General features: G+C 53.8%; 6 long non-coding RNA genes across 6 annotated transcripts; all 6 read left to right on the top strand.

The window, feature by feature from the left end:
- The first annotated feature begins 8,482 nt into the window (after window positions 1-8,482).
- Window positions 8,483-10,958, top strand: LOC311191613. Its single transcript, XR_014617292.1, has 3 exons — window positions 8,483-8,915; window positions 9,687-9,783; window positions 10,632-10,958. It is a non-coding gene; the product is annotated as an uncharacterized lncRNA (long non-coding RNA).
- A 5,604-nt stretch (window positions 10,959-16,562) lies between these two features.
- On the top strand, window positions 16,563-19,038 carry LOC311191624. The gene is made up of 3 exons (XR_014617294.1): window positions 16,563-16,995; window positions 17,767-17,863; window positions 18,712-19,038. It is a non-coding gene; the product is annotated as an uncharacterized lncRNA (long non-coding RNA).
- Window positions 19,039-24,640: 5,602 nt separating this feature from the next.
- Window positions 24,641-27,121, top strand: LOC311191617. The gene is made up of 3 exons (XR_014617293.1): window positions 24,641-25,073; window positions 25,845-25,941; window positions 26,795-27,121. It is a non-coding gene; the product is annotated as an uncharacterized lncRNA (long non-coding RNA).
- Window positions 27,122-32,723: 5,602 nt separating this feature from the next.
- LOC311191810 lies at window positions 32,724-35,200 on the top strand. Its single transcript, XR_014617305.1, has 3 exons — window positions 32,724-33,156; window positions 33,928-34,024; window positions 34,874-35,200. It is a non-coding gene; the product is annotated as an uncharacterized lncRNA (long non-coding RNA).
- Window positions 35,201-40,296: 5,096 nt separating this feature from the next.
- Window positions 40,297-42,778, top strand: LOC311191249. The gene is made up of 3 exons (XR_014617270.1): window positions 40,297-40,729; window positions 41,502-41,598; window positions 42,452-42,778. It is a non-coding gene; the product is annotated as an uncharacterized lncRNA (long non-coding RNA).
- A 5,601-nt stretch (window positions 42,779-48,379) lies between these two features.
- LOC311190934 lies at window positions 48,380-50,855 on the top strand. The gene is made up of 3 exons (XR_014617256.1): window positions 48,380-48,812; window positions 49,584-49,680; window positions 50,529-50,855. It is a non-coding gene; the product is annotated as an uncharacterized lncRNA (long non-coding RNA).
- The last annotated feature ends 17,756 nt before the right edge of the window (window positions 50,856-68,611 follow it).

The following is a 68,611-nucleotide window of genomic DNA, read 5'->3' as shown; positions in this document are numbered from 1 at the left end:
CTGCAAGATGGAGCACAGGGAGTTCCACACCAACATGGGGAAGAACTTTTCCCCAGTGAGGGTGAGGGAGCCCTGGGACAGACTGCCCAGGGGGTGTGGAGTCTCCATCTCTGGAGACATTCCAGCCGCATCTGGACGCCACCCTGTGCAATATGAGCTGGGGAGCTGCTTTGGCAGGGGGTTGGACCCCATGAGCTCTCCAGGTCCCTTCCAACCCCTGTGATTCTGTGATTCCGTGATACACTTGCTGCATTACCCACAGCCTGCTTAAAGGGCATGTTATCCTCTCAGACATGAACAGACCTATCATAGGAAAAGAGATGCTAAAATGTGTTTAGAAGAGGTAGTTTTTTTATCTTTTAGTCATCTGGTCAGTCTGCATATGTTTGCTTTGGTTTTGATGAGAAGTGGGTCAGCAAAGACCTGGCATTCGATTTCTAGAGCTAGATTTGTAATTTGTGATGCTTATCTATATGGGTAAGCTTACTGTGCCCGATTTACTGTGTGGTTTTATTAACCCACACTGAAAAGCAGGTGCCTTATGTTTGTCTGCAATATAGAGAATGCATTTTTTAAAAATCAGTCATCATGTAAGTAACACTGCTCAATGGACGATATTGGCAAGTCCTTCACAAGAATTTTCTGTGTGGTTTATGCTTGTGAATAAATTTAGCTCTAACTGTGAAAAGTTACCCAACTTAATAAAATAAAGCAGTACCTGGTAAAGCAAAATATGTGCTTTCTGAATAGTTCTGTCATTGCTCCTTCCTCTGAATATGCATAGGAGGTGGGGTTTTTGGAAAAGAGATCCATGTAACAACCTCTCAACAGAGGCAATAGACCTACCTGGGTTTCTCTTTCAAACCCACAAACCTATACACACAGACATCAAAGCCATAAAAAGCAGAATGAATTTGCCTACCACATGGGAAAATCCCAAGTTCTCTTCAGTATGAGCTGATTCCGACAAAGGAACAGTTGTAGACAATGCTGCCTTACAAACTACTTGTCTACAACCCCTTCACCTCCTCTACAGGCAGTCTGGGCTAAAACCACCGATGAGTTATCAGTGTCAGTCTCTGAAGCAGTTCGTGTATTTGGCAGTAGAACTGGACCACAACAAGTATTTCTCATTCTCATATTTCTTGGATTTAACAATTAAATCTTTAGGGAAGAGAATTACTCTGTGCAACGTGCGTGTCAGAACTGTGATACAGGAAATGAGGACCAGCTGCCTCATAGCTATAGAATCTGTGGTTGTTTACCCTTGCTTAAAGTTCAGCTCCTCTAAACGCTTCTAAGATTGACCCACACAACTCTGCCAGAACCACTGCGTTAGTCAGGGCTGCCATTGTACTGATATTTTCATGTTGAAACTGTTGACGCCCAGAGCCCTGGTAGTGCTGGTTCAGGCTCCTTTCAGACAATGAGCCAAGAGGGTTGGTAAGGCTGATTTTATTATTATTGTTTCCTGTTTTTTCTCAGCTTAGGGGTTGGGTGGGTTGTGTTAATGGGGTCTGGGATGTGTGGGGTTAGCGTGGGGGTTTTTTTTGGTTGGTTTTGTTTGGGGTTTTTTTGAAACTTGGGTTGTGAGGAAGGGTTTGGTTCTCTGCTTTTGGAAGGCTTTGGGGTTCTGTGGCGTTTGGGAGATGGGTTGTGGGGTTCTGTGGCGTTTGGGGTTTCGGTGGGTTTTCTTGTGGGGGTCTGAGCTTTGGGGGTGTTTTTAGTTGGGTTTTGTGGCTTCTTTGGGTTTGGGGCTTTGGGGGGCGGTTCTAGTTTGTGGGGATTCTTTGGGTATTGTAGTTAGTTTGCTTGTTTTCCGCATCTGTCTCTGGTTCCCTGTTGCCAGTTTTTAATTCCTCCCTCTCCCCGCTGTAGCAGCTCTGCTCTGGGGTGGTGTCATGTCTCGCCTGCCTCTCCACTGAGGTCAAAGGAGCTGCCTTTTTCCCGCAGTGGCCGCGTCTCTCAGAGTTGAGCCTGGAGTCCCTTTTCTTGCTTTTTTCCAGGGGCTTCAACGTAACTCGGATCCAGATGGAAACTCTTGTGGCAAACTGGGCTGGAGCAGTAACTTTCCAGGGCAGCGGGAGCGAGCCTGGCGCAGAAGCCGTTTCTGAGGCGTTGGGGGATGCGGTCAGGCACTTGAGAGTCAGGCAGCGTGAGGAATGAGTTTGAAAAGTGCCGTCGTCGTGGTTTCACCCCAGCCACCAGCTGAGCGCTGCACGCACGGGTGCTCTCTGCAAGGGGGAGGAGGTTGGAAAGGGGAGGGAAAAGAAAACCAAAGGCACAGTTCCAGTGTGCAGGGCTGAGGAGAGTTTATCCACAAGTAACGGAGAGCCCAGTGCAGGCTTGTGGGGTTGTTTTAGCTGGATAGGGGAAGTTGGGTGGTGCTGGCAGGATTTTGGGGATGTGGGAGTGTCTGTGGGGTTTGTGTTGGATTGTGTCTCCTTAATTGCAGCTTTGTTGGCAGCCCCGGTGCCTTTTTCATGTCTCAAGTGATTTCAGCTCCTTTCCATCAGGAAAAGCCCCCTGGGCTCTCCCCATCCCCTGGACTCCTCTTCCCCCCACCCCCCCACCCCCCCCCCCCGCCATCCCAGCCTCTGGCTGCGGCTCTGCCCAGGGTCCCCATCCCCACCAAGGACCAGCTGCTGCTCTGGCTGGGACCCCCCTGGAGGAGGGGGCTGCGCTGGGCCCCCTCCACGAATTCAGCACCCTGGACGTCACCTCCTGCCTGCTGGGGGTCGAGTGCTGGGGGGCACGGGGAAGCCCCACACCCCAAATAACCCCCCTGAACCCCCTGACATTCCCCTGATCCCCCCTTTTCCCTACTGGGGGGCATTTGGGGGGGGGGGGACCTGAACCCCCCAACCCCAAATAACCCCCCCTGAGCCCCCCTTTTCCTTACTGGGAGGTGAGTTTGGGGGGGCATGGGAAGCCTCCCACCCCAAATACCACCCCCGACCCCCATTTTCCCTCCTGGGGGGGGGCATTTGGGGGGGCACATGAACCCCCACACACCAAATGAGCCCCCTGACCCCCTCTGTTCCCTCCTGGTAGGCTGTTTTGGGGTGACACCCCCTTTCCCCCCGAGGGAAGGTCCACGGGTCTCTCGCCTGTGCTGGCAAAGTGAGGGGCCAGACCCCCAAGGTGAGATTGGGCCCCCTCTCCATTGGGGTTTAGGGCCCCCTCCCCGCTGCCAGCCTTGACCTTAGGGGCCCCTCCCCTTGTCCTTTGTCCCCCTACCTTGTCCTTTAGGGCCCCTCCCTTGACTTTGGCAAGAAGGGGCCCAACGCCAACTCCTGAGCGCCCTCAGACACACACCCCCTCCCGCCGAACCGCCCCAAACCCCCCCAGCAATAAAGGGGCCACGGGAGCGGCACCATTCGGGGCTCCTTAGGGAGAGTTCAGGGTCTCTGAGGTGTTTTTTTGGGGGGGTCTTAAGGGGCTTTTTTGGCAGGGGGTTGTCTCTTTTTGGGGGACTATGGGGTCTTTATAGGGTCTCTTTTTGGTGGGGTCTAGGGCTTTTGGGGGGGTTGTAAGGGGGGTTTGGGGGTTCTTTGAGGGGATCTTTATGGGGTCTCATTTTGGGAGGGATGTGGGGGCTTGGGAGGTCTTTAGGGGGTCTCTGTTTTTTGGGGAGTTTTTAGGGTTCTTTATGGGGTCTGTTTGGGGGGTCTGGGTTTTTTGGGGGGTCTCTTTGTGGGCTTTGGGGAGTTGGGGGGCCCTAAGGGACTTTTTAGGGGATCGTGGGGGGGCTCTTTGGGGGGGGGGGTGTCTCTGAGGGGTTCTGGGGGGGTCTCTCTAGGGTCTATTTTTGGGGTGTTGGGGGTTCCTTCGGGGGTCTTCTAGGGGGTCAGGGGCCATGGTGGGGTTCGAGGGCTCTCAGAGAGGTCGCAGTAGGGTTGGGGGGGGGGGTTGAATTCGCTGGAGGAGATGGGGGGTTGTTAATGAGCGCAGGTCAGCGGCAGAGGGGTAATTAGTGGGGCAGGGGGAGCCGAAAAGGGCCGAGCAGAGGCGGAGAGATACGAGCAGAGGCGGAGAGATACGAGCACTGGCGGAAAGGCCCGAGCACTGGCGGAAAGGCCCGAGCGGGGATTCGAACACGGGGGTCCTCGGGGATCCTCGGTGCTGCCGCCTTGCGGACACGCAGCGGTACTGCGCCCGGGTGGCGCAGCGCACGGAAGCCGCCGCGTTCTGCTGCCTCCGTGCACACTCACCGCGTTCCTGCGCGGGTGCGCGCAGAGCCCGCTGCGTGCGGACTGCGGCCGGGCGGCGCAGCGCGAGCGGCAGGGCGCTTTAACGAGGGACGCCGCCATTGCGGGGCGGCCGCTCCCTCCCGGTGAGGGGGGGGTTCCGCCGCCCGTCGCGGGGTCGGCCGGGGCACTGTCAGGTCCGGGGAACCCTCGAAGGTGATGGGACTCCCTCGGGGGGGGTCAGATTTTGGGAGGAGGGGCGCACGTGGCGGGGGCACTGTTAGGTGCGGGGATTCGAACACGGGGTGAGGTCGCCCATCCGGGCGCTGACCGAACTGGTCCCTGCTTAGCTTCCCGAACGGGGCAGCTGTGCTGTGTAGCCCCCCCCCAAGCTCGCGCCCCCAAACGGGGGCCCGGAAGCCCCCCGGCGGCCATTTTTCCGTCGGAGCCGCACGGAGATGGGCGCCGCCATGCTCGGAAGCCCCCCGGCCGCCTTTTAACCGCCGGAGCCGCACGGAGATGGGCGCCGCCATGCCCGGAAGCCCCCCGGCGGCCATTTTTCCGCCGGAGCCGCACGGAGATGGGCGCCGCCATGCCCGGAAGCCCCCCGGCCGCCTTTTGACCGCCGGAGCCGTACGGAGATGGGCGCCGCCATGCCCGGAAGTCCTCCGGCGGCCATTTTTCCGCCGGAGCCGCACTGTAATGTATCCCGGCATGCCCCGCTCCCTTGCGGGGGAGTATATCCCGGCATGCCCCGCTCCTTTCCGGGCAGTATAACCGCGGAGCCGCCACGAGGAGCCTGCCCGTGCTTTCCGGGGCGATGAGGGGGCCCGTCGGGATGCCGGCGCTCCCTCCCGGTGAGGCTCCGGTTCCGCCGCCCGTCGCGGGGTCGGCCGGGGCCGGGCGGTCGGCGGGTCGCGGCGCGAGTGGTCGCGGCGGGCCGGGGGTCGGTGCGGGGCGCGCGGGCGGCGAGGCGCCGCGCCTTCCACCCCCCCCCAGCCGCGGCCGGCCTTCTGCCGGCGCCGGTCCGTGCCGGGACGTGTCTCCGCGGCGTCCGGCGGGGTGTCCGGGCCGGGAGGGGGGGCTCCGCGCCGCGCGGGCAGTGCGCGGAGGGGGTCGCGGCGGGGGCTTGGGGGTGCGGCCGGGCCAGAGCTCCCGTTCCCCGAGCAGCCGGCACGGGAGACACGGGGCACCGAAGGGGCCGGCGGGGCGGGGCGCGACTGGACTCTTCCGGTCAGTCTGAGCGTGTCCGGGCCGCGGGGCTGGCAGGTTTGGGGGGATTTGGGGGTTTGCGTGGGTCTGTGTCTCTCTCTAGTTGCGGCTTGTGGGTTTTCTGTCTCGCGGGGCTGTTTTGGCAGAGGAGGGCTTAGGGCTTCTCTTGTGGCTGCTGTGGCGTGCAGTGGTTATCGGGGGTTCTTGTGGTGTCTGGGGTTTCCGGGTTTGCTGGTTTCTTCGGCTCGGTGGTTATTTTGCTCTGGTCTTTTGTTGGTTTTCTGGTTTGGGTTTCTTTTGTGGTTTTAATTGGGTTTTTGGGGGTTCCGTGGCTCGCAGGGTTTCTATAATTTTTTTATGGTAAATGAAAATGGAGCACAGGTTCTGCTCTGCCTTTTGTTTCCTTGTCAGCCTTTGTTGCCCTTGTGAAATGTCCAAGCCCATTGGAGACATTACTGTTTGGCTTGCTATTTGAGCTTTCTTCTTGGATACCTTGTACCCATTAAGTCCCCAAAAGTTTAAGAGTTGGGTGGTTACCCATCCAGAACCTGTTGTCCTTCTTGTGAGTCTTGGTCCTTCCCAGCCCTCCACTGACCCCTGCCCTTTCTTACTACTCCTCTGATTTTTTTTTTTTTTTCCCCTTGCCTGTACTTCTCTATTCTACTGTCCTGCTCCCTTTTCTTCTCTCCCTTTCCCTTTCTTCATCTCCCTCTCCCTTTTCTTTTTCTCTCTGTGCTTTTTTCCTGCTTTCTCTTCCTCCTTTTTTCGTCTTCCGTCTCTGTCCTGCAGGCCACTGCAGTTACTTTCCTTTTCCATCTCTTTGTCGTGATCTGCACCTGTCTTGTTTTCTCCAACAATTTCTCTAGCCTGTTGTCTGGTGTTCTTTTTTTTTTTTTTTTTCATTCTATATCTCACTGTCCCAGGCAGCAAGCTGACCCTTGAATATGCTTTATTCTCCATAAATGCAGGTGCTGTTGGCAGCAGTTCATGAAACGAGGGGCATCTCCAGCAGATCCTGTAGAAGACAGAGTTGCTGCCTGAGGAGAGCACGCCTCAAAGTGTGCATCGTCAGATTTGCGCTCGCTAGAGAGTATGGGACGAAGCTGGCATTGGCGTCCTGTCCAGCCAGTGTCAGGTGACACCCACTTTGCTGCGCACTGGTTACAGGAGGATCTAGAGTAATACAGATGTACTTCTCAGCGAAGGCAGCGAAGCAACACTTTCCTTTCAAACGGTGAGGCTGGTAAGGAAAGCGCAGTTTGTCTCTGACTGTCTCTATTCCCTTTGTCTCAGGGAGGCTGAATGAAAATGATGACTTCTTGACTGTGTTATCACACTGGGTGAGTAGGTGTGACATGCTGGAGCTGGATACTGAAGTTGAGTACGTGGTGGAATCGATGGATCTGTGTTTTCTGCATGGAGAAGGTAACCTGTCATTCGTTTATTTTTCTTAAAATGAAGCAAAGGACTAGGGAAGGTGGGCTCTTCTTCACAGCGCAGATTTTGATGACATTGTTGGAGTAGAAATCCATCCAAGGGTGGTCCTAAAGTTGGCAACATCAGTAGCATAACAAGAGAGTCTCATGGTTCCACTGTAAAGTGGAAGTACAGAAAGCTGTTCAGCTCGCAGAGTGCAGGCCTGTGTGACCTGGGAATCTACTGATGGACTCTGCCTTATGAGGTGAGATATTTTCGATCGAGCAGGGGGAGTCATCGTGACTTAACAATGTGGTAGCTACACTTGTGATGGGCTCCTGCAGTTTTATCAGCTGTCGGACCCCGGAAGGCCTTCATCCTCCCTCCGTCTCTAGGATGAAAAGGCAAAAAATGCCATATTGTGAGGATGATTGAGTACAATTTTCTGCCGCTCCATAAATAACTTTGATACTTAGTATATGTTAGGAGTGCTTGTGGGAGCTTCAGCCTCTTCTCGAAGCAGTCCCGTCTGTCTAAAGCGCGTGCTTTTAAAAACATCTGTGTGTTACATGCATTAGGAACTAAAACTGCAGCTTGATTTTCCTCCTCTAGGGCTGATTTTTCATAATTGCTTCACCCCGGTAACAGAAACGGATAGGCCCTGTTTCGTCAGGGTCAGTCCTGACCTCGTTTAAATGCTGCTGCAAAGCTTCAGTGTTTCAGTTTGCAAGCTGTAAAAATACGTTGTTAAAGATAAGAGTGCTTCTTGGAACTTAAGTGGTAGAACCGCCTTCTCAATGGTAGCTTTTGCTGGCTTGCTTTTGTGCAATGTACATCTTTGCCATTGTGATTTAGCGTGCCTGATTGGTTTAGCATACAGACATTGGCACCCGCTGAGTTGATAAACAGGTCTTTCTCACTGTGCCATTTTTCCACTTCCTTTAATTGTATCTTTTTCAGTCTGTAACCACAGTTAATGTCTTTTTTTTTTAAAAAAAGCACGCTACAGCAGCTTGCTTTGTTCATGTGTTCAAAAGATGTTTGTGGTTGCTTTTCCCCCAGTTGTTGCTTGGTTTTTTTTCCTCTTTAAATGCTTTCTGAAAGGTAGAACTGCATTTCCTTGTAGGGTGCACTTAGACTTTTTCCATGTTATCGGAGTTGTAAGAACATGTCAGTTTCAACACAGAAAAAAGGTCCAGCTTTTGCCACGAGGCTTTTGCCATTAGGGTTTAGCCTAATGTTGCCGAGGAAGCTTTCTTTCTGCTTCCCTCTAAGCCTTACTGTAAAAAAGAAAAAAAGCTGTCATGGGAAAGCCGGTTAAATCGGGCTCGGACCCCAGATTGTCACCGGTTTAATGCAATGAAAGTGTCCTGACTGGACTGAAGCACCCTAAAACACTTTGCGTGCTGCAGCATAAGAATGCAGATGGCTTATCACGCAGTAACTTGGGGATCAGCACCGTTTGCTGCCACTGGCAGAGGCTTTTTTCTTATTCCTTCTGACTGACACGGCGATAGGAGGTGCCTGTTTTGTGGCAGTAGTGCAGCAGCACCATCTCTCGACCCTGCTGCCTCAGACATTGCTTAGCCTCACTGCATTTTGTTTCCTGGTTTTGCTCGGCAGGACAAGTCCTGTTTGGCTGTAATTGCAGGGTTAGAGTGTAATATGAGGAAAGGAGGGTGTTGGCTTAGGAATTTCTGTTCCGCTTGCCACAGTTTTGCCACCAGTATTGCAGTTGGCGAGGTGGCTGTCGGGCGTGGGAATCGCGGGGGTGAGTCTCAGTGTGGGGACAGGTTTGTTGCTGACGCTTCAGCTGTTGGGGTTTTTGAGTTGCTGATGTGTGTTTTCTCATTCTACAGAACCACCTTCATGTTGCGTTCCAGGGAGTGTACTGTGGATGTACAGGAAAGATCTTTCCTGGTGAGACTGTCTATAACCACCGAAGATGTTCGCCAGCTCTGCGCTGAGAAGTTCGAGGTGGACAAGCCGGCAGAGTGCAGCCCGTTTCTTGTTGTCGACGACACCTGGCAGCAGCTGACGGAGCATACCTGCCCTCGGGAAATGAAGGCTGAGTTGCACAGCTGTCCCCAACCCCAGGTCTTCCACTTTGTCTACAAATGTGTTAACAGAGATCTGTGTGGTGCCATTTGTCACAATGATGACTCCACGTTTTAAAAGCAGCAGCTCGTCGTTGGATTTCTGTTCCTCTTGTTAACGGCTGAAAACATCTTTGTTGGCTGGCATTCCTTAGGAGCCGAGACTGGTCTTAAACCAGGATTGCCCAGTAAAAATCCCTTAGCCACATCAGGCATAGCTTAGAAAACCCCATGTAAATCGTGCCCAGGGCCGGTTATGCAGACTATTCCACCAGCGTGTTTGAGCGAACAGCCACAAGACTCTGCTGCAGCATATCATATCGTGGCCCTCGGCAGGTTGTCTGCTGTGGTGTGCAAATGTCTTATTTTTTTTTGCACCTGGCCTCTAGCCACATGTCATTTTGATTTATATACGTGTATGCTAGACAAGCATTGCAGTAAACTGGCTGGTGTTAGCTTGGGTTCGACTTGTCCCATTCAGGGCATCAGTTAACTCAGAATTACCTGGATGATTGATTGCATTCTTCCCTGTTTTTTTTTTTGTTGTTTTTGTTTTTTTTAATTACAGAAAATTGTGGGGGTTTATTATAGACATCTTGCAGCAGTTGCAGGTAGACTGTCAGGGTCGTCTTCTAAAAATATTTTTTCAGCTGTAAAGAATTCTGTAATTATGCATGTGATTTTAACATTCAATATACAAGAATAAGTCTCTTTCGGGTTTTGGCGTATTGCATTTAAGGTCTCTATGGTTTCTCCTCTTTTCCTGTTACAGGTGAGTTCTTGGGAGCTTGTGGTACCTGTAAGAAGGTCGTAGTATTGGCGCTGGTGATTTCATTGCCTTTATCTGAACTGGATGTACTGTTACCTGGGTTAGTGTTTCTATCCATTGGTTTAGACAGCCTTGTGGGTAGGAAGAGGAAGTTGAAAGAAAAGGATGTAGAGAAGGGGCAGAGAAAGAACGCAGAGAACCGAGTTTAGGATTAAAATGTGTTAGTCTGTCTGCTGGTGCAGGCTCCTCTCAGAAAATGAGCCAAGGAGGTTGGTAAGGTGTTTGTAGTTTTACTGATTTTTTTTTTTTTCCTGGTTTTTGTGGCTATAGGGGTTGGGTGGGTTGGTTTTTTTACAGGCTCTGGGATTTGTGGGGTTAGTGTGGGCTTGTGAGGATTTTCTGTTGGTTTGTTTTTTTTAACTGGGGTTCTAAGGGGGGGTTTTGGTTCTCTGCCTTTTGAAGGCTTTGGGGTTCTGTGGGTTGCGGGTTTGGGGGAGGGCTAGGGGCTTCTGTGGTGTTTTGAGTTCCCGCAGCTTTTTCTTGTGGGGTCTGGGGTTTGTGTGTGTCTTTAATGGGGGTTTGTGGCTTCTTTGGTTTTTGGGCTTTGTGGGGGTTTCTAGTTTGTGGGAATTCTTTGGGTATTTTGGTTTGGTTTTTCTTAGGCTGAGAGGCTTTAGGAGGAAAGCCTGTTCTGAGCGTGGTGTTCTCCTTGTAACAGAAGCAGGGTCTCACTGTGGCATGCCAGCTGTCGTGGCTAACAAGGGAGCTTTTTTGTTTTGTGTTGTTATAAATATTACAAGAGTTCCACTTTGTAAAATGCTTTTGTGATGAGTTCAGGCTACGTCTTGCATCCATTGAAAGCAGTATTTACTGGGGCTGAGTCTTCCTGTTTGGAGCTGAGGAAGGAAGTATGGATTGAATAACAATGTATTGGTTTTTGACCTGCAGATGGTGGAAGAAAGTGAGGAAAGACTAACAGAAGAGCAGATTGAGTCACTTCTCCAGGCAGTCTACCAGTCTTCTTCCAGGGGATCCAGAAGAACAGCCAAGAGACTTGGCAATGTTGGCTGAAGACGAAGGTGACCAAACCTTGGAGGCATCTCAGCCCAAAGCTGGCAACGGTTTCGACAGAGGAGAACCGGCTAACAATTTTCTGGGTTATACTTGGCAGCAGTTTACTGTTGTATTGGACATTGTTGTAAAATGCCTTAGAATTTTTATTATTCAGAGGTGATGAGGGAACCAGTTGTTTCCAAGAAAGCGTGGCCAAGGCCACTGTTGTTGTGGCATCTTTCCATCGATGGGGCTGGCAGCAGCTGAGTCAGGGCGGTTGGCTCTTTTTGGGGGACTATGGGGTCTTTACAGGGTCTCTTTTTGGTGGGGTCTAGGGCTTTTGGGGGGGGTTCTCTAAGGGGGGGTGTGGGGTTCTTTGAGGGGATCTTTATGGGGTCTCATTTTGGGGGGGATGTGAGGGGCTTGGGGGCGTCTTTAAGGAGTCTCAGGTTTTTTGGGGGGTGGTTAGGGTTCTTTATGGGGTCTGTTTGGGGGGTCTGGGTTTTTTGGGGGGGCTCTTTGGGGAGTTGGGGGGCCCTAAGGGCCTTTTTAGGGGATCGTGGGGGGGCTCTTTGGGGGGGGGGGGTGTGTCTCTGAGGGGTTCTGGGGGGGTCTCTCTAGGGTCTATTTTTGGGGTGTTGGGGGTTCCTTCGGGGGTCTTCTAGGGGGTCAGGGGCCATGGTGGGGTTCGAGGGCTCTCAGAGGGGTCGCAGTAGGGTTGGGAGGGGGGTTGAATTCGCTGGAGGAGATGGGGGGTTGTTAATGAGCGCAGGTCAGCGGCAGACGGGTAATTAGTGGGGCAGGGGGAGCCGAAAAGGGCCGAGCAGAGGCGGAGAGATACGAGCAGAGGCGGAGAGATACGAGCACTGGCGGAAAGGCCCGAGCACTGGCGGAAAGGCCCGAGCGGGGATTCGAACACGGGGGTCCTCGGTGCTGCCGCCTTGCGGACACGCAGCGGTACTGCGCCCGGGTGGCGCAGCGCACGGAAGCCGCCGCGTTCTGCTGCCTCCGTGCACACTCGCCGCGTTCCTGCGCGGGTGCGCGCAGAGCCCGCTGCGTGCGGACTGCGGCCGGGCGGCGCAGCGCGAGCGGCAGGGCGCTTTAACGAGGGACGCCGCCATTGCGGGGCGGCCGCTCCCTCCCGGTGAGGGGGGGGTTCCGCCGCCCGTCGCGGGGTCGGCCGGGGCACTGTCAGGTCCGGGGAACCCCCGAAGGCGATGGGACTCCCTCGGGGGGGCAGATTTTGGGAGGGGGCGCGCGGGGGGGGGGGGGTCACTGTCATGTGCGGGGATTCGAACACGGGGTGAGGTCGCCCATCCGGGCGCTGACCGAGCTGGTACCTGCTTAGCTTCCCGGACGGGGAAGCTGTGAGGTCACCGGACGCTCCCTCCCGGAGAGGCGCCGGTACCCCCCCCCCCCGCCCTCGCGGGATCGCTCGGTGCTGCCGCCTTGCGGACACGCAGCGGTACTGCGCCCGGGTGGCGCAGCGCACGGAAGCCGCAGCGCTCCGAAAGTTCCCTCCCGGTGAGGCGGGGTTTCCTTCGCCCGTCGCGGGGTCGGCCGGGGCACTGTCAGGTCCGGGGAACCCTCGAAGGTGATGGGACTCCCTCGGGGGGGGTCAGATTTTGGGAGGAGGGGCGCACGTGGCGGGGGCACTGTTAGGTGCGGGGATTCGAAGACGGGGTGAGGTCGCCCATCCGGGCGCTGACCGAACTGGTCCCTGCTTAGCTTCCCGAACGGGGCAGCTGTGCTGTGTAGCCCCCCCCAAGCTCGCGCCCCCCAACGGGGGCCCGGAAGCCCCCCGGCGGCCATTTTTCCGTCGGAGCCGCACGGAGATGGGCGCCGCCATGCTCGGAAACCCCCCGGCCGCCTTTTAACCGCCGGAGCCGCACGGAGATGGGCGCCGCCATGCCCGGAAGCCTCCCGGCGGCCATTTTTCCGCCGTAGCCGCACGGAGATGGGCGCCGCCATGCCCGGAAGCCCCCCGGCCGCCTTTTAACCGCCGAAGCCGCACGGAGATGGGCGCCGCCATGCCCGGAAGCCCCCCGGCGGCCATTTTTCCGCCGTAGCCGCACGGAGATGGGCGCCGCCATGCCCGTAAGCCCCTCGGTCGCCATTTAACCGCCGGAGCCGTACGGAGATGGGCGCCGCCATGCCCGGAAGTCCTCCGGCGGCCATTTTTCCGCCGGAGCCGCACTGTAATGTTTCCCGGCATGCCCCGCTCCCTTGCGGGGGAGTATATCCCGGCATGCCCCGCTCCTTTCCGGGGCAGTATATCCCGGCATGCCCCGCTCCTTTCCGGGCAGTATAACCGCGGAGCTGCCACGAGGAGCCTGCCCGTGCTTTCCGGGGCGATGAGGGGGCCCGTCGGGATGCCGGCGCTCCCTCCCGGTGAGGCTCCGGTTCCGCCGCCCGTCGCGGGGTCGGCCGGGGCCGGGCGGTCGGCGGGTCGCGGCGCGAGTGGTCGCGGCGGGCCGGGGGTCGGTGCGGGGCGCGCGGGCGGCGAGGCGCCGCGCCTTCCACCCCCCCCCAGCCGCGGCCGGCCTTCTGCCGGCGCCGGTCCGTGCCGGGACGTGTCTCCGCGGCGTCCGGCGGGGTGTCCGGGCCGGGAGGGGGGGCTCCGCGCCGCGCGGGCAGTGCGCGGAGGGGGTCGCGGCGGGGGCTTGGGGGTGCGGCCGGGCCAGAGCTCCCGTTCCCCGAGCAGCCGGCACGGGAGACACGGGGCACCGAAGGGGCCGGCGGGGCGGGGCGCGACTGGACTCTTCCGGTCAGTCTGAGCGTGTCCGGGCCGCGGGGCTGGCAGGTTTGGGGGGATTTGGGGGTTTGCGTGGGTCTGTGTCTCTCTCTAGTTGCGGCTTGTGGGTTTTCTGTCTCGCGGGGCTGTTTTGGCAGAGGAGGGCTTAGGGCTTCTCTTGTGGCTGCTGTGGCGTGCAGTGGTTATCGGGGGTTCTTGTGGTGTCTGGGGTTTCCGGGTTTGCTGGTTTCTTCGGCTCGGTGGTTATTTTGCTCTGGTCTTTTGTTGGTTTTCTGGTTTGGGTTTCTTTTGTGGTTTTAATTGGGTTTTTGGGGGTTCCGTGGCTCGCAGGGTTTCTATAATTTTTTTATGGTAAATGAAAATGGAGCACAGGTTCTGCTCTGCCTTTTGTTTCCTTGTCAGCCTTTGTTGCCCTTGTGAAATGTCCAAGCCCATTGGAGACATTACTGTTTGGCTTGCTATTTGAGCTTTCTTCTTGGATACCTTGTACCCATTAAGTCCCCAAAAGTTTAAGAGTTGGGTGGTTACCCATCCAGAACCTGTTGTCCTTCTTGTGAGTCTTGGTCCTTCCCAGCCCTCCACTGACCCCTGCCCTTTCTTACTACTCCTCTGATTTTTTTTTTTTTTTCCCCTTGCCTGTACTTCTCTATTCTACTGTCCTGCTCCCTTTTCTTCTCTCCCTTTCCCTTTCTTCATCTCCCTCTCCCTTTTCTTTTTCTCTCTGTGCTTTTTTCCTGCTTTCTCTTCCTCCTTTTTTCGTCTTCCGTCTCTGTCCTGCAGGCCACTGCAGTTACTTTCCTTTTCCATCTCTTTGTCGTGATCTGCACCTGTCTTGTTTTCTCCAACAATTTCTCTAGCCTGTTGTCTGGTGTTCTTTTTTTTTTTTTTTTTCATTCTATATCTCACTGTCCCAGGCAGCAAGCTGACCCTTGAATATGCTTTATTCTCCATAAATGCAGGTGCTGTTGGCAGCAGTTCATGAAACGAGGGGCATCTCCAGCAGATCCTGTAGAAGACAGAGTTGCTGCCTGAGGAGAGCACGCCTCAAAGTGTGCATCGTCAGATTTGCGCTCGCTAGAGAGTATGGGACGAAGCTGGCATTGGCGTCCTGTCCAGCCAGTGTCAGGTGACACCCACTTTGCTGCGCACTGGTTACAGGAGGATCTAGAGTAATACAGATGTACTTCTCAGCGAAGGCAGCGAAGCAACACTTTCCTTTCAAACGGTGAGGCTGGTAAGGAAAGCGCAGTTTGTCTCTGACTGTCTCTATTCCCTTTGTCTCAGGGAGGCTGAATGAAAATGATGACTTCTTGACTGTGTTATCACACTGGGTGAGTAGGTGTGACATGCTGGAGCTGGATACTGAAGTTGAGTACGTGGTGGAATCGATGGATCTGTGTTTTCTGCATGGAGAAGGTAACCTGTCATTCGTTTATTTTTCTTAAAATGAAGCAAAGGACTAGGGAAGGTGGGCTCTTCTTCACAGCGCAGATTTTGATGACATTGTTGGAGTAGAAATCCATCCAAGGGTGGTCCTAAAGTTGGCAACATCAGTAGCATAACAAGAGAGTCTCATGGTTCCACTGTAAAGTGGAAGTACAGAAAGCTGTTCAGCTCGCAGAGTGCAGGCCTGTGTGACCTGGGAATCTACTGATGGACTCTGCCTTATGAGGTGAGATATTTTCGATCGAGCAGGGGGAGTCATCGTGACTTAACAATGTGGTAGCTACACTTGTGATGGGCTCCTGCAGTTTTATCAGCTGTCGGACCCCGGAAGGCCTTCATCCTCCCTCCGTCTCTAGGATGAAAAGGCAAAAAATGCCATATTGTGAGGATGATTGAGTACAATTTTCTGCCGCTCCATAAATAACTTTGATACTTAGTATATGTTAGGAGTGCTTGTGGGAGCTTCAGCCTCTTCTCGAAGCAGTCCCGTCTGTCTAAAGCGCGTGCTTTTAAAAACATCTGTGTGTTACATGCATTAGGAACTAAAACTGCAGCTTGATTTTCCTCCTCTAGGGCTGATTTTTCATAATTGCTTCACACCGGTAACAGAAACGGATAGGCCCTGTTTCGTCAGGGTCAGTCCTGACCTCGTTTAAATGCTGCTGCAAAGCTTCAGTGTTTCAGTTTGCAAGCTGTAAAAATACGTTGTTAAAGATAAGAGTGCTTCTTGGAACTTAAGTGGTAGAACCGCCTTCTCAATGGTAGCTTTTGCTGGCTTGCTTTTGTGCAATGTACATCTTTGCCATTGTGATTTAGCGTGCCTGATTGGTTTAGCATACAGACATTGGCACCCGCTGAGTTGATAAACAGGTCTTTCTCACTGTGCCATTTTTCCACTTCCTTTAATTGTATCTTTTTCAGTCTGTAACCACAGTTAATGTCTTTTTTTTTTAAAAAAAGCACGCTACAGCAGCTTGCTTTGTTCATGTGTTCAAAAGATGTTTGTGGTTGCTTTTCCCCCAGTTGTTGCTTGGTTTTTTTTCCTCTTTAAATGCTTTCTGAAAGGTAGAACTGCATTTCCTTGTAGGGTGCACTTAGACTTTTTCCATGTTATCGGAGTTGTAAGAACATGTCAGTTTCAACACAGAAAAAAGGTCCAGCTTTTGCCACGAGGCTTTTGCCATTAGGGTTTAGCCTAATGTTGCCGAGGAAGCTTTCTTTCTGCTTCCCTCTAAGCCTTACTGTAAAAAAGAAAAAAAGCTGTCATGGGAAAGCCGGTTAAATCGGGCTCGGACCCCAGATTGTCACCGGTTTAATGCAATGAAAGTGTCCTGACTGGACTGAAGCACCCTAAAACACTTTGCGTGCTGCAGCATAAGAATGCAGATGGCTTATCACGCAGTAACTTGGGGATCAGCACCGTTTGCTGCCACTGGCAGAGGCTTTTTTCTTATTCCTTCTGACTGACACGGCGATAGGAGGTGCCTGTTTTGTGGCAGTAGTGCAGCAGCACCATCTCTCGACCCTGCTGCCTCAGACATTGCTTAGCCTCACTGCATTTTGTTTCCTGGTTTTGCTCGGCAGGACAAGTCCTGTTTGGCTGTAATTGCAGGGTTAGAGTGTAATATGAGGAAAGGAGGGTGTTGGCTTAGGAATTTCTGTTCCGCTTGCCACAGTTTTGCCACCAGTATTGCAGTTGGCGAGGTGGCTGTCGGGCGTGGGAATCGCGGGGGTGAGTCTCAGTGTGGGGACAGGTTTGTTGCTGACGCTTCAGCTGTTGGGGTTTTTGAGTTGCTGATGTGTGTTTTCTCATTCTACAGAACCACCTTCATGTTGCGTTCCAGGGAGTGTACTGTGGATGTACAGGAAAGATCTTTCCTGGTGAGACTGTCTATAACCACCGAAGATGTTCGCCAGCTCTGCGCTGAGAAGTTCGAGGTGGACAAGCCGGCAGAGTGCAGCCCGTTTCTTGTTGTCGACGACACCTGGCAGCAGCTGACGGAGCATACCTGCCCTCGGGAAATGAAGGCTGAGTTGCACAGCTGTCCCCAACCCCAGGTCTTCCACTTTGTCTACAAATGTGTTAACAGAGATCTGTGTGGTGCCATTTGTCACAATGATGACTCCACGTTTTAAAAGCAGCAGCTCGTCGTTGGATTTCTGTTCCTCTTGTTAACGGCTGAAAACATCTTTGTTGGCTGGCATTCCTTAGGAGCCGAGACTGGTCTTAAACCAGGATTGCCCAGTAAAAATCCCTTAGCCACATCAGGCATAGCTTAGAAAACCCCATGTAAATCGTGCCCAGGGCCGGTTATGCAGACTATTCCACCAGCGTGTTTGAGCGAACAGCCACAAGACTCTGCTGCAGCATATCATATCGTGGCCCTCGGCAGGTTGTCTGCTGTGGTGTGCAAATGTCTTATTTTTTTTTGCACCTGGCCTCTAGCCACATGTCATTTTGATTTATATACGTGTATGCTAGACAAGCATTGCAGTAAACTGGCTGGTGTTAGCTTGGGTTCGACTTGTCCCATTCAGGGCATCAGTTAACTCAGAATTACCTGGATGATTGATTGCATTCTTCCCTGTTTTTTTTTTTGTTGTTTTTGTTTTTTTTAATTACAGAAAATTGTGGGGGTTTATTATAGACATCTTGCAGCAGTTGCAGGTAGACTGTCAGGGTCGTCTTCTAAAAATATTTTTTCAGCTGTAAAGAATTCTGTAATTATGCATGTGATTTTAACATTCAATATACAAGAATAAGTCTCTTTCGGGTTTTGGCGTATTGCATTTAAGGTCTCTATGGTTTCTCCTCTTTTCCTGTTACAGGTGAGTTCTTGGGAGCTTGTGGTACCTGTAAGAAGGTCGTAGTATTGGCGCTGGTGATTTCATTGCCTTTATCTGAACTGGATGTACTGTTACCTGGGTTAGTGTTTCTATCCATTGGTTTAGACAGCCTTGTGGGTAGGAAGAGGAAGTTGAAAGAAAAGGATGTAGAGAAGGGGCAGAGAAAGAACGCAGAGAACCGAGTTTAGGATTAAAATGTGTTAGTCTGTCTGCTGGTGCAGGCTCCTCTCAGAAAATGAGCCAAGGAGGTTGGTAAGGTGTTTGTAGTTTTACTGATTTTTTTTTTTTTCCTGGTTTTTGTGGCTATAGGGGTTGGGTGGGTTGGTTTTTTTACAGGCTCTGGGATTTGTGGGGTTAGTGTGGGCTTGTGAGGATTTTCTGTTGGTTTGTTTTTTTTAACTGGGGTTCTAAGGGGGGGTTTTGGTTCTCTGCCTTTTGAAGGCTTTGGGGTTCTGTGGGTTGCGGGTTTGGGGGAGGGCTAGGGGCTTCTGTGGTGTTTTGAGTTCCCGCAGCTTTTTCTTGTGGGGTCTGGGGTTTGTGTGTGTCTTTAATGGGGGTTTGTGGCTTCTTTGGTTTTTGGGCTTTGTGGGGGTTTCTAGTTTGTGGGAATTCTTTGGGTATTTTGGTTTGGTTTTTCTTAGGCTGAGAGGCTTTAGGAGGAAAGCCTGTTCTGAGCGTGGTGTTCTCCTTGTAACAGAAGCAGGGTCTCACTGTGGCATGCCAGCTGTCGTGGCTAACAAGGGAGCTTTTTTGTTTTGTGTTGTTATAAATATTACAAGAGTTCCACTTTGTAAAATGCTTTTGTGATGAGTTCAGGCTACGTCTTGCATCCATTGAAAGCAGTATTTACTGGGGCTGAGTCTTCCTGTTTGGAGCTGAGGAAGGAAGTATGGATTGAATAACAATGTATTGGTTTTTGACCTGCAGATGGTGGAAGAAAGTGAGGAAAGACTAACAGAAGAGCAGATTGAGTCACTTCTCCAGGCAGTCTACCAGTCTTCTTCCAGGGGATCCAGAAGAACAGCCAAGAGACTTGGCAATGTTGGCTGAAGACGAAGGTGACCAAACCTTGGAGGCATCTCAGCCCAAAGCTGGCAACGGTTTCGACAGAGGAGAACCGGCTAACAATTTTCTGGGTTATACTTGGCAGCAGTTTACTGTTGTATTGGACATTGTTGTAAAATGCCTTAGAATTTTTATTATTCAGAGGTGATGAGGGAACCAGTTGTTTCCAAGAAAGCGTGGCCAAGGCCACTGTTGTTGTGGCATCTTTCCATCGATGGGGCTGGCAGCAGCTGAGTCAGGGCGGTTGGCTCTTTTTGGGGGACTATGGGGTCTTTACAGGGTCTCTTTTTGGTGGGGTCTAGGGCTTTTGGGGGGGGTTCTCTAAGGGGGGGTGTGGGGTTCTTTGAGGGGATCTTTATGGGGTCTCATTTTGGGGGGGATGTGAGGGGCTTGGGGGCGTCTTTAAGGAGTCTCAGGTTTTTTGGGGGGTGGTTAGGGTTCTTTATGGGGTCTGTTTGGGGGGTCTGGGTTTTTTGGGGGGGCTCTTTGGGGAGTTGGGGGGCCCTAAGGGCCTTTTTAGGGGATCGTGGGGGGGCTCTTTGGGGGGGGGGGTGTGTCTCTGAGGGGTTCTGGGGGGGTCTCTCTAGGGTCTATTTTTGGGGTGTTGGGGGTTCCTTCGGGGGTCTTCTAGGGGGTCAGGGGCCATGGTGGGGTTCGAGGGCTCTCAGAGGGGTCGCAGTAGGGTTGGGAGGGGGGTTGAATTCGCTGGAGGAGATGGGGGGTTGTTAATGAGCGCAGGTCAGCGGCAGACGGGTAATTAGTGGGGCAGGGGGAGCCGAAAAGGGCCGAGCAGAGGCGGAGAGATACGAGCAGAGGCGGAGAGATACGAGCACTGGCGGAAAGGCCCGAGCACTGGCGGAAAGGCCCGAGCGGGGATTCGAACACGGGGGTCCTCGGTGCTGCCGCCTTGCGGACACGCAGCGGTACTGCGCCCGGGTGGCGCAGCGCACGGAAGCCGCCGCGTTCTGCTGCCTCCGTGCACACTCGCCGCGTTCCTGCGCGGGTGCGCGCAGAGCCCGCTGCGTGCGGACTGCGGCCGGGCGGCGCAGCGCGAGCGGCAGGGCGCTTTAACGAGGGACGCCGCCATTGCGGGGCGGCCGCTCCCTCCCGGTGAGGGGGGGGTTCCGCCGCCCGTCGCGGGGTCGGCCGGGGCACTGTCAGGTCCGGGGAACCCCCGAAGGCGATGGGACTCCCTCGGGGGGGGTCAGATTTTGGGAGGGGGCGCGCGGGGGGGGGGGGTCACTGTCATGTGCGGGGATTCGAACACGGGGTGAGGTCGCCCATCCGGGCGCTGACCGAGCTGGTACCTGCTTAGCTTCCCGGACGGGGAAGCTGTGAGGTCACCGGACGCTCCCTCCCGGAGAGGCGCCGGTACCCCCCCCCCCGCCCTCGCGGGATCGCTCGGTGCTGCCGCCTTGCGGACACGCAGCGGTACTGCGCCCGGGTGGCGCAGCGCACGGAAGCCGCAGCGCTCCGAAAGTTCCCTCCCGGTGAGGCGGGGTTTCCTTCGCCCGTCGCGGGGTCGGCCGGGGCACTGTCAGGTCCGGGGAACCCTCGAAGGTGATGGGACTCCCTCGGGGGGGGTCAGATTTTGGGAGGAGGGGCGCACGTGGCGGCGGCACTGTTAGGTGCGGGGATTCGAAGACGGGGTGAGGTCGCCCATCCGGGCGCTGACCGAACTGGTCCCTGCTTAGCTTCCCGAACGGGGCAGCTGTGCTGTGTAGCCCCCCCCAAGCTCGCGCCCCCCAACGGGGGCCCGGAAGCCCCCCGGCGGCCATTTTTCCGTCGGAGCCGCACGGAGATGGGCGCCGCCATGCTCGGAAACCCCCCGGCCGCCTTTTAACCGCCGGAGCCGCACGGAGATGGGCGCCGCCATGCCCGGAAGCCTCCCGGCGGCCATTTTTCCGTCGTAGCCGCACGGAGATGGGCGCCGCCATGCCCGGAAGCCCCCCGGCCGCCTTTTAACCGCCGAAGCCGCACGGAGATGGGCGCCGCCATGCCCGGAAGCCCCCCGGCGGCCATTTTTCCGCCGGAGCCGCACGGAGATGGGCGCCGCCATGCCCGTAAGCCCCTCGGTCGCCATTTAACCGCCGGAGCCGTACGGAGATGGGCGCCGCCATGCCCGGAAGTCCTCCGGCGGCCATTTTTCCGCCGGAGCCGCACTGTAATGTTTCCCGGCATGCCCCGCTCCCTTGCGGGGGAGTATATCCCGGCATGCCCCGCTCCTTTCCGGGGCAGTATATCCCGGCATGCCCCGCTCCTTTCCGGGCAGTATAACCGCGGAGCTGCCACGAGGAGCCTGCCCGTGCTTTCCGGGGCGATGAGGGGGCCCGTCGGGATGCCGGCGCTCCCTCCCGGTGAGGCTCCGGTTCCGCCGCCCGTCGCGGGGTCGGCCGGGGCCGGGCGGTCGGCGGGTCGCGGCGCGAGTGGTCGCGGCGGGCCGGGGGTCGGTGCGGGGCGCGCGGGCGGCGAGGCGCCGCGCCTTCCACCCCCCCCCAGCCGCGGCCGGCCTTCTGCCGGCGCCGGTCCGTGCCGGGACGTGTCTCCGCGGCGTCCGGCGGGGTGTCCGGGCCGGGAGGGGGGGCTCCGCGCCGCGCGGGCAGTGCGCGGAGGGGGTCGCGGCGGGGGCTTGGGGGTGCGGCCGGGCCAGAGCTCCCGTTCCCCGAGCAGCCGGCACGGGAGACACGGGGCACCGAAGGGGCCGGCGGGGCGGGGCGCGACTGGACTCTTCCGGTCAGTCTGAGCGTGTCCGGGCCGCGGGGCTGGCAGGTTTGGGGGGATTTGGGGGTTTGCGTGGGTCTGTGTCTCTCTCTAGTTGCGGCTTGTGGGTTTTCTGTCTCGCGGGGCTGTTTTGGCAGAGGAGGGCTTAGGGCTTCTCTTGTGGCTGCTGTGGCGTGCAGTGGTTATCGGGGGTTCTTGTGGTGTCTGGGGTTTCCGGGTTTGCTGGTTTCTTCGGCTCGGTGGTTATTTTGCTCTGGTCTTTTGTTGGTTTTCTGGTTTGGGTTTCTTTTGTGGTTTTAATTGGGTTTTTGGGGGTTCCGTGGCTCGCAGGGTTTCTATAATTTTTTTATGGTAAATGAAAATGGAGCACAGGTTCTGCTCTGCCTTTTGTTTCCTTGTCAGCCTTTGTTGCCCTTGTGAAATGTCCAAGCCCATTGGAGACATTACTGTTTGGCTTGCTATTTGAGCTTTCTTCTTGGATACCTTGTACCCATTAAGTCCCCAAAAGTTTAAGAGTTGGGTGGTTACCCATCCAGAACCTGTTGTCCTTCTTGTGAGTCTTGGTCCTTCCCAGCCCTCCACTGACCCCTGCCCTTTCTTACTACTCCTCTGATTTTTTTTTTTTTTTCCCCTTGCCTGTACTTCTCTATTCTACTGTCCTGCTCCCTTTTCTTCTCTCCCTTTCCCTTTCTTCATCTCCCTCTCCCTTTTCTTTTTCTCTCTGTGCTTTTTTCCTGCTTTCTCTTCCTCCTTTTTTCGTCTTCCGTCTCTGTCCTGCAGGCCACTGCAGTTACTTTCCTTTTCCATCTCTTTGTCGTGATCTGCACCTGTCTTGTTTTCTCCAACAATTTCTCTAGCCTGTTGTCTGGTGTTCTTTTTTTTTTTTTTTTCATTCTATATCTCACTGTCCCAGGCAGCAAGCTGACCCTTGAATATGCTTTATTCTCCATAAATGCAGGTGCTGTTGGCAGCAGTTCATGAAACGAGGGGCATCTCCAGCAGATCCTGCAGAAGACAGAGTTGCTGCCTGAGGAGAGCACGCCTCAAAGTGTGCATCGTCAGATTTGCGCTCGCTAGAGAGTATGGGACGAAGCTGGCATTGGCGTCCTGTCCAGCCAGTGTCAGGTGACACCCACTTTGCTGCGCACTGGTTACAGGAGGATCTAGAGTAATACAGATGTACTTCTCAGCGAAGGCAGCGAAGCAACACTTTCCTTTCAAACGGTGAGGCTGGTAAGGAAAGCGCAGTTTGTCTCTGACTGTCTCTATTCCCTTTGTCTCAGGGAGGCTGAATGAAAATGATGACTTCTTGACTGTGTTATCACACTGGGTGAGTAGGTGTGACATGCTGGAGCTGGATACTGAAGTTGAGTACGTGGTGGAATCGATGGATCTGTGTTTTCTGCATGGAGAAGGTAACCTGTCATTCGTTTATTTTTCTTAAAATGAAGCAAAGGACTAGGGAAGGTGGGCTCTTCTTCACAGCGCAGATTTTGATGACATTGTTGGAGTAGAAATCCATCCAAGGGTGGTCCTAAAGTTGGCAACATCAGTAGCATAACAAGAGAGTCTCATGGTTCCACTGTAAAGTGGAAGTACAGAAAGCTGTTCAGCTCGCAGAGTGCAGGCCTGTGTGACCTGGGAATCTACTGATGGACTCTGCCTTATGAGGTGAGATATTTTCGATCGAGCAGGGGGAGTCATCGTGACTTAACAATGTGGTAGCTACACTTGTGATGGGCTCCTGCAGTTTTATCAGCTATCGGACCCCGGAAGGCCTTCATCCTCCCTCCGTCTCTAGGATGAAAAGGCAAAAAATGCCATATTGTGAGGATGATTGAGTACAATTTTCTGCCGCTCCATAAATAACTTTGATACTTAGTATATGTTAGGAGTGCTTGTGGGAGCTTCAGCCTCTTCTCGAAGCAGTCCCGTCTGTCTAAAGCGCGTGCTTTTAAAAACATCTGTGTGTTACATACATTAGGAACTAAAACTGCAGCTTGATTTTCCTCCTCTAGGGCTGATTTTTCATAATTGCTTCACCCCGGTAACAGAAACGGATAGGCCCTGTTTCGTCAGGGTCAGTCCTGACCTCGTTTAAATGCTGCTGCAAAGCTTCAGTGTTTCAGTTTGCAAGCTGTAAAAATACGTTGTTAAAGATAAGAGTGCTTCTTGGAACTTAAGTGGTAGAACCGCCTTCTCAATGGTAGCTTTTGCTGGCTTGCTTTTGTGCAATGTACATCTTTGCCATTGTGATTTAGCGTGCCTGATTGGTTTAGCATACAGACATTGGCACCCGCTGAGTTGATAAACAGGTCTTTCTCACTGTGCCATTTTTCCACTTCCTTTAATTGTATCTTTTTCAGTCTGTAACCACAGTTAATGTCTTTTTTTTTTAAAAAAAGCACGCTACAGCAGCTTGCTTTGTTCATGTGTTCAAAAGATGTTTGTGGTTGCTTTTCCCCCAGTTGTTGCTTGGTTTTTTTTCCTCTTTAAATGCTTTCTGAAAGGTAGAACTGCATTTCCTTGTAGGGTGCACTTAGACTTTTTCCATGTTATCGGAGTTGTAAGAACATGTCAGTTTCAACACAGAAAAAAGGTCCAGCTTTTGCCACGAGGCTTTTGCCATTAGGGTTTAGCCTAATGTTGCCGAGGAAGCTTTCTTTCTGCTTCCCTCTAAGCCTTACTGTAAAAAAGAAAAAAAGCTGTCATGGGAAAGCCGGTTAAATCGGGCTCGGACCCCAGATTGTCACCGGTTTAATGCAATGAAAGTGTCCTGACTGGACTGAAGCACCCTAAAACACTTTGCGTGCTGCAGCATAAGAATGCAGATGGCTTATCACGCAGTAACTTGGGGATCAGCACCGTTTGCTGCCACTGGCAGAGGCTTTTTTCTTATTCCTTCTGACTGACACGGCGATAGGAGGTGCCTGTTTTGTGGCAGTAGTGCAGCAGCACCATCTCTCGACCCTGCTGCCTCAGACATTGCTTAGCCTCACTGCATTTTGTTTCCTGGTTTTGCTCGGCAGGACAAGTCCTGTTTGGCTGTAATTGCAGGGTTAGAGTGTAATATGAGGAAAGGAGGGTGTTGGCTTAGGAATTTCTGTTCCGCTTGCCACAGTTTTGCCACCAGTATTGCAGTTGGCGAGGTGGCTGTCGGGCGTGGGAATCGCGGGGGTGAGTCTCAGTGTGGGGACAGGTTTGTTGCTGACGCTTCAGCTGTTGGGGTTTTTGAGTTGCTGATGTGTGTTTTCTCATTCTACAGAACCACCTTCATGTTGCGTTCCAGGGAGTGTACTGTGGATGTACAGGAAAGATCTTTCCTGGTGAGACTGTCTATAACCACCGAAGATGTTCGCCAGCTCTGCGCTGAGAAGTTCGAGGTGGACAAGCCGGCAGAGTGCAGCCCGTTTCTTGTTGTCGACGACACCTGGCAGCAGCTGACGGAGCATACCTGCCCTCGGGAAATGAAGGCTGAGTTGCACAGCTGTCCCCAACCCCAGGTCTTCCACTTTGTCTACAAATGTGTTAACAGAGATCTGTGTGGTGCCATTTGTCACAATGATGACTCCACGTTTTAAAAGCAGCAGCTCGTCGTTGGATTTCTGTTCCTCTTGTTAACGGCTGAAAACATCTTTGTTGGCTGGCATTCCTTAGGAGCCGAGACTGGTCTTAAACCAGGATTGCCCAGTAAAAATCCCTTAGCCACATCAGGCATAGCTTAGAAAACCCCATGTAAATCGTGCCCAGGGCCGGTTATGCAGACTATTCCACCAGCGTGTTTGAGCGAACAGCCACAAGACTCTGCTGCAGCATATCATATCGTGGCCCTCGGCAGGTTGTCTGCTGTGGTGTGCAAATGTCTTATTTTTTTTTGCACCTGGCCTCTAGCCACATGTCATTTTGATTTATATACGTGTATGCTAGACAAGCATTGCAGTAAACTGGCTGGTGTTAGCTTGGGTTCGACTTGTCCCATTCAGGGCATCAGTTAACTCAGAATTACCTGGATGATTGATTGCATTCTTCCCTGTTTTTTTTTTTGTTGTTTTTGTTTTTTTTAATTACAGAAAATTGTGGGGGTTTATTATAGACATCTTGCAGCAGTTGCAGGTAGACTGTCAGGGTCGTCTTCTAAAAATATTTTTTCAGCTGTAAAGAATTCTGTAATTATGCATGTGATTTTAACATTCAATATACAAGAATAAGTCTCTTTCGGGTTTTGGCGTATTGCATTTAAGGTCTCTATGGTTTCTCCTCTTTTCCTGTTACAGGTGAGTTCTTGGGAGCTTGTGGTACCTGTAAGAAGGTCGTAGTATTGGCGCTGGTGATTTCATTGCCTTTATCTGAACTGGATGTACTGTTACCTGGGTTAGTGTTTCTATCCATTGGTTTAGACAGCCTTGTGGGTAGGAAGAGGAAGTTGAAAGAAAAGGATGTAGAGAAGGGGCAGAGAAAGAACGCAGAGAACCGAGTTTAGGATTAAAATGTGTTAGTCTGTCTGCTGGTGCAGGCTCCTCTCAGAAAATGAGCCAAGGAGGTTGGTAAGGTGTTTGTAGTTTTACTGATTTTTTTTTTTTTTTCCCCCTGGTTTTTGTGGCTATAGGGGTTGGGTGGGTTGGTTTTTTTACAGGCTCTGGGATTTGTGGGGTTAGTGTGGGCTTGTGAGGATTTTCTGTTGGTTTGTTTTTTTTAACTGGGGTTCTAAGGGGGGGTTTTGGTTCTCTGCCTTTTGAAGGCTTTGGGGTTCTGTGGGTTGCGGGTTTGGGGGAGGGCTAGGGGCTTCTGTGGTGTTTTGAGTTCCCGCAGCTTTTTCTTGTGGGGTCTGGGGTTTGTGTGTGTCTTTAATGGGGGTTTGTGGCTTCTTTGGTTTTTGGGCTTTGTGGGGGTTTCTAGTTTGTGGGAATTCTTTGGGTATTTTGGTTTGGTTTTTCTTAGGCTGAGAGGCTTTAGGAGGAAAGCCTGTTCTGAGCGTGGTGTTCTCCTTGTAACAGAAGCAGGGTCTCACTGTGGCATGCCAGCTGTCGTGGCTAACAAGGGAGCTTTTTTGTTTTGTGTTGTTATAAATATTACAAGAGTTCCACTTTGTAAAATGCTTTTGTGATGAGTTCAGGCTACGTCTTGCATCCATTGAAAGCAGTATTTACTGGGGCTGAGTCTTCCTGTTTGGAGCTGAGGAAGGAAGTATGGATTGAATAACAATGTATTGGTTTTTGACCTGCAGATGGTGGAAGAAAGTGAGGAAAGACTAACAGAAGAGCAGATTGAGTCACTTCTCCAGGCAGTCTACCAGTCTTCTTCCAGGGGATCCAGAAGAACAGCCAAGAGACTTGGCAATGTTGGCTGAAGACGAAGGTGACCAAACCTTGGAGGCATCTCAGCCCAAAGCTGGCAACGGTTTCGACAGAGGAGAACCGGCTAACAATTTTCTGGGTTATACTTGGCAGCAGTTTACTGTTGTATTGGACATTGTTGTAAAATGCCTTAGAATTTTTATTATTCAGAGGTGATGAGGGAACCAGTTGTTTCCAAGAAAGCGTGGCCAAGGCCACTGTTGTTGTGGCATCTTTCCATCGATGGGGCTGGCAGCAGCTGAGTCAGGGCGGTTGGCTCTTTTTGGGGGACTATGGGGTCTTTACAGGGTCTCTTTTTGGTGGGGTCTAGGGCTTTTGGGGGGGGTTCTCTAAGGGGGGGTGTGGGGTTCTTTGAGGGGATCTTTATGGGGTCTCATTTTGGGGGGGATGTGAGGGGCTTGGGGGCGTCTTTAAGGAGTCTCAGGTTTTTTGGGGGGTGGTTAGGGTTCTTTATGGGGTCTGTTTGGGGGGTCTGGGTTTTTTGGGGGGGCTCTTTGGGGAGTTGGGGGGCCCTAAGGGCCTTTTTAGGGGATCGTGGGGGGGCTCTTTGGGGGGGGGGGGTGTGTCTCTGAGGGGTTCTGGGGGGGTCTCTCTAGGGTCTATTTTTGGGGTGTTGGGGGTTCCTTCGGGGGTCTTCTAGGGGGTCAGGGGCCATGGTGGGGTTCGAGGGCTCTCAGAGGGGTCGCAGTAGGGTTGGGAGGGGGGTTGAATTCGCTGGAGGAGATGGGGGGTTGTTAATGAGCGCAGGTCAGCGGCAGACGGGTAATTAGTGGGGCAGGGGGAGCCGAAAAGGGCCGAGCAGAGGCGGAGAGATACGAGCAGAGGCGGAGAGATACGAGCACTGGCGGAAAGGCCCGAGCACTGGCGGAAAGGCCCGAGCGGGGATTCGAACACGGGGGTCCTCGGTGCTGCCGCCTTGCGGACACGCAGCGGTACTGCGCCCGGGTGGCGCAGCGCACGGAAGCCGCCGCGTTCTGCTGCCTCCGTGCACACTCGCCGCGTTCCTGCGCGGGTGCGCGCAGAGCCCGCTGCGTGCGGACTGCGGCCGGGCGGCGCAGCGCGAGCGGCAGGGCGCTTTAACGAGGGACGCCGCCATTGCGGGGCGGCCGCTCCCTCCCGGTGAGGGGGGGGTTCCGCCGCCCGTCGCGGGGTCGGCCGGGGCACTGTCAGGTCCGGGGAACCCCCGAAGGCGATGGGACTCCCTCGGGGGGTCAGATTTTGGGAGGGGGCGCGCGGGGGGGGGGGGGTCACTGTCATGTGCGGGGATTCGAACACGGGGTGAGGTCGCCCATCCGGGCGCTGACCGAGCTGGTACCTGCTTAGCTTCCCGGACGGGGAAGCTGTGAGGTCACCGGACGCTCCCTCCCGGAGAGGCGCCGGTACCCCCCCCCCCGCCCTCGCGGGATCGCTCGGTGCTGCCGCCTTGCGGACACGCAGCGGTACTGCGCCCGGGTGGCGCAGCGCACGGAAGCCGCAGCGCTCCGAAAGTTCCCTCCCGGTGAGGCGGGGTTTCCTTCGCCCGTCGCGGGGTCGGCCGGGGCACTGTCAGGTCCGGGGAACCCTCGAAGGTGATGGGACTCCCTCGGGGGGGGTCAGATTTTGGGAGGAGGGGCGCACGTGGCGGGGGCACTGTTAGGTGCGGGGATTCGAAGACGGGGTGAGGTCGCCCATCCGGGCGCTGACCGAACTGGTCCCTGCTTAGCTTCCCGAACGGGGCAGCTGTGCTGTGTAGCCCCCCCCAAGCTCGCGCCCCCCAACGGGGGCCCGGAAGCCCCCCGGCGGCCATTTTTCCGTCGGAGCCGCACGGAGATGGGCGCCGCCATGCTCGGAAACCCCCCGGCCGCCTTTTAACCGCCGGAGCCGCACGGAGATGGGCGCCGCCATGCCCGGAAGCCTCCCGGCGGCCATTTTTCCGCCGTAGCCGCACGGAGATGGGCGCCGCCATGCCCGGAAGCCCCCCGGCCGCCTTTTAACCGCCGAAGCCGCACGGAGATGGGCGCCGCCATGCCCGGAAGCCCCCCGGCGGCCATTTTTCCGCCGTAGCCGCACGGAGATGGGCGCCGCCATGCCCGTAAGCCCCTCGGTCGCCATTTAACCGCCGGAGCCGTACGGAGATGGGCGCCGCCATGCCCGGAAGTCCTCCGGCGGCCATTTTTCCGCCGGAGCCGCACTGTAATGTTTCCCGGCATGCCCCGCTCCCTTGCGGGGGAGTATATCCCGGCATGCCCCGCTCCTTTCCGGGGCAGTATATCCCGGCATGCCCCGCTCCTTTCCGGGCAGTATAACCGCGGAGCTGCCACGAGGAGCCTGCCCGTGCTTTCCGGGGCGATGAGGGGGCCCGTCGGGATGCCGGCGCTCCCTCCCGGTGAGGCTCCGGTTCCGCCGCCCGTCGCGGGGTCGGCCGGGGCCGGGCGGTCGGCGGGTCGCGGCGCGAGTGGTCGCGGCGGGCCGGGGGTCGGTGCGGGGCGCGCGGGCGGCGAGGCGCCGCGCCTTCCACCCCCCCCCAGCCGCGGCCGGCCTTCTGCCGGCGCCGGTCCGTGCCGGGACGTGTCTCCGCGGCGTCCGGCGGGGTGTCCGGGCCGGGAGGGGGGGCTCCGCGCCGCGCGGGCAGTGCGCGGAGGGGGTCGCGGCGGGGGCTTGGGGGTGCGGCCGGGCCAGAGCTCCCGTTCCCCGAGCAGCCGGCACGGGAGACACGGGGCACCGAAGGGGCCGGCGGGGCGGGGCGCGACTGGACTCTTCCGGTCAGTCTGAGCGTGTCCGGGCCGCGGGGCTGGCAGGTTTGGGGGGATTTGGGGGTTTGCGTGGGTCTGTGTCTCTCTCTAGTTGCGGCTTGTGGGTTTTCTGTCTCGCGGGGCTGTTTTGGCAGAGGAGGGCTTAGGGCTTCTCTTGTGGCTGCTGTGGCGTGCAGTGGTTATCGGGGGTTCTTGTGGTGTCTGGGGTTTCCGGGTTTGCTGGTTTCTTCGGCTCGGTGGTTATTTTGCTCTGGTCTTTTGTTGGTTTTCTGGTTTGGGTTTCTTTTGTGGTTTTAATTGGGTTTTTGGGGGTTCCGTGGCTCGCAGGGTTTCTATAATTTTTTTATGGTAAATGAAAATGGAGCACAGGTTCTGCTCTGCCTTTTGTTTCCTTGTCAGCCTTTGTTGCCCTTGTGAAATGTCCAAGCCCATTGGAGACATTACTGTTTGGCTTGCTATTTGAGCTTTCTTCTTGGATACCTTGTACCCATTAAGTCCCCAAAAGTTTAAGAGTTGGGTGGTTACCCATCCAGAACCTGTTGTCCTTCTTGTGAGTCTTGGTCCTTCCCAGCCCTCCACTGACCCCTGCCCTTTCTTACTACTCCTCTGATTTTTTTTTTTTTTTCCCCTTGCCTGTACTTCTCTATTCTACTGTCCTGCTCCCTTTTCTTCTCTCCCTTTCCCTTTCTTCATCTCCCTCTCCCTTTTCTTTTTCTCTCTGTGCTTTTTTCCTGCTTTCTCTTCCTCCTTTTTTCGTCTTCCGTCTCTGTCCTGCAGGCCACTGCAGTTACTTTCCTTTTCCATCTCTTTGTCGTGATCTGCACCTGTCTTGTTTTCTCCAACAATTTCTCTAGCCTGTTGTCTGGTGTTCTTTTTTTTTTTTTTTTCATTCTATATCTCACTGTCCCAGGCAGCAAGCTGACCCTTGAATATGCTTTATTCTCCATAAATGCAGGTGCTGTTGGCAGCAGTTCATGAAACGAGGGGCATCTCCAGCAGATCCTGCAGAAGACAGAGTTGCTGCCTGAGGAGAGCACGCCTCAAAGTGTGCATCGTCAGATTTGCGCTCGCTAGAGAGTATGGGACGAAGCTGGCATTGGCGTCCTGTCCAGCCAGTGTCAGGTGACACCCACTTTGCTGCGCACTGGTTACAGGAGGATCTAGAGTAATACAGATGTACTTCTCAGCGAAGGCAGCGAAGCAACACTTTCCTTTCAAACGGTGAGGCTGGTAAGGAAAGCGCAGTTTGTCTCTGACTGTCTCTATTCCCTTTGTCTCAGGGAGGCTGAATGAAAATGATGACTTCTTGACTGTGTTATCACACTGGGTGAGTAGGTGTGACATGCTGGAGCTGGATACTGAAGTTGAGTACGTGGTGGAATCGATGGATCTGTGTTTTCTGCATGGAGAAGGTAACCTGTCATTCGTTTATTTTTCTTAAAATGAAGCAAAGGACTAGGGAAGGTGGGCTCTTCTTCACAGCGCAGATTTTGATGACATTGTTGGAGTAGAAATCCATCCAAGGGTGGTCCTAAAGTTGGCAACATCAGTAGCATAACAAGAGAGTCTCATGGTTCCACTGTAAAGTGGAAGTACAGAAAGCTGTTCAGCTCGCAGAGTGCAGGCCTGTGTGACCTGGGAATCTACTGATGGACTCTGCCTTATGAGGTGAGATATTTTCGATCGAGCAGGGGGAGTCATCGTGACTTAACAATGTGGTAGCTACACTTGTGATGGGCTCCTGCAGTTTTATCAGCTATCGGACCCCGGAAGGCCTTCATCCTCCCTCCGTCTCTAGGATGAAAAGGCAAAAAATGCCATATTGTGAGGATGATTGAGTACAATTTTCTGCCGCTCCATAAATAACTTTGATACTTAGTATATGTTAGGAGTGCTTGTGGGAGCTTCAGCCTCTTCTCGAAGCAGTCCCGTCTGTCTAAAGCGCGTGCTTTTAAAAACATCTGTGTGTTACATGCATTAGGAACTAAAACTGCAGCTTGATTTTCCTCCTCTAGGGCTGATTTTTCATAATTGCTTCACACCGGTAACAGAAACGGATAGGCCCTGTTTCGTCAGGGTCAGTCCTGACCTCGTTTAAATGCTGCTGCAAAGCTTCAGTGTTTCAGTTTGCAAGCTGTAAAAATACGTTGTTAAAGATAAGAGTGCTTCTTGGAACTTAAGTGGTAGAACCGCCTTCTCAATGGTAGCTTTTGCTGGCTTGCTTTTGTGCAATGTACATCTTTGCCATTGTGATTTAGCGTGCCTGATTGGTTTAGCATACAGACATTGGCACCCGCTGAGTTGATAAACAGGTCTTTCTCACTGTGCCATTTTTCCACTTCCTTTAATTGTATCTTTTTCAGTCTGTAACCACAGTTAATGTCTTTTTTTTTTAAAAAAAGCACGCTACAGCAGCTTGCTTTGTTCATGTGTTCAAAAGATGTTTGTGGTTGCTTTTCCCCCAGTTGTTGCTTGGTTTTTTTTCCTCTTTAAATGCTTTCTGAAAGGTAGAACTGCATTTCCTTGTAGGGTGCACTTAGACTTTTTCCATGTTATCGGAGTTGTAAGAACATGTCAGTTTCAACACAGAAAAAAGGTCCAGCTTTTGCCACGAGGCTTTTGCCATTAGGGTTTAGCCTAATGTTGCCGAGGAAGCTTTCTTTCTGCTTCCCTCTAAGCCTTACTGTAAAAAAGAAAAAAAGCTGTCATGGGAAAGCCGGTTAAATCGGGCTCGGACCCCAGATTGTCACCGGTTTAATGCAATGAAAGTGTCCTGACTGGACTGAAGCACCCTAAAACACTTTGCGTGCTGCAGCATAAGAATGCAGATGGCTTATCACGCAGTAACTTGGGGATCAGCACCGTTTGCTGCCACTGGCAGAGGCTTTTTTCTTATTCCTTCTGACTGACACGGCGATAGGAGGTGCCTGTTTTGTGGCAGTAGTGCAGCAGCACCATCTCTCGACCCTGCTGCCTCAGACATTGCTTAGCCTCACTGCATTTTGTTTCCTGGTTTTGCTCGGCAGGACAAGTCCTGTTTGGCTGTAATTGCAGGGTTAGAGTGTAATATGAGGAAAGGAGGGTGTTGGCTTAGGAATTTCTGTTCCGCTTGCCACAGTTTTGCCACCAGTATTGCAGTTGGCGAGGTGGCTGTCGGGCGTGGGAATCGCGGGGGTGAGTCTCAGTGTGGGGACAGGTTTGTTGCTGACGCTTCAGCTGTTGGGGTTTTTGAGTTGCTGATGTGTGTTTTCTCATTCTACAGAACCACCTTCATGTTGCGTTCCAGGGAGTGTACTGTGGATGTACAGGAAAGATCTTTCCTGGTGAGACTGTCTATAACCACCGAAGATGTTCGCCAGCTCTGCGCTGAGAAGTTCGAGGTGGACAAGCCGGCAGAGTGCAGCCCGTTTCTTGTTGTCGACGACACCTGGCAGCAGCTGACGGAGCATACCTGCCCTCGGGAAATGAAGGCTGAGTTGCACAGCTGTCCCCAACCCCAGGTCTTCCACTTTGTCTACAAATGTGTTAACAGAGATCTGTGTGGTGCCATTTGTCACAATGATGACTCCACGTTTTAAAAGCAGCAGCTCGTCGTTGGATTTCTGTTCCTCTTGTTAACGGCTGAAAACATCTTTGTTGGCTGGCATTCCTTAGGAGCCGAGACTGGTCTTAAACCAGGATTGCCCAGTAAAAATCCCTTAGCCACATCAGGCATAGCTTAGAAAACCCCATGTAAATCGTGCACAGGGCCGGTTATGCAGACTATTCCACCAGCGTGTTTGAGCGAACAGCCACAAGACTCTGCTGCAGCATATCATATCGTGGCCCTCGGCAGGTTGTCTGCTGTGGTGTGCAAATGTCTTATTTTTTTTTGCACCTGGCCTCTAGCCACATGTCATTTTGATTTATATACGTGTATGCTAGACAAGCATTGCAGTAAACTGGCTGGTGTTAGCTTGGGTTCGACTTGTCCCATTCAGGGCATCAGTTAACTCAGAATTACCTGGATGATTGATTGCATTCTTCCCTGTTTTTTTTTTTGTTGTTTTTGTTTTTTTTAATTACAGAAAATTGTGGGGGTTTATTATAGACATCTTGCAGCAGTTGCAGGTAGACTGTCAGGGTCGTCTTCTAAAAATATTTTTTCAGCTGTAAAGAATTCTGTAATTATGCATGTGATTTTAACATTCAATATACAAGAATAAGTCTCTTTCGGGTTTTGGCGTATTGCATTTAAGGTCTCTATGGTTTCTCCTCTTTTCCTGTTACAGGTGAGTTCTTGGGAGCTTGTGGTACCTGTAAGAAGGTCGTAGTATTGGCGCTGGTGATTTCATTGCCTTTATCTGAACTGGATGTACTGTTACCTGGGTTAGTGTTTCTATCCATTGGTTTAGACAGCCTTGTGGGTAGGAAGAGGAAGTTGAAAGAAAAGGATGTAGAGAAGGGGCAGAGAAAGAACGCAGAGAACCGAGTTTAGGATTAAAATGTGTTAGTCTGTCTGCTGGTGCAGGCTCCTCTCAGAAAATGAGCCAAGGAGGTTGGTAAGGTGTTTGTAGTTTTACTGATTTTTTTTTTTTTTCCTGGTTTTTGTGGCTATAGGGGTTGGGTGGGTTGGTTTTTTTACAGGCTCTGGGATTTGTGGGGTTAGTGTGGGCTTGTGAGGATTTTCTGTTGGTTTGTTTTTTTTAACTGGGGTTCTAAGGGGGGGTTTTGGTTCTCTGCCTTTTGAAGGCTTTGGGGTTCTGTGGGTTGCGGGTTTGGGGGAGGGCTAGGGGCTTCTGTGGTGTTTTGAGTTCCCGCAGCTTTTTCTTGTGGGGTCTGGGGTTTGTGTGTGTCTTTAATGGGGGTTTGTGGCTTCTTTGGTTTTTGGGCTTTGTGGGGGTTTCTAGTTTGTGGGAATTCTTTGGGTATTTTGGTTTGGTTTTTCTTAGGCTGAGAGGCTTTAGGAGGAAAGCCTGTTCTGAGCGTGGTGTTCTCCTTGTAACAGAAGCAGGGTCTCACTGTGGCATGCCAGCTGTCGTGGCTAACAAGGGAGCTTTTTTGTTTTGTGTTGTTATAAATATTACAAGAGTTCCACTTTGTAAAATGCTTTTGTGATGAGTTCAGGCTACGTCTTGCATCCATTGAAAGCAGTATTTACTGGGGCTGAGTCTTCCTGTTTGGAGCTGAGGAAGGAAGTATGGATTGAATAACAATGTATTGGTTTTTGACCTGCAGATGGTGGAAGAAAGTGAGGAAAGACTAACAGAAGAGCAGATTGAGTCACTTCTCCAGGCAGTCTACCAGTCTTCTTCCAGGGGATCCAGAAGAACAGCCAAGAGACTTGGCAATGTTGGCTGAAGACGAAGGTGACCAAACCTTGGAGGCATCTCAGCCCAAAGCTGGCAACGGTTTCGACAGAGGAGAACCGGCTAACAATTTTCTGGGTTATACTTGGCAGCAGTTTACTGTTGTATTGGACATTGTTGTAAAATGCCTTAGAATTTTTATTATTCAGAGGTGATGAGGGAACCAGTTGTTTCCAAGAAAGCGTGGCCAAGGCCACTGTTGTTGTGGCATCTTTCCATCGATGGGGCTGGCAGCAGCTGAGTCAGGGCGGTTGGCTCTTTTTGGGGGACTATGGGGTCTTTACAGGGTCTCTTTTTGGTGGGGTCTAGGGCTTTTGGGGGGGGTTCTCTAAGGGGGGGTGTGGGGTTCTTTGAGGGGATCTTTATGGGGTCTCATTTTGGGGGGGATGTGAGGGGCTTGGGGCCGTCTTTAAGGAGTCTCAGGTTTTTTGGGGGGTGGTTAGGGTTCTTTATGGGGTCTGTTTGGGGGGTCTGGGTTTTTTGGGGGGGCTCTTTGGGGAGTTGGGGGGCCCTAAGGGCCTTTTTAGGGGATCGTGGGGGGGCTCTTTGGGGGGGGGGGGGTGTGTCTCTGAGGGGTTCTGGGGGGGTCTCTCTAGGGTCTATTTTTGGGGTGTTGGGGGTTCCTTCGGGGGTCTTCTAGGGGGTCAGGGGCCATGGTGGGGTTCGAGGGCTCTCAGAGGGGTCGCAGTAGGGTTGGGAGGGGGGTTGAATTCGCTGGAGGAGATGGGGGGTTGTTAATGAGCGCAGGTCAGCGGCAGACGGGTAATTAGTGGGGCAGGGGGAGCCGAAAAGGGCCGAGCAGAGGCGGAGAGATACGAGCAGAGGCGGAGAGATACGAGCACTGGCGGAAAGGCCCGAGCACTGGCGGAAAGGCCCGAGCGGGGATTCGAACACGGGGGTCCTCGGTGCTGCCGCCTTGCGGACACGCAGCGGTACTGCGCCCGGGTGGCGCAGCGCACGGAAGCCGCAGCGCTCCGAAAGTTCCCTCCCGGTGAGGCGGGGTTTCCTTCGCCCGTCGCGGGGTCGGCCGGGGCACTGTCAGGTCCGGGGAACCCTCGAAGGTGATGGGACTCCCTCGGGGGGGGTCAGATTTTGGGAGGAGGGGCGCACGTGGCGGGGGCACTGTTAGGTGCGGGGATTCGAAGACGGGGTGAGGTCGCCCATCCGGGCGCTGACCGAACTGGTCCCTGCTTAGCTTCCCGAACGGGGCAGCTGTGCTGTGTAGCCCCCCCCAAGCTCGCGCCCCCCAACGGGGGCCCGGAAGCCCCCCGGCGGCCATTTTTCCGTCGGAGCCGCACGGAGATGGGCGCCGCCATGCTCGGAAACCCCCCGGCCGCCTTTTAACCGCCGGAGCCGCACGGAGATGGGCGCCGCCATGCCCGGAAGCCCCCCGGCGGCCATTTTTCCGCCGTAGCCGCACGGAGATGGGCGCCGCCATGCCCGGAAGCCCCCCGGCCGCCTTTTAACCGCCGAAGCCGCACGGAGATGGGCGCCGCCATGCCCGGAAGCCCCCCGGCGGCCATTTTTCCGCCGGAGCCGCACGGAGATGGGCGCCGCCATGCCCGTAAGCCCCTCGGTCGCCATTTAACCGCCGGAGCCGTACGGAGATGGGCGCCGCCATGCCCGGAAGTCCTCCGGCGGCCATTTTTCCGCCGGAGCCGCACTGTAATGTTTCCCGGCATGCCCCGCTCCCTTGCGGGGGAGTATATCCCGGCATGCCCCGCTCCTTTCCGGGGCAGTATATCCCGGCATGCCCCGCTCCTTTCCGGGCAGTATAACCGCGGAGCTGCCACGAGGAGCCTGCCCGTGCTTTCCGGGGCGATGAGGGGGCCCGTCGGGATGCTGGCGCTCCCTCCCGGTGAGGCTCCGGTTCCGCCGCCCGTCGCGGGGTCGGCCGGGGCCGGGCGGTCGGCGGGTCGCGGCGCGAGTGGTCGCGGCGGGCCGGGGGTCGGTGCGGGGCGCGCGGGCGGCGAGGCGCCGCGCCTTCCACCCCCCCCCAGCCGCGGCCGGCCTTCTGCCGGCGCCGGTCCGTGCCGGGACGTGTCTCCGCGGCGTCCGGCGGGGTGTCCGGGCCGGGAGGGGGGGCTCCGCGCCGCGCGGGCAGTGCGCGGAGGGGGTCGCGGCGGGGGCTTGGGGGTGCGGCCGGGCCAGAGCTCCCGTTCCCCGAGCAGCCGGCACGGGAGACACGGGGCACCGAAGGGGCCGGCGGGGCGGGGCGCGACTGGACTCTTCCGGTCAGTCTGAGCGTGTCCGGGCCGCGGGGCTGGCAGGTTTGGGGGGATTTGGGGGTTTGCGTGGGTCTGTGTCTCTCTCTAGTTGCGGCTTGTGGGTTTTCTGTCTCGCGGGGCTGTTTTGGCAGAGGAGGGCTTAGGGCTTCTCTTGTGGCTGCTGTGGCGTGCAGTGGTTATCGGGGGTTCTTGTGGTGTCTGGGGTTTCCGGGTTTGCTGGTTTCTTCGGCTCGGTGGTTATTTTGCTCTGGTCTTTTGTTGGTTTTCTGGTTTGGGTTTCTTTTGTGGTTTTAATTGGGTTTTTGGGGGTTCCGTGGCTCGCAGGGTTTCTATAATTTTTTATGGTAAATGAAAATGGAGCACAGGTTCTGCTCTGCCTTTTGTTTCCTTGTCAGCCTTTGTTGCCCTTGTGAAATGTCCAAGCCCATTGGAGACATTACTGTTTGGCTTGCTATTTGAGCTTTCTTCTTGGATACCTTGTACCCATTAAGTCCCCAAAAGTTTAAGAGTTGGGTGGTTACCCATCCAGAACCTGTTGTCCTTCTTGTGAGTCTTGGTCCTTCCCAGCCCTCCACTGACCCCTGCCCTTTCTTACTACTCCTCTGATTTTTTTTTTTTTTTCCCCTTGCCTGTACTTCTCTATTCTACTGTCCTGCTCCCTTTTTCTTCTCTCCCTTTCCCTTTCTTCATCTCCCTCTCCCTTTTCTTTTTCTCTCTGTGCTTTTTTCCTGCTTTCTCTTCCTCCTTTTTTCGTCTTCCGTCTCTGTCCTGCAGGCCACTGCAGTTACTTTCCTTTTCCATCTCTTTGTCGTGATCTGCACCTGTCTTGTTTTCTCCAACAATTTCTCTAGCCTGTTGTCTGGTGTTCTTTTTTTTTTTTTTTTCATTCTATATCTCACTGTCCCAGGCAGCAAGCTGACCCTTGAATATGCTTTATTCTCCATAAATGCAGGTGCTGTTGGCAGCAGTTCATGAAACGAGGGGCATCTCCAGCAGATCCTGCAGAAGACAGAGTTGCTGCCTGAGGAGAGCACGCCTCAAAGTGTGCATCGTCAGATTTGCGCTCGCTAGAGAGTATGGGACGAAGCTGGCATTGGCGTCCTGTCCAGCCAGTGTCAGGTGACACCCACTTTGCTGCGCACTGGTTACAGGAGGATCTAGAGTAATACAGATGTACTTCTCAGCGAAGGCAGCGAAGCAACACTTTCCTTTCAAACGGTGAGGCTGGTAAGGAAAGCGCAGTTTGTCTCTGACTGTCTCTATTCCCTTTGTCTCAGGGAGGCTGAATGAAAATGATGACTTCTTGACTGTGTTATCACACTGGGTGAGTAGGTGTGACATGCTGGAGCTGGATACTGAAGTTGAGTACGTGGTGGAATCGATGGATCTGTGTTTTCTGCATGGAGAAGGTAACCTGTCATTCGTTTATTTTTCTTAAAATGAAGCAAAGGACTAGGGAAGGTGGGCTCTTCTTCACAGCGCAGATTTTGATGACATTGTTGGAGTAGAAATCCATCCAAGGGTGGTCCTAAAGTTGGCAACATCAGTAGCATAACAAGAGAGTCTCATGGTTCCACTGTAAAGTGGAAGTACAGAAAGCTGTTCAGCTCGCAGAGTGCAGGCCTGTGTGACCTGGGAATCTACTGATGGACTCTGCCTTATGAGGTGAGATATTTTCGATCGAGCAGGGGGAGTCATCGTGACTTAACAATGTGGTAGCTACACTTGTGATGGGCTCCTGCAGTTTTATCAGCTATCGGACCCCGGAAGGCCTTCATCCTCCCTCCGTCTCTAGGATGAAAAGGCAAAAAATGCCATATTGTGAGGATGATTGAGTACAATTTTCTGCCGCTCCATAAATAACTTTGATACTTAGTATATGTTAGGAGTGCTTGTGGGAGCTTCAGCCTCTTCTCGAAGCAGTCCCGTCTGTCTAAAGCGCGTGCTTTTAAAAACATCTGTGTGTTACATGCATTAGGAACTAAAACTGCAGCTTGATTTTCCTCCTCTAGGGCTGATTTTTCATAATTGCTTCACCCCGGTAACAGAAACGGATAGGCCCTGTTTCGTCAGGGTCAGTCCTGACCTCGTTTAAATGCTGCTGCAAAGCTTCAGTGTTTCAGTTTGCAAGCTGTAAAAATACGTTGTTAAAGATAAGAGTGCTTCTTGGAACTTAAGTGGTAGAACCGCCTTCTCAATGGTAGCTTTTGCTGGCTTGCTTTTGTGCAATGTACATCTTTGCCATTGTGATTTAGCGTGCCTGATTGGTTTAGCATACAGACATTGGCACCCGCTGAGTTGATAAACAGGTCTTTCTCACTGTGCCATTTTTCCACTTCCTTTAATTGTATCTTTTTCAGTCTGTAACCACAGTTAATGTCTTTTTTTTTTAAAAAAAGCACGCTACAGCAGCTTGCTTTGTTCATGTGTTCAAAAGATGTTTGTGGTTGCTTTTCCCCCAGTTGTTGCTTGGTTTTTTTTCCTCTTTAAATGCTTTCTGAAAGGTAGAACTGCATTTCCTTGTAGGGTGCACTTAGACTTTTTCCATGTTATCGGAGTTGTAAGAACATGTCAGTTTCAACACAGAAAAAAGGTCCAGCTTTTGCCACGAGGCTTTTGCCATTAGGGTTTAGCCTAATGTTGCCGAGGAAGCTTTCTTTCTGCTTCCCTCTAAGCCTTACTGTAAAAAAGAAAAAAAGCTGTCATGGGAAAGCCGGTTAAATCGGGCTCGGACCCCAGATTGTCACCGGTTTAATGCAATGAAAGTGTCCTGACTGGACTGAAGCACCCTAAAACACTTTGCGTGCTGCAGCATAAGAATGCAGATGGCTTATCACGCAGTAACTTGGGGATCAGCACCGTTTGCTGCCACTGGCAGAGGCTTTTTTCTTATTCCTTCTGACTGACACGGCCATAGGAGGTGCCTGTTTTGTGGCAGTAGTGCAGCAGCACCATCTCTCGACCCTGCTGCCTCAGACATTGCTTAGCCTCACTGCATTTTGTTTCCTGGTTTTGCTCGGCAGGACAAGTCCTGTTTGGCTGTAATTGCAGGGTTAGAGTGTAATATGAGGAAAGGAGGGTGTTGGCTTAGGAATTTCTGTTCCGCTTGCCACAGTTTTGCCACCAGTATTGCAGTTGGCGAGGTGGCTGTCGGGCGTGGGAATCGCGGGGGTGAGTCTCAGTGTGGGGACAGGTTTGTTGCTGACGCTTCAGCTGTTGGGGTTTTTGAGTTGCTGATGTGTGTTTTCTCATTCTACAGAACCACCTTCATGTTGCGTTCCAGGGAGTGTACTGTGGATGTACAGGAAAGATCTTTCCTGGTGAGACTGTCTATAACCACCGAAGATGTTCGCCAGCTCTGCGCTGAGAAGTTCGAGGTGGACAAGCCGGCAGAGTGCAGCCCGTTTCTTGTTGTCGACGACACCTGGCAGCAGCTGACGGAGCATACCTGCCCTCGGGAAATGAAGGCTGAGTTGCACAGCTGTCCCCAACCCCAGGTCTTCCACTTTGTCTACAAATGTGTTAACAGAGATCTGTGTGGTGCCATTTGTCACAATGATGACTCCACGTTTTAAAAGCAGCAGCTCGTCGTTGGATTTCTGTTCCTCTTGTTAACGGCTGAAAACATCTTTGTTGGCTGGCATTCCTTAGGAGCCGAGACTGGTCTTAAACCAGGATTGCCCAGTAAAAATCCCTTAGCCACATCAGGCATAGCTTAGAAAACCCCATGTAAATCGTGCCCAGGGCCGGTTATGCAGACTATTCCACCAGCGTGTTTGAGCGAACAGCCACAAGACTCTGCTGCAGCATATCATATCGTGGCCCTCGGCAGGTTGTCTGCTGTGGTGTGCAAATGTCTTATTTTTTTTTGCACCTGGCCTCTAGCCACATGTCATTTTGATTTATATACGTGTATGCTAGACAAGCATTGCAGTAAACTGGCTGGTGTTAGCTTGGGTTCGACTTGTCCCATTCAGGGCATCAGTTAACTCAGAATTACCTGGATGATTGATTGCATTCTTCCCTGTTTTTTTTTTTTTTTGTTTTTGTTTTTTTTAATTACAGAAAATTGTGGGGGTTTATTATAGACATCTTGCAGCAGTTGCAGGTAGACTGTCAGGGTCGTCTTCTAAAAATATTTTTTCAGCTGTAAAGAATTCTGTAATTATGCATGTGATTTTAACATTCAATATACAAGAATAAGTCTCTTTCGGGTTTTGGCGTATTGCATTTAAGGTCTCTATGGTTTCTCCTCTTTTCCTGTTACAGGTGAGTTCTTGGGAGCTTGTGGTACCTGTAAGAAGGTCGTAGTATTGGCGCTGGTGATTTCATTGCCTTTATCTGAACTGGATGTACTGTTACCTGGGTTAGTGTTTCTATCCATTGGTTTAGACAGCCTTGTGGGTAGGAAGAGGAAGTTGAAAGAAAAGGATGTAGAGAAGGGGCAGAGAAAGAACGCAGAGAACCGAGTTTAGGATTAAAATGTGTTAGTCTGTCTGCTGGTGCAGGCTCCTCTCAGAAAATGAGCCAAGGAGGTTGGTAAGGTGTTTGTAGTTTTACTGATTTTTTTTTTTTTTTCCCCCTGGTTTTTGTGGCTATAGGGGTTGGGTGGGTTGGTTTTTTTACAGGCTCTGGGATTTGTGGGGTTAGTGTGGGCTTGTGAGGTTTTTCTGTTGGTTTGTTTTTTTTAACTGGGGTTCTAAGGGGGGGTTTTGGTTCTCTGCCTTTTGAAGGCTTTGGGGTTCTGTGGGTTGCGGGTTTGGGGGAGGGCTAGGGGCTTCTGTGGTGTTTTGAGTTCCCGCAGCTTTTTCTTGTGGGGTCTGGGGTTTGTGTGTGTCTTTAATGGGGGTTTGTGGCTTCTTTGGTTTTTGGGCTTTGTGGGGGTTTCTAGTTTGTGGGAATTCTTTGGGTATTTTGGTTTGGTTTTTCTTAGGCTGAGAGGCTTTAGGAGGAAAGCCTGTTCTGAGCGTGGTGTTCTCCTTGTAACAGAAGCAGGGTCTCACTGTGGCATGCCAGCTGTCGTGGCTAACAAGGGAGCTTTTTTGTTTTGTGTTGTTATAAATATTACAAGAGTTCCACTTTGTAAAATGCTTTTGTGATGAGTTCAGGCTACGTCTTGCATCCATTGAAAGCAGTATTTACTGGGGCTGAGTCTTCCTGTTTGGAGCTGAGGAAGGAAGTATGGATTGAATAACAATGTATTGGTTTTTGACCTGCAGATGGTGGAAGAAAGTGAGGAAAGACTAACAGAAGAGCAGATTGAGTCACTTCTCCAGGCAGTCTACCAGTCTTCTTCCAGGGGATCCAGAAGAACAGCCAAGAGACTTGGCAATGTTGGCTGAAGACGAAGGTGACCAAACCTTGGAGGCATCTCAGCCCAAAGCTGGCAACGGTTTCGACAGAGGAGAACCGGCTAACAATTTTCTGGGTTATACTTGGCAGCAGTTTACTGTTGTATTGGACATTGTTGTAAAATGCCTTAGAATTTTTATTATTCAGAGGTGATGAGGGAACCAGTTGTTTCCAAGAAAGCGTGGCCAAGGCCACTGTTGTTGTGGCATCTTTCCATCGATGGGGCTGGCAGCAGCTGAGTCAGGGCGGTTGGCTCTTTTTGGGGGACTATGGGGTCTTTACAGGGTCTCTTTTTGGTGGGGTCTAGGGCTTTTGGGGGGGGTTCTCTAAGGGGGGGTGTGGGGTTCTTTGAGGGGATCTTTATGGGGTCTCATTTTGGGGGGGATGTGAGGGGCTTGGGGGCGTCTTTAAGGAGTCTCAGGTTTTTTGGGGGGTGGTTAGGGTTCTTTATGGGGTCTGTTTGGGGGGTCTGGGTTTTTTGGGGGGGCTCTTTGGGGAGTTGGGGGGCCCTAAGGGCCTTTTTAGGGGATCGTGGGGGGGCTCTTTGGGGGGGGGGGTGTGTCTCTGAGGGGTTCTGGGGGGGTCTCTCTAGGGTCTATTTTTGGGGTGTTGGGGGTTCCTTCGGGGGTCTTCTAGGGGGTCAGGGGCCATGGTGGGGTTCGAGGGCTCTCAGAGGGGTCGCAGTAGGGTTGGGAGGGGGGTTGAATTCGCTGGAGGAGATGGGGGGTTGTTAATGAGCGCAGGTCAGCGGCAGACGGGTAATTAGTGGGGCAGGGGGAGCCGAAAAGGGCCGAGCAGAGGCGGAGAGATACGAGCAGAGGCGGAGAGATACGAGCACTGGCGGAAAGGCCCGAGCACTGGCGGAAAGGCCCGAGCGGGGATTCGAACACGGGGGTCCTCGGTGCTGCCGCCTTGCGGACACGCAGCGGTACTGCGCCCGGGTGGCGCAGCGCACGGAAGCCGCCGCGTTCTGCTGCCTCCGTGCACACTCGCCGCGTTCCTGCGCGGGTGCGCGCAGAGCCCGCTGCGTGCGGACTGCGGCCGGGCGGCGCAGCGCGAGCGGCAGGGCGCTTTAACGAGGGACGCCGCCATTGCGGGGCGGCCGCTCCCTCCCGGTGAGGGGGGGGTTCCGCCGCCCGTCGCGGGGTCGGCCGGGGCACTGTCAGGTCCGGGGAACCCCCGAAGGCGATGGGACTCCCTCGGGGGGTCAGATTTTGGGAGGGGGCGCGCGGGGGGGGGGGGGTCACTGTCATGTGCGGGGATTCGAACACGGGGTGAGGTCGCCCATCCGGGCGCTGACCGAGCTGGTACCTGCTTAGCTTCCCGGACGGGGAAGCTGTGAGGTCACCGGACGCTCCCTCCCGGAGAGGCGCCGGTACCCCCCCCCCCGCCCTCGCGGGATCGCTCGGTGCTGCCGCCTTGCGGACACGCAGCGGTACTGCGCCCGGGTGGCGCAGCGCACGGAAGCCGCAGCGCTCCGAAAGTTCCCTCCCGGTGAGGCGGGGTTTCCTTCGCCCGTCGCGGGGTCGGCCGGGGCACTGTCAGGTCCGGGGAACCCTCGAAGGTGATGGGACTCCCTCGGGGGGGGTCAGATTTTGGGAGGAGGGGCGCACGTGGCGGGGGCACTGTTAGGTGCGGGGATTCGAAGACGGGGTGAGGTCGCCCATCCGGGCGCTGACCGAACTGGTCCCTGCTTAGCTTCCCGAACGGGGCAGCTGTGCTGTGTAGCCCCCCCCAAGCTCGCGCCCCCCAACGGGGGCCCGGAAGCCCCCCGGCGGCCATTTTTCCGTCGGAGCCGCACGGAGATGGGCGCCGCCATGCTCGGAAACCCCCCGGCCGCCTTTTAACCGCCGGAGCCGCACGGAGATGGGCGCCGCCATGCCCGGAAGCCTCCCGGCGGCCATTTTTCCGCCGTAGCCGCACGGAGATGGGCGCCGCCATGCCCGGAAGCCCCCCGGCCGCCTTTTAACCGCCGAAGCCGCACGGAGATGGGCGCCGCCATGCCCGGAAGCCCCCCGGCGGCCATTTTTCCGCCGGAGCCGCACGGAGATGGGCGCCGCCATGCCCGTAAGCCCCTCGGTCGCCATTTAACCGCCGGAGCCGTACGGAGATGGGCGCCGCCATGCCCGGAAGTCCTCCGGCGGCCATTTTTCCGCCGGAGCCGCACTGTAATGTTTCCCGGCATGCCCCGCTCCCTTGCGGGGGAGTATATCCCGGCATGCCCCGCTCCTTTCCGGGGCAGTATATCCCGGCATGCCCCGCTCCTTTCCGGGCAGTATAACCGCGGAGCTGCCACGAGGAGCCTGCCCGTGCTTTCCGGGGCGATGAGGGGGCCCGTCGGGATGCCGGCGCTCCCTCCCGGTGAGGCTCCGGTTCCGCCGCCCGTCGCGGGGTCGGCCGGGGCCGGGCGGTCGGCGGGTCGCGGCGCGAGTGGTCGCGGCGGGCCGGGGGTCGGTGCGGGGCGCGCGGGCGGCGAGGCGCCGCGCCTTCCACCCCCCCCCAGCCGCGGCCGGCCTTCTGCCGGCGCCGGTCCGTGCCGGGACGTGTCTCCGCGGCGTCCGGCGGGGTGTCCGGGCCGGGAGGGGGGACTCCGCGCCGCGCGGGCAGTGCGCGGAGGGGGTCGCGGCGGGGGCTTGGGGGTGCGGCCGGGCCAGAGCTCCCGTTCCCCGAGCAGCCGGCACGGGAGACACGGGGCACCGAAGGGGCCGGCGGGGCGGGGCGCGACTGGACTCTTCCGGTCAGTCTGAGCGTGTCCGGGCCGCGGGGCTGGCAGGTTTGGGGGGATTTGGGGGTTTGCGTGGGTCTGTGTCTCTCTCTAGTTGCGGCTTGTGGGTTTTCTGTCTCGCGGGGCTGTTTTGGCAGAGGAGGGCTTAGGGCTTCTCTTGTGGCTGCTGTGGCGTGCAGTGGTTATCGGGGGTTCTTGTGGTGTCTGGGGTTTCCGGGTTTGCTGGTTTCTTCGGCTCGGTGGTTATTTTGCTCTGGTCTTTTGTTGGTTTTCTGGTTTGGGTTTCTTTTGTGGTTTTAATTGGGTTTTTGGGGGTTCCGTGGCTCGCAGGGTTTCTATAATTTTTTTATGGTAAATGAAAATGGAGCACAGGTTCTGCTCTGCCTTTTGTTTCCTTGTCAGCCTTTGTTGCCCTTGTGAAATGTCCAAGCCCATTGGAGACATTACTGTTTGGCTTGCTATTTGAGCTTTCTTCTTGGATACCTTGTACCCATTAAGTCCCCAAAAGTTTAAGAGTTGGGTGGTTACCCATCCAGAACCTGTTGTCCTTCTTGTGAGTCTTGGTCCTTCCCAGCCCTCCACTGACCCCTGCCCTTTCTTACTACTCCTCTGATTTTTTTTTTTTTTTCCCCTTGCCTGTACTTCTCTATTCTACTGTCCTGCTCCCTTTTCTTCTCTCCCTTTCCCTTTCTTCATCTCCCTCTCCCTTTTCTTTTTCTCTCTGTGCTTTTTTCCTGCTTTCTCTTCCTCCTTTTTTCGTCTTCCGTCTCTGTCCTGCAGGCCACTGCAGTTACTTTCCTTTTCCATCTCTTTGTCGTGATCTGCACCTGTCTTGTTTTCTCCAACAATTTCTCTAGCCTGTTGTCTGGTGTTCTTTTTTTTTTTTTTTTCATTCTATATCTCACTGTCCCAGGCAGCAAGCTGACCCTTGAATATGCTTTATTCTCCATAAATGCAGGTGCTGTTGGCAGCAGTTCATGAAACGAGGGGCATCTCCAGCAGATCCTGCAGAAGACAGAGTTGCTGCCTGAGGAGAGCACGCCTCAAAGTGTGCATCGTCAGATTTGCGCTCGCTAGAGAGTATGGGACGAAGCTGGCATTGGCGTCCTGTCCAGCCAGTGTCAGGTGACACCCACTTTGCTGCGCACTGGTTACAGGAGGATCTAGAGTAATACAGATGTACTTCTCAGCGAAGGCAGCGAAGCAACACTTTCCTTTCAAACGGTGAGGCTGGTAAGGAAAGCGCAGTTTGTCTCTGACTGTCTCTATTCCCTTTGTCTCAGGGAGGCTGAATGAAAATGATGACTTCTTGACTGTGTTATCACACTGGGTGAGTAGGTGTGACATGCTGGAGCTGGATACTGAAGTTGAGTACGTGGTGGAATCGATGGATCTGTGTTTTCTGCATGGAGAAGGTAACCTGTCATTCGTTTATTTTTCTTAAAATGAAGCAAAGGACTAGGGAAGGTGGGCTCTTCTTCACAGCGCAGATTTTGATGACATTGTTGGAGTAGAAATCCATCCAAGGGTGGTCCTAAAGTTGGCAACATCAGTAGCATAACAAGAGAGTCTCATGGTTCCACTGTAAAGTGGAAGTACAGAAAGCTGTTCAGCTCGCAGAGTGCAGGCCTGTGTGACCTGGGAATCTACTGATGGACTCTGCCTTATGAGGTGAGATATTTTCGATCGAGCAGGGGGAGTCATCGTGACTTAACAATGTGGTAGCTACACTTGTGATGGGCTCCTGCAGTTTTATCAGCTATCGGACCCCGGAAGGCCTTCATCCTCCCTCCGTCTCTAGGATGAAAAGGCAAAAAATGCCATATTGTGAGGATGATTGAGTACAATTTTCTGCCGCTCCATAAATAACTTTGATACTTAGTATATGTTAGGAGTGCTTGTGGGAGCTTCAGCCTCTTCTCGAAGCAGTCCCGTCTGTCTAAAGCGCGTGCTTTTAAAAACATCTGTGTGTTACATGCATTAGGAACTAAAACTGCAGCTTGATTTTCCTCCTCTAGGGCTGATTTTTCATAATTGCTTCACCCCGGTAACAGAAACGGATAGGCCCTGTTTCGTCAGGGTCAGTCCTGACCTCGTTTAAATGCTGCTGCAAAGCTTCAGTGTTTCAGTTTGCAAGCTGTAAAAATACGTTGTTAAAGATAAGAGTGCTTCTTGGAACTTAAGTGGTAGAACCGCCTTCTCAATGGTAGCTTTTGCTGGCTTGCTTTTGTGCAATGTACATCTTTGCCATTGTGATTTAGCGTGCCTGATTGGTTTAGCATACAGACATTGGCACCCGCTGAGTTGATAAACAGGTCTTTCTCACTGTGCCATTTTTCCACTTCCTTTAATTGTATCTTTTTCAGTCTGTAACCACAGTTAATGTCTTTTTTTTTTAAAAAAAGCACGCTACAGCAGCTTGCTTTGTTCATGTGTTCAAAAGATGTTTGTGGTTGCTTTTCCCCCAGTTGTTGCTTGGTTTTTTTTCCTCTTTAAATGCTTTCTGAAAGGTAGAACTGCATTTCCTTGTAGGGTGCACTTAGACTTTTTCCATGTTATCGGAGTTGTAAGAACATGTCAGTTTCAACACAGAAAAAAGGTCCAGCTTTTGCCACGAGGCTTTTGCCATTAGGGTTTAGCCTAATGTTGCCGAGGAAGCTTTCTTTCTGCTTCCCTCTAAGCCTTACTGTAAAAAAGAAAAAAAGCTGTCATGGGAAAGCCGGTTAAATCGGGCTCGGACCCCAGATTGTCACCGGTTTAATGCAATGAAAGTGTCCTGACTGGACTGAAGCACCCTAAAACACTTTGCGTGCTGCAGCATAAGAATGCAGATGGCTTATCACGCAGTAACTTGGGGATCAGCACCGTTTGCTGCCACTGGCAGAGGCTTTTTTCTTATTCCTTCTGACTGACACGGCGATAGGAGGTGCCTGTTTTGTGGCAGTAGTGCAGCAGCACCATCTCTCGACCCTGCTGCCTCAGACATTGCTTAGCCTCACTGCATTTTGTTTCCTGGTTTTGCTCGGCAGGACAAGTCCTGTTTGGCTGTAATTGCAGGGTTAGAGTGTAATATGAGGAAAGGAGGGTGTTGGCTTAGGAATTTCTGTTCCGCTTGCCACAGTTTTGCCACCAGTATTGCAGTTGGCGAGGTGGCTGTCGGGCGTGGGAATCGCGGGGGTGAGTCTCAGTGTGGGGACAGGTTTGTTGCTGACGCTTCAGCTGTTGGGGTTTTTGAGTTGCTGATGTGTGTTTTCTCATTCTACAGAACCACCTTCATGTTGCGTTCCAGGGAGTGTACTGTGGATGTACAGGAAAGATCTTTCCTGGTGAGACTGTCTATAACCACCGAAGATGTTCGCCAGCTCTGCGCTGAGAAGTTCGAGGTGGACAAGCCGGCAGAGTGCAGCCCGTTTCTTGTTGTCGACGACACCTGGCAGCAGCTGACGGAGCATACCTGCCCTCGGGAAATGAAGGCTGAGTTGCACAGCTGTCCCCAACCCCAGGTCTTCCACTTTGTCTACAAATGTGTTAACAGAGATCTGTGTGGTGCCATTTGTCACAATGATGACTCCACGTTTTAAAAGCAGCAGCTCGTCGTTGGATTTCTGTTCCTCTTGTTAACGGCTGAAAACATCTTTGTTGGCTGGCATTCCTTAGGAGCCGAGACTGGTCTTAAACCAGGATTGCCCAGTAAAAATCCCTTAGCCACATCAGGCATAGCTTAGAAAACCCCATGTAAATCGTGCCCAGGGCCGGTTATGCAGACTATTCCACCAGCGTGTTTGAGCGAACAGCCACAAGACTCTGCTGCAGCATATCATATCGTGGCCCTCGGCAGGTTGTCTGCTGTGGTGTGCAAATGTCTTATTTTTTTTTGCACCTGGCCTCTAGCCACATGTCATTTTGATTTATATACGTGTATGCTAGACAAGCATTGCAGTAAACTGGCTGGTGTTAGCTTGGGTTCGACTTGTCCCATTCAGGGCATCAGTTAACTCAGAATTACCTGGATGATTGATTGCATTCTTCCCTGTTTTTTTTTTTGTTGTTTTTGTTTTTTTTAATTACAGAAAATTGTGGGGGTTTATTATAGACATCTTGCAGCAGTTGCAGGTAGACTGTCAGGGTCGTCTTCTAAAAATATTTTTTCAGCTGTAAAGAATTCTGTAATTATGCATGTGATTTTAACATTCAATATACAAGAATAAGTCTCTTTCGGGTTTTGGCGTATTGCATTTAAGGTCTCTATGGTTTCTCCTCTTTTCCTGTTACAGGTGAGTTCTTGGGAGCTTGTGGTACCTGTAAGAAGGTCGTAGTATTGGCGCTGGTGATTTCATTGCCTTTATCTGAACTGGATGTACTGTTACCTGGGTTAGTGTTTCTATCCATTGGTTTAGACAGCCTTGTGGGTAGGAAGAGGAAGTTGAAAGAAAAGGATGTAGAGAAGGGGCAGAGAAAGAACGCAGAGAACCGAGTTTAGGATTAAAATGTGTTAGTCTGTCTGCTGGTGCAGGCTCCTCTCAGAAAATGAGCCAAGGAGGTTGGTAAGGTGTTTGTAGTTTTACTGATTTTTTTTTTTTTCCTGGTTTTTGTGGCTATAGGGGTTGGGTGGGTTGGTTTTTTTACAGGCTCTGGGATTTGTGGGGTTAGTGTGGGCTTGTGAGGATTTTCTGTTGGTTTGTTTTTTTTAACTGGGGTTCTAAGGGGGGGTTTTGGTTCTCTGCCTTTTGAAGGCTTTGGGGTTCTGTGGGTTGCGGGTTTGGGGGAGGGCTAGGGGCTTCTGTGGTGTTTTGAGTTCCCGCAGCTTTTTCTTGTGGGGTCTGGGGTTTGTGTGTGTCTTTAATGGGGGTTTGTGGCTTCTTTGGTTTTTGGGCTTTGTGGGGGTTTCTAGTTTGTGGGAATTCTTTGGGTATTTTGGTTTGGTTTTTCTTAGGCTGAGAGGCTTTAGGAGGAAAGCCTGTTCTGAGCGTGGTGTTCTCCTTGTAACAGAAGCAGGGTCTCACTGTGGCATGCCAGCTGTCGTGGCTAACAAGGGAGCTTTTTTGTTTTGTGTTGTTATAAATATTACAAGAGTTCCACTTTGTAAAATGCTTTTGTGATGAGTTCAGGCTACGTCTTGCATCCATTGAAAGCAGTATTTACTGGGGCTGAGTCTTCCTGTTTGGAGCTGAGGAAGGAAGTATGGATTGAATAACAATGTATTGGTTTTTGACCTGCAGATGGTGGAAGAAAGTGAGGAAAGACTAACAGAAGAGCAGATTGAGTCACTTCTCCAGGCAGTCTACCAGTCTTCTTCCAGGGGATCCAGAAGAACAGCCAAGAGACTTGGCAATGTTGGCTGAAGACGAAGGTGACCAAACCTTGGAGGCATCTCAGCCCAAAGCTGGCAACGGTTTCGACAGAGGAGAACCGGCTAACAATTTTCTGGGTTATACTTGGCAGCAGTTTACTGTTGTATTGGACATTGTTGTAAAATGCCTTAGAATTTTTATTATTCAGAGGTGATGAGGGAACCAGTTGTTTCCAAGAAAGCGTGGCCAAGGCCACTGTTGTTGTGGCATCTTTCCATCGATGGGGCTGGCAGCAGCTGAGTCAGGGCGGTTGGCTCTTTTTGGGGGACTATGGGGTCTTTACAGGGTCTCTTTTTGGTGGGGTCTAGGGCTTTTGGGGGGGGGTCTCTAAGGGGGGGTGTGGGGTTCTTTGAGGGGATCTTTATGGGGTCTCATTTTGGGGGGGATGTGAGGGGCTTGGGGGCGTCTTTAAGGAGTCTCAGGTTTTTTGGGGGGTGGTTAGGGTTCTTTATGGGGTCTGTTTGGGGGGTCTGGGTTTTTTGGGGGGGCTCTTTGGGGAGTTGGGGGGCCCTAAGGGCCTTTTTAGGGGATCGTGGGGGGGCTCTTTGGGGGGGGGGGGGTGTCTCTGAGGGGTTCTGGGGGGGTCTCTCTAGGGTCTATTTTTGGGGTGTTGGGGGTTCCTTCGGGGGTCTTCTAGGGGGTCAGGGGCCATGGTGGGGTTCGAGGGCTCTCAGAGGGGTCGCAGTAGGGTTGGGAGGGGGGTTGAATTCGCTGGAGGAGATGGGGGGTTGTTAATGAGCGCAGGTCAGCGGCAGACGGGTAATTAGTGGGGCAGGGGGAGCCGAAAAGGGCCGAGCAGAGGCGGAGAGATACGAGCAGAGGCGGAGAGATACGAGCAGAGGCGGAGAGATACGAGCACTGGCGGAAAGGCCCGAGCACTGGCGGAAAGGCCCGAGCGGGGATTCGAACACGGGGGTCCTCGGTGCTGCCGCCTTGCGGACACGCAGCGGTACTGCGCCCGGGTGGCGCAGCGCACGGAAGCCGCCGCGTTCTGCTGCCTCCGTGCACACTCGCCGCGTTCCTGCGCGGGTGCGCGCAGAGCCCGCTGCGTGCGGACTGCGGCCGGGCGGCGCAGCGCGAGCGGCAGGGCGCTTTAACGAGGGACGCCGCCATTGCGGGGCGGCCGCTCCCTCCCGGTGAGGGGGGGGTTCCGCCGCCCGTCGCGGGGTCGGCCGGGGCACTGTCAGGTCCGGGGAACCCCCGAAGGCGATGGGACTCCCTCGGGGGGGGTCAGATTTTGGGAGGAGGGGCGCATGTGGCGGGGGCACTGTTAGGTGCGGGGATTCGAAGACGGGGTGAGGTCGCCCATCCGGGCGCTGACCGAACTGGTCCCTGCTTAGCTTCCCGAACGGGGCAGCTGTGCTGTGTAGCCCCCCCCCAAGCTCGCGCCCCCAAACGGGGGCCCGGAAGCCCCCCGGCGGCCATTTTTCCGCCGGAGCCGCACGGAGATGGGCGCCGCCATGCCCGGAAGCCCCCCGGCGGCCATTTAACCGCCGGAGCCGTACGGAGATGGGCGCCGCCATGCACTAAATCCCACGGCGGCCATATTTCCGCCGCAGCCGCACGGAGATGGGCGCCGCCATGCCCGGAAGCCCCCCCGGCGGCCATTTAACCGCCGTAGCCGCACGGAGATGGGCGCCGCCATGCCCGGAAGCCCCCCGGCGGCCATTTTTCCGCCGCAGCCGCACGGAGATGGGCGCCGCCATGCCCGGAAGCTCCCCGGCGGCCATTTTTGCGCCGCAGCCGCACGGAGATGGGCGCCGCCATGCCCGGAAGCCCCCCGGCGGCCATTTTTCCGCCGGAGCCGCACGGAGATGGGCGCCGCCATTCCCGGAAGTCCTCCGGCGGCAATTTAACCGCCGGAGCCGCACGGAGATGGGCGCCGCCATGCCCGAAAGCTCCCCGGCGACCATTTTTGCGCCGGAGCCGCACGGAGATGGGCGCCGCCATGCCCGGAAGCCCCCCGGCGGCCATTTTTCCGCCGTAGCCGCACGGAGATGGGCGCCGCTATGCCCGGAAGCCCGCCGCCGGACATTTAACCGCCGTAGCCGCACGGAGATGGGCGCCGCCATGCTGAAAGCGATTTTTCCGGCGGAGCCGCACGGAGATGGGCGCCGCCACGCCCGGAAGCCCCCCGGCGGCCATTTTTCCGCCGCAGCCGCACGGAGATGGGCGCCGCCATTCCCGGAAGTCCCCCGGCGGCCATTTAACCGCAGGAGCCGCACGGAGATGGGCGCCGCCATGCCCGGAAGTCCCCCGGCGGCCATTTTTCCGCCGGAGCCGCACGGAGATGGGCGCCGCCATTCCCGGAAGTCCCCCGGCGGCCATTTTTCCGCCGGAGCCGCACGGAGATGGGCGCCGCCATGCCCGGAAGCCCCCCGGCGGCCATTTTTCCGCCGGAGCCGCACGGAGATGGGCGCCGCCATTCCCGGAAGTCCCCCGGCGGCCATTTAACTGCCGGAGCTGCACGGAGATGGGCGCCGCCATGCACTAAATCCCCCGGCGGCCATTTAACCGCAGGAGCCGCACGGAGATGGGCGCCGCCATGCCCGGAATTCCCCCGGCGGCCATTTAACTGCAGGAGCTGCACGGAGATGGGCGCCGCCATGCACTAAATCCCCCGGCGGCCATTTAACCGCCGCAGCCGCACGGAGATGGGCGCCGCCATGCCCGGAATTCCCCCCGGCGGCCATTTTTCCGCCGGAGCAGCACAGAGATGGGCGCCGCCATGCCCAAAAGACCGCGGCGGTAATTTTTGCCCCGGAGCCGCACGGAGATGGGCGCCGCCATTCCCCGAAGTCCCCCGGCGGCCATTTAACCGCCGCAGCCGCACGGAGATGGGCGCCGCCATGCCCGGAAGCCCCCCGGCGGCCATTTTTCCGCCGCAGCCGCACGGAGATGGGCGCCGCCATGCCCGGAAGCCCCCCGGCGGCCATTTTTCCGCCGGAGCCGCACGGAGATGGGCGCCGCCATGCCCGGAAGCCCCCCGGCGGCCATTTAACCGCCGGAGCCGCACCGAGATGGGCGCCGCCATGCCCGGAAGCCCCCCGGCGGCCATTTTTCCGCCGGAGCCGCACGGAGATGGGCGCCGCTATGCCCGGAAGCCCGCCGCCGGACATTTAACCGCCGGAGCCGCACGGAGATGGGCGCCGCCATGCTGGAAGCCATTTTTCCGCCGTAGCCGCACGGAGATGGGCGCCGCCACGCCCGGAAGCCTCCCGGCGGCCATTTTTCCGCCGCAGCCGCACGGAGATGGGCGCCGCCATTCCCGGAAGTCCCCCGGCGGCCATTTTTCCGCCGGAGCCGCACGGAGATGGGCGCGGCCATGCCCGGAAGCCCCCCGGCGGCCATTTTCCCGCCGCAGCCGCACGGATAAGGGCGCCGCCATGCCCGAATACCCCCGGCGGCCATTTTTCCCCCGGGGCCGCACGGAGATGGGCGCCGCCATACCCGAAAGCCCCCCGGCGGCCATTTTTCCGCCGCAGCCGCACGGAGATGGGCGCCGCCATGCCCGGAAGCTCTCCGGCGGCCATTTTATCGCCGCAGCCGTACGGAGATGGGCGCCGCCATACCCTGAAGCCCCCCGGCGGCCATTTCCCCTCCGGAGCCGCACGGCGATGGGCGCCGCCATTCCCGGAAGTCCCCCGGCGGATATTTAACCACCGCAGCCGCACGGACATGGGCGCCGCCATACCCGGAAGCCCCCCGGCGGCCATTTAACCGCCGCAGCCGCACGGACATGGGCGCCGCCATGCCCGGAAGCCCCCCGGCGGCCATTTTTCCGCCGGAGCCGCACGGAGATGGGCGCCGCCATTCCCGGAAGTCCCCCGGCGGCCATTTTTCCGCCGCAGCCGCACGGAGATGGGCGCCGCCATGCCCGGAAGCCCCCCGGCGGCCATTTAACTGCAGGAGCCGCACGGAGATGGGCGCCGCCATGCCCGCAATTCCCCCCGGCGGCCATTTTTCCGCCGGAGCCGCACGGAGATGGGCGCCGCCATGCCCGGAAGCCATTTTTCCGCCGGAGCTGCACGGAGATGGGCGCCGCCATGCCCGGAAGCCCCCCGGCGGCCGTTTTTCCGCCGCAGCCGCACGGAGATGGGCGCCGCCATGCCCGGACGCCCCCCGGCGGCCGTTTTTGCGCCGCAGCCGCCCGGAGATGGGCGCCGCCATGCCCGGAATTCCCCCCGGCGGCCATTTTTCCGCCGGAGCCGAACGGAGATGGAGCCGCCATGCCCGGAAGCCCCCCGGCGGCCATTTTTTCGCCGGAGCCGCACAGAGATGGGCGCCGCCATTCCCGGAAGCCCCCCGCCGGCCATTTTTCCGCCGGAGCCGCACGGAGATGGGCGCCGCCATGCCCGGAAGCCCCCCGGCGGCCATTTTTGCGCCGGAGCCGCACGGAGATGGGCGCCGCCATGCCCGGAAGCCATTTTTCCGACGGAGCCGCACGGAGATGGGCGCCGCCATACCCGAAAGCCCCCCGGCGGCCGTTTTTCCGCCGGAGCCGCACGGAGATGGGCGCCGCCATACCCGAAAGCCCCCCGGCGGCCATTTTTCCGCCGGAGCCGCACGGAGATGGGCGCCGCCATGCCCGGAAGCCCCCCGGCGGCCATTTTTCCGCCGGAGCCGCACGGAGATGGGCGCCGCCATTCCCGGAAGTCCCCCGGCGGCCATTTTTCCGCCGGAGCCGCACGGAGATGGGCGCCGCCATGCCCGGAAGCCATTTTTCCGACGGAGCCGCACGGAGATGGGCGCCGCCATACCCGAAAGCCCCCCGGCGGCCGTTTTTCCGCCGGAGCCGCACGGAGATGGGCGCGGCCATACCCGAAAGCCCCCCGGCGGCCATTTTTCCGCCGGAGCCGCACGGAGATGGGCGCCGCCATGCCCGGAAGTCCCCCGGCGGCCATTTAACGCCGGAGCCGCACGGAGATGGGCGCCGCCATGCCCGGAAGGCATTTTTCCGCCGGAGCTGCACGGAGATGGGCGCCGCCATGCCCGGAAGCTCCCCGGCGGCCATTTTTCCTCCGGAGCCGCACGGAGATGGGCGCCGACATTCCCGGAAGTCCCCCGGCGACCATTTAACCGCCGGAGCCGAACGGAGATGGGCGCCGCCATGCACGAAATCCCCCGGCGGCCATATTTCCGCCGCAGCCGCACGGAGATGGGCGCCGCCATGCCCGGAAGCCCCCCGGCGGCCATTTAACCGCCGCAGCCGCATGGAGATGGGCGCCGCCATGCCCGAAGCCCCCCGGCGGCCATTTTTCCGCCGCAGCCGCACGGAGACGGACGCCGCCATGCCCGGAAGCCCCCCGGCGGCCATTTAACCGCCGGAGCCGCACGGAGATGGGCGCCGCCATGCCCGGAAGCCCCCCGGCGGCCATTTTTCCGCCGGAGCTGCACGGAGATGGGCGCCGCCATGCCCGGAAGCCCCCCGGCGGCCATTTAACCGCCGGAGCCGCACGGAGATTGGCGCCGCCATGCTCGGAATCCCCCCGGCGGCCATTTTTCAGTCACAGCCGCACGGAGATGGGCGCCGCCATGCCCGGAAGCCCCCCGGCGGCCATTTTTCCGCCGGAGCCCCACGGAGATGAGCGCCGCCATGCCCGGAAGTCCCCCGGCGGCCATTTTTCCGCCGGAGCCGCACGGAGATGAGCGCCGCCATGCCCGGAAGCCCCCCGGCGGCCATTTTTCCGCCGGAGCCGCACGGAGATGGGCGCCGCCATGCCCGGAAGCCCCCCGGCGGCCATTTAACCGCCGGAACACCATCGAGATTGTCGCCGCCATGCCCGGAAGTTCTCCGACGCCCATTTTACCGCCGGAACACCATCGAGAGTTTACTCTCTATTCCGGGAAGTCCTTCGACAGCCATTTTACCCCCGAAGTACCACAGACAACTTCATCTTTATGCTCGGAAGATGTCTGACGGCCATTTTACTGGAGAGATATCGTATGGTTTTATGTTGTCTTACCAGCTTCTTTTTCCCAGTCATCAATTGCTCCCTCTCTGCTCTTTAGTATGTCATAGTTGTTTTGTGTGTGTGCTCGGGGACGAGGTTGAGTTGGGAGAGGTTGAATTTTTTTTTTTTTTTTTTTAGGCGAGTTGAGGGTTTGTATGGAGTTTTTTTGTTGTTTGTGGGGTTTTTTTTTTGGGTTTGTGTGTTTATTTGCGTCTAGGGTTTGTGTAAATTTGTGGTTTTTTTTTTTAAATTGGTTTTTGGTATTTGCGTTGGTGAATTGTGTGTGCTTGTGGGGTTTGGCAGTTTGTAGGGTGTCCTGGTTCAGCCCCAGGCAGCAGCTGATCTCCACATGCCGCTCGCTCCCCCCTACCACAGCAGGAATGACAGAATTACTCGGTTGGGAAAGACTTTTGAGATCATGGAGTCCAACCGTACCTGTCCTCTACTAAACCAGGAGAAACACACAAAGGCCTCACGGGCTGGGATAAGGAGAGTTTACGGACACGGCACAGTGAGGGGAGCAACAACAGAGTCTGTGACAGAAAACATAAACAAACATAGAAAACATATCAGCCTCTGATAACTTAGAGTACTTCATGGATGCTGGACCACACACAGACTGTGTCAGCACCACACAGCCCCACTCCTCCTTGACCTGCCCCTTTTATGGGTGGTGTAGTGTCACGTGGTATGGAAAGCAGTCTGGGCCACCTCAGGTCAACTGTGCTGGCTCCTTGTGAAACTTAACTCTGTCCTGGCTGGAACCAGGACAGGGTTTACTTTGGTTGTGGCTATTTTTGCTTACTTGTTTTGTTCATCTCTCTCTGACTGACTGTCCCTATTTTTTAATTCCTTCCTCTACCTGTCTAAGACAGTATGGACTTTTTCCTGCCTCTCTTCCTATCTGCCTGCCGCTTCTTTCTCTGTATCTGACAAGCTCCCTGTCTCCATCTTTCTCTGGCTGCACCCTTCCCCATGTCCTGCTTTCTTGCTACAGCCCAGCTATCACACTGGCACCACTTTTCTAACATTCTGTACTGTAGTGTTCTGCTCCTCAATTGTTGGTAGCGTCTTCCACCTTGGCATAGCAGCCCATATCTCCAGCAGCCTGCTAGGCCAGCTGTCCGTTTCCCACTGGACTGCGGAGCACAACTCTGGGAATGAGTGCTGAGGTACCTTGGAGTGGCCTCTGGAACAAAGTGACTCCCAGGACTGGTTCCATGCTGAATAAACACCTGCAGCCTTTGACCTCCTGGCTGCATCTGCTTGTCCTTTGTCCTGGGGAAAGGGCTTTGAGGGAGGCCAGGGGATGAGTTGTTGAGGATCAGGCAGTGCCACTGGCCCCATCTGCCCTGCCCCCATCTCTTTCCCATGCTGCTGTGATTTTCTTTGCTTCCCTTTACCTTTTCTCTTCTCTCTTTTCTTCTGCCCTGCTTCCTCTTTCTCTATCCCTCTTGTACTCATTCTCCCTTTTATTTTAACCTTTATGCTTTTGCCCTGCTTTCTCTCAGCATTTTTTCCTCATCCTCTATCTCGGTCCTGTAGCTGCTCATTGTTTCTTCTTTTTCCATTTCTTTGCCCTGAACTGCATCAATCTATCTTCTTTTTTCTTTTTCTCTTTCTCACCTTTCCATATCCCCCTGCCTCCCCCTGCACCCCTCTCCTATCCCCCTATCCTCCACCACTCCTACCACCCTTTTTTTTTACTTGTTCTTTTCCTCTCTATACCTGTACATGCCGCTCCATGTCCTGGCTTTTTATCTCTCTCTCCCCCCCCGCCCTCAATTTCTCTTTTCATTTTTATCTTTATCCTTCTCTCTGCAGTTTGGTGTCATTTTCATTCTGCATCGCACTGTTCTTCTCTCTTACTCTCTCTGAGCCTTTGTCCTGCTTTCTGTTCCTGTTTCTGTTTTTTCCTCTCCTGTTCCATCTTTCTGTCATTTTTCACTGGCACTTTCATTGGCTCTCTCCCAGCATCCTCCTCTGAGTCCACCTGTTTTTTGTATTGTCCCACTTTTTATCTACCTGTCCCTCACATGTTTTCTGTGCCCTTTGTTGTGTCTTTCTGTCTTTCCTTGTCCCTCTGGCCTTCTGCCAGTGATGGTGATGTGGTTTTTTTTCCTCATCCTCCCCCCCCCCCCCCCCCTTTGTCCATCTCTCTGCCTCGGTCCTGTTACTGGCCTGCTCTCTCTCCATCTCTAATATTTCATTCTAATGCCTTTCCGGCTTCCTTTCCTGTCCATTTTCTTTTCTTCCCTAACTTTATGTCTGTACATTTCCACCCCACTGGCTGTCCTATCATTTGTTGCTATATCCTCCTGCCCAGTTCACTGTCCCATTATTCCCTCCTGTCCTGCTTCCTGGTCTATTTTTCTTCTACCACAGTTCATCACTGTTTTTTCCCTTCCATTTCTTTGGTTTGATTTGTCTCTCTCTTCTCCGCCCAGCACTGCCTCCCTGCCCCACCTCCTTCTGACTTGTTCTGTACTTTTCTCTTCTTCCTGCCTTTTTTTTTCTTTTCTTTTTAATCTATGTGTTCTGCTCCCTTCTTGTCATTTCCTTTCCCTCATTTCTGCTCTCTGACCATGTTTTTCTTTTGCCACATCCCTGCAGGTCTCCTCATGCCTTTTGAATTATTTTTCCATCTCGTTGCCCTTTCTCCTGTACCTCTTTATGTGTTCCTTAATAATGCTCATGTTTTTTTCTCCTGCTGTTCCTCTGTCTTGTTCCCCGTTGCTGTATTTTCATTCTCTGTGTCTGCTGCTCCAGTAACAGCTGACAAGTTGTCCTCAAGGAAGGGTTACTGTACAGACACCAAGCCCCAGAACAGACTCACTTCTGGGCTTTACACACACTAATCAATAACCACTTGCTGTCCTTTTTGCACTCATGGCTGTGTTTGTAGTCCTTTGTGCTTGCAAGTAGCTGTCACAGAGTCAGGTTACACAGTGAGTATAAGGGCCACTGCTACAGCTGTGGGCTGGTGCCAGAGGAGCCTGGCAGGGGGTGGGTGAGCAGTGAGGGTGATGAAGAAGACCCCTCTCTGTAAAAGGGCTACAGTTGTCATTAGCATCGATTGGGGAAACAGTGGCATCTCAAAATGCTCTGGCAGAAGACGGGATTGTTGTCTGAGGAGAGATACAGTCCTCTCTATGGATGAATTGCTTGTTCTTTCCCTCTCTTGTTTGCAGCATCTCATTTTTTGTGTCCTCATTTGTCATTCTTTCATCTGGGACAGAGTTAGTTTTCTTTCTAGCAGATGGTATAGTGTGATGTATCACTAGTATTTTAATTCTTGCCAAGCAGTCAAGGGTTCCTCAGATTCTCATAGCAGCTTGCTGACAAGAAGGTTAGGGGCACCTGAGAAGTCAGAAATGGACAGGGCCAGGACAGCTGCCTGGAACTGGCCAAAGGGATAATCCAAGTGTATGATATCATACTCTGAGTATAACTGAGGGGGGCAGGCAACTCAGGAGCATTGGCTCTGGCTGGTGAACAGTTGTGCTGTGTATTGCTTGTACATTCTTTTATTATTACTATTGTCTTTAATTTTTTTCCTATTAAACTGTTTCTATCTCAAGCCATGAGTTTTATGCTTTTCTTTTTGATTAGCTTCCCACCCCCCCTCACTGGAGAGGAGTAAACCAGCAAATGGCTGTGTGGTTAACTCTCTGCCAGGTTAAATCCATCTCTCATTAGCCACATCCTGCTTTCATCTCCTTGTCTCACAACTCTTTTCTACATCCTGCTATCCTTCCTCCCACTTTTCATTTTTCTCTCTCTGTCTTCTGCTGTATTTGGGTGCTGAGCCTTGTATCCAACTCACTACCAGGATTTGTTATGTGCACTAAGGAGTAAAATTTTCCTGTCACTTCTGGATGTGTTTGCAGCCCTCGGATGCAGAGCCTGTGGCTGTGGACAGGTGCAGGGATGATGTGCTGGATGATGTGCTGTGTGGCTACAGCTGGGGCAGCCCCAGGCATGGCCAATGAGGCTGAGGGAGGGGCCAGCCCTGGTCCATGAAGGGGCTCCAGCTGTACAAATAAAAAATATTTACATACCAAGTTGCAGCATCAATATGACAGATGCAGTAAAAGTGGCAATTATTGGTTTCAGTAAGAGTCCCTTTCTCCATTCAGCACTTTGCAATCCATAAATTTAAGTCAGAAAACCCATTCCTGCCTTTGAATCTTCTGCAGACAGGACTCTCCCCTTTCCCAGGGGACTGTGGGAAGGGTGTTGGGTGGGGCCAGGGGTATATGAGCAGCTGGCCTTGGCCTAGGCTGCTTACTTTTCTGAAGGTTTTCTTTGGGGTTAGTGCTTTCTCTGTCTTTTGGCAGATGGAGCTTTGTAGTTGGCTTGGCTTTTTAGGAACGTGTATCTGCAATGGCTTGGCTGTTTGGGGAGATATATCTGAGGTAAGAACTTCAGGTTAAGCAGCATGTATATAATGGAAAGCATCTTTGTGTGTAGTTTTGAGTGTTTATGTTTTCAGGGGATTGTAAAGTGACTTTTTTATTATCATTTTTGCTTTGTTCTGTATGCTGTAAGCTGTGAGTATTGTTTCTAACAGGCCTAATGATGAGATTTTTCTAGTTGGGATTAGCGTGAGCATCTTGTCCACATACTGAGTTTTAGTCTTTTCCTATAAAGTAGTGGGTATCAAAGGTGTAGTATCTTCTGGGTTTCAGGACAGCTCATGGCTTTCCTAGATGTTCCCAGAGTCACAGGGTTTTGTGGCTTTTCTTGTGGGGTCTGAGGTTTGTGGGTGTTTCTAAATGGGTTTTGTAGCTTCTTTGGGTTTTGGGCTTTGTGGGGGTTCTTTGGGTATTTTAGTCTGCTCATTTTTCCTGTTGCCAGCTTTTAACTGGTGGAGAGAAGCATCAAGGTGGTGAAGGTCTCTTGCTGGTGTTAGAAGCTGGTAGGGAGTTGCTTTTTCTGCTGCCGTGCAGATCTCTACCTGCCTCCTGCCCATTCCTTTTTCTTTTTTTCCCCAACATGGAGAAAGGAGACTGAGGAGGGAGACCTCCTCATATTCTATGGCTTCCTTACGGGGGGAGGCACTGATTTCTCTTTGGTGACTAGTGACTGAACCTGAGGGAATGTTGTGAAGCTGCAACAGGGGTTGTTTAGGTTGGATATTAGGAAGAGGCTCTTTACTCATAGGACGGTCAGGCATTGGAACAGGCTTTTCAGGGAAGTGGTCACAGCACCCCACTCGACTGAGGTCAAGTGTCTGGATGATGCACCGAGTCAGATGCTCTGACTTGGCTGGTCCTGTGTGGAGCAAGGAGTTGGACTTGATGATCCTTATGGGTCCCTTCCAACTCAGGATATTCTACGATCATCTGCTTCTTTCTTGCTCTCTCTGCCAGCCCATCTACCTTTCCGGTTCCCCAAATCTTAAATATTAATCTCTTGCCACATCTGTCTGTGCCACTTTGCCTGATAATCAGTCTTTCATCCCAAATATGGGGTTTTTAAAAAGTTTTATTTTGTATTGTATTTTTAGGGGGTTGTAAGATGACCCTATACAATTATCTATTGGTCTTTGGTTCTAAGCGTGTGGTCTTTTACTGACTTTCCTGACCATACAGAAGATAGAACCTCACCTTTTATTAACTAACATTGCTCTGTAATGTTTAAGTCCTGAGCATCGCTTCTCCTAGCAGGCACAATGATGAGATTGTCTAGGTGGGGTTAGGATGAGCCTTTTATCTGCCTGTAGAGCCTTAGCCTTTCCCAACAAAATAACGGGGACCAAATACGTAGCATTTTCCCGGTTCCCAGTCAGCTCACGACATTCCTAACAGTTCCCAGAGCACCGTGGGTTTTTTTCTAGCTCATTTGGAGGCCACAGCAGGCCCCTCATGGACTATAAGCATTAGCCCTTTATTAAGGCAGAGTAGAGAATGTTTTTAGCAAGAATCCTTTTCTCCATTCAGCATTGATTCTCTGATAAACAACTTGGGTCACAAGAGCCACACCTGCTCCTCCAGCTGCTTTTAATCACTCTGCAGGCAGCATCATCCCCTTTCCCAGGCCACTGTGGGAAGGGCAGTGGGTGGAGCCTGGGGTATATAAGGCACCTGCCTTGCCTTTGGCAGCTCATTCTACTCTCTGTCTCCTGTCATAGTGTTCTGGTTTTCATTCTGCAGCTGAAGCATTGGAGTTGCTGCTGTTGTCTTGGTTCGTGCGTTCAAGGTAAGTGTTTTGCAACTAGCTAAGTGTGGCCAGTGTCTACCTAGTCAAGTGTACTTATTTATGAAGCTTGAGTTGCGTTTAGTTTGTGTCTTTTGTGTTGCCTTTGCCAGGGCAACTCAATCCTATCAGGTTAGCTGTCTGTCTTTTGCTTCTGGGTGCACAGCATTTTACCGGCGTTCCTGACTTTGCACAAGATGGACTGTTGGGGTTTTATTTCACCAGCTTTGCTCTTTAAACTGTGAGCCGTTAGCACCGCTTCTATTACTAGGTCTGATGATAAGCTTATCCAGCTAGGGCTTGAGTAAGCTGCTTGCTTGCGTATAGGCTTTTAGCATTTCCTAATAAAGTCATGGGTATCAAAGGCAACTCTCTTCCGGGTTACGGGACAGTTTATGGCTTTTCCTCATTGTTTTCAGAACTGTGATCCTTTTAGAACCAGTGCAGTTTGCAGCAGGTCCTTTGTTGACTTATAAGTATTGGGACTGGATTTCTCCTACGGCATGTTACTGGCTTTAGACTTTGGTGGAAGGCGTTGTACGCAATACCCGCAGCATGGCTCCATTGAGCAGATCCTATCAGTGAAGGTCTAACTGCTGTTTCTTATGTTTTACAGGTGGCACCTGAGGGTCGCCTCCAGTGTGCATCTCCGTTTCTCTCAAGAATGGATTTGGGATCCCTGGACTTTTCAATGCTAAGTCGAGGGAGTAGGAGAAAAGGGCAAGATGGGGAGCGGCAGTGGAGAGGGTGCCTGCGTTGCGGGGTGTTATTAGGCATCCCTTGTTTATTTTATAGCCCTGGCACGAACCTCGGCGCAGGCACTTGTAAATGGCGGAGGCTGCGAGCGATCGGTCAGGTAAGGGAATGGGAGCTGGGAACGGGTTCCGGGCAGTCTCTTGGCATGTGGCCTTCTGCTTTGTTACGTGCGGGCCCCATAGAGAGCATCATTGGGACATAGCCACGTGTCTGAGTGCACTGAGAAGGTGAAGCGGTTGTCGTCTGTGTTGGTGTCTAACACCGAAGCATCACATGGCAGGTAGATGGAGCGTTTGGCTCTGATTTTACAGATGCTGCACAGTCACCTTGCGCCGTGTGCCTCTGTATTGGGGTGGTATAATGCATAGTGTGCCTGTATTGCCTTGTGCCTTGCGCCGTGTGCCTCTGTATTACGCTTGTCGTGCGCCGTGTGCCTCTGTATTACGCTTGTCGTGCGCCGTGTGCCTCTGTATTACGCTTGTCGTGCGCCGTCTGCCTCTGTATTACGCTTGTCGTGCGCCGTCTGCCTCTGTATTACGCTTGTCGTGCGCCGTGTGAGACGGGAGTTCCTAAATGGAAGCGAGAGGTCTGGAATGGTGCGGTAATGAGTTGGCATCGGGGGACTTGCTTAGTAGACACTTGTGTTTTTCAGACCGGGCTAGATGCGATGCATACCGATGCAATGACAGAGGAGTCAAGGGGAAGACCCCAAGCAGGTACGTTGGCCAGTGGCATTAGCGTGATGAAATGATCAGCGGCTCTGTGCCACCTTTTAAGATTTTTGTGTGTGTGTCTGTTTCTCTTTTGAAGGTGCGAAGCAAGGAGGAGAGCGGGCCGTTTCCAGGAAAGGAGACTCGGGCCAGGCGAGCCATTCCTAGTGGGCCAGTGTTGTGTTGCACGTGAGTGTTACAGGCATCCCTTGTTTGTGTGTTGATAGGCCAGGCCTGAGCATCTGCGCAGCTACCAGTAAATGGCATGGGCCAGGTGAGCGATTTGTTAAGGTATGGTAATGGAAGGTGGGAATCTGTTTCTTTTTCAGGCCCCGGAGGCAGTGGTGGGACATGGCCATGACACACAGAGAAGGTGAGGCGGCCGTTACCTGTGGTGGTAACCATGGCCCCTCATTGACTGTAAGCATTAGCCCTTTATTTCACAGGCCTGTAGCAGAGCCCAGAGTTCAGTAGAAGACCAAACATAGCACTTGCCTGCAAAAGATGAGGTATGCCCCGCAATTGCAGCTTCTGGGGAACTGTGCCAACTGGGGAGCGGGGAGCAAGGGAGATAGATATTGAATGAAGTTGAGCCTGGGAGGGAGGGAGGCTTCCCGCGGAGACCTGAGGAATCAGTAAACTGTCGCTCTGCATCCAGGTGACTTTCTCAATGCTCTTTGCAGATGCAGCGGGATGAGCGGAGCGCCCTAAGAAAGCAGGTCAGCATATGTTACGCACGGTAAGATGCCACCGGTGGCTGTATGACTAGCTTATCTGTTTGGGTCTGTAATTTTTTGTCCGAATTGTCAAACTGCCAAGCGAAGCCGGATGTCAGCACCGGCGGTGACCTCGGCCAGGTGAGCTGAGAGTAGCGGGCTAAAGCAGCGATCACTTTTTCAGGGGTGACTGTGCCTGTGAAGTTCTAACCATCTCTTTTTGCTTTACAGGAGCTACCCGAGGCTTGACACAGCAAAGCGTCCCAGTAAGCAGACATGCAGTAGACATTTTACCCTGTCAAGAAAGGATTTTGGCTCTCCGGACTCCTCAAAGCTAAGTAGGAGGAGCCGGATAAGAGGGCAAAAATGGGAGGGGTGGGGGCGAGGCTGGGTAAGGCAGCACGGGGAGGAGCAGGTCAATTGTCAGCACAATGCCAGGGTGTGCCGGGCAGGGCAGCTCCAGCCCGTGTCTGTCTGTCCGCTTCTTGTTGTTTGGTGTGTCTTCTGTGTCTTAGTCCCTCTCTGGGTGTCAGCATCCTCTTTGCGCTCAAAGGGGCACAGCGTGCCTCTCGGGCATAGTCTCTAGGGTCTCGGATGCCCACGCTTGCTCATCAGCATAGTGCCCACGGGGCTCTTCTTGATTTGCCTGGCAAGGTCATGGCACGGTTTGCCCTTGCATCTTGGAAGTTTCCGGTCGGTCCTCTCTTAGGGCATCATTGCAGGCTCTGGCGGGAGCTCTGTTCTCCGGTCACCTATTTTCACGTCCCGAGGCTTTTTCCTTGCATCTTTCCAATTGTTAGGTCTTGAAGATGGTCGTCTTGTGCATCTGTCATCACAATTTTGAACGGCTCGCTGGAAGGACTTACTGTCCAGTCCCCCCTCTTCTGAGGTTGCCATAGAGCGTCCTCCCGTCCGCTCTCAGTGGCGTAGTTTGACAGTTGCCTGTGCAGGAGCCCTTCTTGCTGACAGTCTTTGGCCATCTTGGAGTCACATCGTCCACAGGGTTCTGTGTTGTGTCATTCTGTGCGTGTTTGGCTGGGAGCTGCTCTGCCCGGGGCTGTGGAGTTGGGGTGACATGGCACAGCAGTAAAAGTCTAGGGTTAGCATGCCGGATTCTGCCCGGGAGGCCGTGGTAAAGGCGGTACCGTCAGCAGGGTTTGCAGACCGTCCTTTCCGTCCTGTTCCTGGGAGATGATGGGAGCTGCCTGGGTGGGGCCCTTCAGCGTTGGAAGGAGCAGATGGGATTTTGCAGGGGTGTAAGGCTGTGGGGCTCTGAGGTATGCCGGCTGGGGTTTTTTCTGTTTGTGTTTTAATGGCTGCTTGCAGTTAGACTCCAGGTAGGGTTCCTAAATGGAAGCGAGAGGTCTGCAATGGTGCAGCAATGAGTTGGCATCATGGAGACTTGCTTAATAAATTGTTGGGTTTTTCAGATGGGGCCAGAGGGGATGCATACTGATGCAGCGACAGAGGAGTCGAGGGGAAGACCCCAAGGAGGTAGGTCGGCCAGTGGTGTCGGCGTGATGAAATGGTGCGCAGCTCTGTGCCACCTTTTAAGATTTTTGTGTGTGTGGCAGTTTCCCTTTTGAAGATGCAAAGTGAGGAGGAAAGGGGGCCATTTCCAGGGAAGGCGACTCGGGCCAGGCGCGCCATTCCCAGCGGGCCAGTGTTGCGTTGCAGGTGAGGGTTGCAGGCATCCCTTGCTTGTGGGGTTTGATAATCAGTCTTTTATTCCAAATATGGGTTTTAAAAAAAAAACTTTACTTATTTAGTATTGCATTTTTAGGGGGTTGTAAGATGACGCTATACGGTTATCTATTGATCGTTGGTTCTAAGTGTGTGGCATTTTACTGACATTCCTGACCGTACAGAAGATGGAACCTCACCTTACCGGCGAAACGCCACAGAGTTTTTGCCCTGTCTGATCGGAAGTCCTCCGGCGGCCATTTTAGCGGCGAAGCGCCACAGCGGTTTCCTCTCTATGATCGTAAGTCTTCCGGCGGCCATTTTAGTGGCGAAGCGCCGCAGCGGTTTCCCCTCTATGATCGTAAGTCCTCCGGCGGCCATTTTACCGCCGAAACGCCGCAGTGAGTTTCATCTCTGGCCGAAAGTCCTCCGGAGGCCGTTTAACTACCAAGATACCAGATTTTGATTTTGTGTGTGTGTGTGTTTATGGTCGGAAGTTCTCCAGGGACTATTTTACCATTGAAATACCATAAAGATTAAAATTTGGAGCATGAAATACCCCAATGAAATGCAACGGTCCCTGAATGCTGCCTGGATACTGTGACCGTGTGATTAGTTCGGGGGCATTTTGGTCTGGGACGTAATTTTGTTTTGGCAGGTCTGTCACAGACACCAGCTCTGCTGGCCACCCCCCTCCCTGGAAGCAACAGTTGACATGGGCAAGCATTTTGAGCCAAAGAAAGGGGTCTTTTTTTCTTTTTCCATCTCTCTCTGGTTCCCTCTCTCTGTCACGTAGGGCCCTCAGCCACTATTTTTGCGTTTTCCCTTGTAGCCCGTTGGTATTTTTGCCATCTTTGGCTCTGTCTGGCTCAGTGTTCCTGTTATTTGAGAGTGTAACACCCCATTTCAATTTCTTTGTCTCTCTTGATCTTGTTCTCTGCCCCTCATTTTTAATTCTTTCCTCTCTGTCCCGTCACTATTTTCCCCCTTTCTCTGTTGCACCCCCTGTCTTGTTCCCTGTCCCTGTTTTTCTAAAGCCTCTCCCCTCTAATCTGTAGCTCACTGCTAGATTTTTCTTTTCCCCTCTCAGTTTGTCAGGATCCCTTTCTCTCTTTTTTTTTTTCTTCCTCTCTGCTGTATTGCCTGTCCCTTCTTTTCTTTCTCCTTCCTGCTCTGCCCTTCTCTGAGTCCCTGTCAACCACCACTGTTTTAACTTTCTCTGTCCATCTCTCTCTCTAATTTCTATTTCCTCCCTTGCTCCGTGGAAGCCCATCAGGACACATTTTCCTCTTACTCTCCAGTACAACTCCCTCTCCACCTTTTGATTCCTCTGTCTTTGCCCTGTTGCCTATGGCTGGTTTTGTTTTATCCATCTCTCTCCTTCTGTGTTGCTCAAGATCCTGTTTTTATTTATTTATTAACTCATAGAATTGTTAGGGTTGGAAAAGACCTTTAAAATTATTATCAGGCCAAAATGTGAGCCTAGCACGGCTGAGTCCACCTAGTACCTCTATTACCTGCAGCCCATACCTTCTGACATACTCTTTCTCCATCTCTCTGACTAGTTCCCAGACCCTCTTCCTCCCTCTCCCCTGCCTTGCCCTTAATAGCTGTTGCCTGAGCATTCATGCATTATTCACATTCGTATTCATTGCACACACACTTGGGTGCACTTCCTCCTCTTTCAAGCTTGACCTTAGGTTTTGCACAGCAGAGTCTCAGGTATAATGAACTTACTTGACAGGTGCAGCAGCAGGACCAGCCCAGGCTAGGTGCCTCCAGAGAGACCCGGAACCAAGTTTTATGTTTTTCTTTTTGATCCTCTTCCCCCATTTTACTAGAGAGGAGCAAGCCAGCAAATGGCTGTGTGGTTCTTTTAACTCCATATCAGGTTTAATTCCTCTCTTGTTAGCAACGTTCTGCTTTCCATC

This window comes from Gallinula chloropus (genome assembly GCF_964237585.1).
Source record: "Gallinula chloropus genome assembly, chromosome: 4".
Classification (NCBI taxonomy): domain Eukaryota; kingdom Metazoa; phylum Chordata; class Aves; order Gruiformes; family Rallidae; genus Gallinula; species Gallinula chloropus.
The sequence above is the reverse complement of the archived record's forward strand: the minus strand, read 5'-3'. Positions and strand labels throughout refer to the sequence as shown.